Source organism: Perca fluviatilis, chromosome 15 (assembly GCF_010015445.1).
Source record: "Perca fluviatilis chromosome 15, GENO_Pfluv_1.0, whole genome shotgun sequence".
Lineage (NCBI taxonomy): Eukaryota > Metazoa > Chordata > Actinopteri > Perciformes > Percidae > Perca > Perca fluviatilis.
Genome location: NC_053126.1, coordinates 34,443,264 through 34,515,352, shown reverse-complemented (window position 1 = coordinate 34,515,352; position 72,089 = coordinate 34,443,264). Strand labels below are relative to the sequence as shown.

Sequence of the window (72,089 nt, the reverse complement as noted above, 5' to 3'; positions counted from 1 at the left end):
GGGGGGAACTGAGCAGCAGCCCCGCCCGCTGCAGAGAGCCGACAGGATTAAAACAGCAGCTTTCAGCAACTTTAGAGTGAAAAATCATCACCGCGTACATTGATGTTAAAATGTATACAGGTTGGCAGGACGGTCTGAAGTGTTTTGACGGTCTTTCGCTGTACGTTTTGTTGGTAAATGTGAGATGTTCGAGTCACACACGTCTCGTCTTCATATCAGAAACAAGGAAATTAATTTGGCGACGTGTGTGTGTTACGTCAACCAGTTCTCACTCCCACTTGGTCAGTGGCTCTCAGAGTCACATACTGATACAAGGTCTGGCACATGGGACTGCTGGGATTGGTTAAAGTCGCGGGAAACTCCGCTTATTGGTCAAATGTGCGGAAAAGTTGCGGTGATTGGTTGAATTCACGTAAATTGTTGAGATTGCGACATTGCGTCCTGGAGGGACTGATTAACAAGTTAACTGTAATGAACAAGTTGTCACAACATAACCTTGTGTCTTAACTAATGTAACGTAAGTAGCCTTTCCCCTGTGCCTGGCCATTGTCCTTGCCAAGAAGGGTGGTAAAATCTATCCAGGTTTTCTGTTCTTCCTCTCTTGCTGATTAAAACAGCATGGTAAATCCACTCGTTATTTCAGCTTTAAAGTCCCGCTAGAATGGTTCACTTGCTGCCTGACCTGTGCTCTCTGAGCCTTCACCTCCTGCACATCGGTAATCTTGCTTGTGTAGGTCATTTAATACCACCTTGTAGCTACAGATGCAGTTTCAATACACACATACAGAACTGTGGATCCAAACCAATTATGGGTCCTGGGTTCTTAGATTTGGGTAGACCCAGTGGAGACTCGAGTATTCATGAAATCTCAGAAGTTGGATGAAGTTTCTGATTTATTTTATGTGCAATAGGTAATAACAATTTGATATATATATATATATATATATATATATATATATATATATATAGTCGTGAAGATCGCCTTCAAGGTTTTGGATCCACTGCTAGAAAGAACACCGCTAAATCTTACATTCATCAAAATCAGTACAGAAACTCCCTTTGGAATGGTCACAGTGGTGTCATTTTTGTTTAATGTAGACCCTGTTTTATTTGTATATCAGCTCTCTGAAGGTGCCAGAGTGAAGCAATGGAGGCAGTCTTGTATTCAACTCAGACTCAACCTTGATGACTCAAACTCAGGACCCGGACCTGGACTAGAACGCTGCTAGTGGTGACTCTTATTGGACTCTGACTCTAACACTGGGGACTCAAGACTTGACTTTGGTGACTTGACTACAACGTAGATCCATGAAGACCTCTACTGCAAAGGGCCCAAAGAAAATTGCATTAATCGTCTGGGTCGTATAAGACATCAAACTACACCTTGTATGTCATATTCAATATTTACAGATCAATACAGAGTAGAGCGATAATTATGAATACATAATCACATTATGTAATGTTCCACCACTGTATGGTTCTTCATGCATATTTTCGTATGAAGGTATTGTTTATTGTTAGCCCCTGCCATCTTGACTACCAGGTAGTTGTAGGGTGAGTGTGTCAACCAATCAGAGGCTGTCTCCCTGACAACTTCTTCTTCTTTGGTGTTCGGCATCTGCAATGTTGCAGAAACTGCCACTTTCCTGACTGTGTTACTTCATTGCTACATATTCTAAACATTGAATGAAGGACCCCAAAATAAGGTCAGAACAGAGTAAATGTAATACATACTGTGTAGATTCTTATTTGCTCATTTGGATATTATTGTAAGACGTCCGCCCACGGCGCATGGAAGAATAGCTTTCATTGGGTTTTTATACGTATATTGATGTGACTTATTGACAGCAAAATGGACATGAAGTGATGTCAGGAGAAAGGTTAGGTTAGGTTAGGTTACTTTATTGGTACCCGTAGGTAAACAAGTTTTACAGTCTAAGAGGCAAGACATCCTTAAAACTTTACATAATACATAAAACTTTGTAGACCACAACATAACATACAACACACAAAACATAAAAAAAGGCATTGTGCTCAGCCAATAGATAACCCTAACCAAGCAGGAGGGCCTTGTATGTAGTGTGTGTGTTGCAGGGAAATACAGGCAGGTCAGAGAAAACGCTGGATGTGTAAATGAGTGTGATTTGGCCTCCTAATGTCTCATAGCACAGGGAAGGACAGGAAGACAGGAAATACAATGGACCTTTTTCACAGCAGACATTTTGACTTGTCATAATAGGAAAAGCACAGCTGCAATTGTTTTGGGTCCCAGTAAGCTATTTCAGTGAGTCAGCATGCACAATACCAGGGGCCTCTCCTGAGAGGTTGTCCTGAAAAGAATGATGTATATAACTTGATTGTGCACCACAGGGTTGAGGTTATACAACCATTATTACACAAGGAGACCAGGGGAACCAAAGATTGGGGAAAGAATGGCTAAGATGCAGAGAGTTAACTCAATATTAGGAGCCACATTGCACTGTTGTCCTTCAATAAGTGGTAGTGTGTATTGATATTCTTCACATATGTTGTTGGAGCTATGTTAGCTTTTATTTTGATGAATTGTGCATAAATGCATTGATATTGAGAGTAATCTAGACTCATTATAAACTACCAAGTTGTGTTAATTGATCTTGGTAGGTGGTCAGCTGATTGAGGCAGTAATTGCCTCAGCTGGTATATTAGATTAGATTAGATTAGCTTCAACTTTATTGTCATTGTGCAGTGTACAAGTGCAAAGACAACGAAATGCAGTTTGCATCCAACCAGGAGAGCAAAAAGTGCAAGAAAAGTGCAAGAAAAGTGCAATGTGATATTCAAGTATAGACAGGTTGTGCATAGGCATGACAATAAATATATTGCAGTGTTATAAGAGCAGAATAAATATGGCTATGTAATATGAACAATGTATGAATAACATGTACAGATATGTGCAATGTAGTGGCAGTGACATTATACTAGTAGTAAGAATAATATAGATATATGCATTGTATTAACAGAATATATAATAAGAAAAACAGAATAAATATGGATGAACGATGAATAAATGGATGAATGAACCATATAGACAAATATGTACAGTATGTACAGCTATGTGCAGTGTGGTAACAATATAAGAATAAGTGTATGTGCAGGATGAATAGTATGAAGAGCAGTAGAATATGGTTATGTATAGGTGTTATTACACTATGTACATCTGTAAATAAATAAGAGCTGAGCTGTCATTCAGTTGGGGTACCTTTGGTTTGTAGCAACACGGTTTAATGACCGCTGAGTACCACTCAGAACAGTTAAGGTTGTGAATTGAAGTTGTTTTTTATATCTTTTATTTTTTATGCTCTGCTGTCAATCCTTGTACACCATTTGGTAAGGACAGCTCATTATTTGCTTGTGAAAAAGAAGAAAACATATCAATATGAAGGTTGAATGATAACGGAAAATAAATGTGACAAATGAAAGAGATCAGTGGATTCTGAGTCTGGTTTAAGCGCGTCGACCAAAGCTCATTCCAAAGAACAGGAAGGGATCAAATACGTTGTCTGAAAGTTTCTCCTTGGTATGTCATCCCTTGATTCACGCAACCAGAGCCTAGAAGTCTGAGCTGCAGAAACACAAGCACATATTTCTGCCAATCCAAACCCCCAAACTGCACTTTGTACATGATCTCTAAAAACATCTGCTGCCACACTCTGCCCACAAAGAGGGGAGTAATTTAGGGACAGGAAATGGCCAAACTGCAAAGTCATTGCAGCTGGCTTTGTGCTGTTGCTGGCTTGGTGCAAATGATAAGGCACACACACACCCACACAAACACACAGAGACACACACATACACTCACACACAAACAAACACACACACAGACACACACACACACTAGCTTTCTTAAAGGCACAGTGTGTTTTGGTATTTTTTATTTTAATGTTGACTGTAAATCTGACTGTTAGTAGTAGTTGCAGAATAAGACATTATTTAGTGTTTAATAAAGTTATTATACGTGTACCATATCAAGTGTTTCTGCAGTTTTTATTCAGTAAGTATTATTTGCTAAAAGTATCAACAGTAAAAGGTACATGCAGCTTTCATTTTTTACATACTTTCTCTCATCTTTCTTTCTCCCTTCTGTCTTCTTTCTCCCTTCTTTCTCTCATGCTTTCTCTTATGCTTTCTCCCTTGTTTCTCTTTCTTTCTCTTATGCTTTGTCTGTCTCTTTCTGCCTTGTCTCTTCCTTTCTCCCTTGTCTCTCTCTTTCTCCCTTGTCTCTCTCTTTCTGCCTTGTTTCTCTTCCTTCCTCCCTTTCTTTCTCCTTTCTGGTAACAAACATGTGTCTGGTCCTAGTAGAGCTGAATGTGGGTCCAGGTTGCCCGTCTCGTGATGTACCAGAGACTGGTCTACATGTGATTGTGTCATATTTGCTAAACGTGTTGAACATGCTCCTCTGTGGACAGATTGATGGAGGGAGTTTCCTCTGGGGTTGTACATTCTGGGGCCTGGCTACTCTCTAAGAAGGAGCTCCCAAACTTCATTTTTGGACACATTTATAGTTGCTTAATGAGATGCTGCCCTCTCGTGTTCACAGGAGAAAATACACAGCTCAAGTCAGACTACAGCAGTGGTTCTAATTCAATTCAATTTTATTTATAGTATCAAATCATAACAAAAGTTATCTCGAGACACTTTACAGATAGAGTAGGTCTAGACCACACTCTGTAATTTCCAAAACCCCAACAATTACAGTAATTCCATCAAGAGCAAGCATTAGCAGTGGCTATCGCGACAGTGGCAAGGAAAAACTCCCTTTTAGGAAGAAACCTCGGCAGACCCAGACTCTTGGTAGGCGGTGTCTGACGGGCCGGTTGGGGGTGTGATGAACAGTGGCGTAATAGTCACATTAAAGGTCACAGTGACGTCGAAGGTTATCGTGGAAGTTCATGTCATAGCAGGGCACATCATGTCATACTGAGTAGTGCTGTCCCCTATACCGGATCCAGACTACTCTGTGCATAGGAACATCACAGCAGGGCGTTGCGGGATGTAGCGTGGCGCTGCAGAGCATGGGTGGATGTGGCGGATGCAGCAGGATGCAGCAGGATGCGGCCGGGATTTGCAGAGAATCACAGAGCATAGCTCTGCGAAGAAGAAACATAAGGACTCCGGGGAGTAAACTCCCCAGAGTTCTCAAGCTTTTTTCAATAATGTTCCCCCTTCTAACTGTTTTTTTAAGCCATGTAACCAGCGCAAATAATTTTTGGTAGAAAAAAAAAGTCTCTATAAAGAGGAAGAATACAGTGATGTCAGCGATAGATTTACTAAACAACAGCCTTGGACCTGGAAAACATTTAGATGATGATGAAGAAAGACGACAAACCCTTGGAAGAAAGAAGGAAGCAAGTGTAGACGCACCGGTTAGAATTTTCTAGGTGGATTCCGATTTTTGATTGCGTTTGACCTGCTGATACCGGTTTTAGCCAATTCCGATAAAATTTTTTCTAACCAGCACACCCAAATATATATATTTCTATCTTTTCTTTAATAGAACATTTTACATTTTGCATAGAACATTTTTTGAACAGATAATCAATCGCTATAAAATAGAACTATATAAATTACACACATATGTGCATTATTTACATGCTACAGTAGTTACACTGCATTAAGATAATGGAATTAATAGTGGGTTTATTGTTATTGTTTTCTACCATATACAGTACAGGCCAAAGGTTTGGACACACCTTCTCATTCAATGTGTTTATTTTCATGACTATTTACATTGTAGATTCTCACTGAAGGCATCACAACTATGAATGAACACATATGGAATTATGTACTTAACAAAAAAGTGTGAAATAACTGAAAACGTGTCTTATATTCTAGTTTCTTCAAAGTAGCCACCCTTTGCTCTGATTACTGCTTTGCACACTCTTGGCATTCTCTTGATGAGCTTCAAGAGGTAGTCACCTGAAATGGTTTTCCAACAGTCTTGAAGGAGTTTCCAGAGATGCTTAGCACTTGTTGGCCCTTTTGCCTTCACTCTGCGGTCCAGCTCACCCCAAACCATCTTGATTGGGTTCAGGTCCGGTGACTGTGGAGGCCAGTTCATCTGGTGCAGCACTGCATTACTCTCCTTCCCGGTCAAATAGCCCTTACACAGCCTGGAGGTGTGTTTGGGGTCATTGTCCTGTTGAAAAATAAATGATGGTCCAACTAAACACAAACCGGATGGGATGGCATGTTGCTGCAGGATGCTGTGGTAGCCATGCTGGTTCAGTATGCCTTCAATTTTGAATAAATCCCCAACAGTGTCACCAGCAAAGCACCCCCACACCATCACACCTCCTCCTCCATGCTTCACGTTGGGAACCAGGCATGTAGAATCCATCCGTTCACCTTTTCTGCGTCGCACAAAGACACGGCGGTTGGAACCAAAGATCTCAAATTTGGACTCATCAGACCAAAGCACAGATTTCCACTGGTCTAATGTCCATTCCTTGCGTTTCTTGGCCCAAACAAATCTCTTCTGCTTGTTGCCTCTCCTTAGCAGTGGTTTCCTAGCAGCTACTTGACCATGAAGGCCTGATTTGCACAGTCTCCTCTTAACAGTTGTTCTAGAGATGTGTCTGCTGCTAGAACTCTGTGTGTCATTCATCTGGTCTCTAACCTGAGCTGTTGTTAACTTGCGATTTCTGAGGCTGGTGACTCGGATGAACTTATCCTCAGCAGCAGAGGTGACTCTTGGTCTTCCTTTCCTGGGGCGGTCCTCATGTGAGCCAGTTTCGTTGTAGCGCTTGATGGTTTTTGCGACTGACTGACCTTCATTTGTTAAAGTAATGATGGCCACTCGTTTCTCTTTACTTAGCTGATTGGTTTTTGCCCTAATATGAATTCTAACAGTTGTCCAACAGGGCTGTTGGCTGTGTATCAACCTGACTTCTGCACAACACAACTGATGGTCCCAACTCCATTAATAAGGGGAAAAAATTCCACTAATTAACCCTGACAGGCACACCTGTGAAGTGCAAACCATTTCAGGTGACTACCTCATGATGCTCATTGAGAGAACACCAAGGGTTTGCAGCACTATCAAAAAAGCAAAGGGTGGCTACTTTGAGGAATCTAAAATATAAGACATGTTTTCAGTTATTTCACACTTTTTTGTTAAGTACGTAATTCCATATGTGTTCATTCATAGTTTTGATTCCTTCAGTGAGAATCTACAATGTAAATAGTCATGAAAATAAAGAAAACGCATTGAATGAGAAGGTTTGTCCAAACTTTTGGCCTGTACTGTATATGCATTTTGTATGGTAGCCTTTACAATGTATTTTGTTATTTACAGCATTTGACCAGCATAAAATCGGCATGTGTCAGACTGACCAGCCGGTCGGCGGTCATGGCCGATCACGTGAAAATCGGCCAATTCCGGTCACCAGCCGGTCAATTGGTGAAACCCGTTGCCCTAACCCACTTTAGTTTTTACCCAAGCTGAAACTAAACATGTTGAGCTGTATTAACATGGAACTGTAGGATTCTCGTAGGGTACAGATTTGATCATCGGCAAATTATCAAAGATTTTTTATCAATATTAATAAAGTTATGAATATGGTTATTAATAACTTTATCAAATCGACAAACAATCAAAACGGGGCACCACCCTGCTAGTCAGGGACCAATAATCAAACTGTGGATCAGTCTCATTTCTGTGTAAATCCTTTCAAAAGGATTTAAAGGAAGGGGTGAATCCAAGCACGGACCTGATCGACCAGCAATTATTACAACAAGTACACAAATAATCACAAGCAACTGCTAATTAAGTATAATAAGATTTATTAACTTCACAATTATCAGTAGCTAAACAATAATCCTTCAATAATAAACTCATATACCTTTTTATAATATCACAACCAAAAACAAAGCAAAAACAAAGCAGCATGTGTCATGGACACGTCTGTGTCTCTGTGTGTGTGTGAGTGTGTGTGAGAGAGAGTGAGTGAGTGACAAAGGAGGGGGCGGTGTCGGAGTGTAGTTCTAAACACCAAAACAACTCCAAAGATGGCTACTCCTGTGAGCTGCACAAAACTATTTAGCCCCAAGAGGGCGGTAGTGGTGCTGCGTGCGTGAGAGGGCTGAAAGAAGCCCGGGGTTGCTAGGCAACGAAGCGCTTAGCCGATCTGGTAGCTAGTTCCTGTTTTAGCTCTGTACGAACGTAGGGAGATCCCACGTGTGAAGCTACAGCGTTAGCTTGGTAATTCGCGGCTAGCCTGTGTCGTGGTGTTGGATACGTTAGTGCTCGTGCGTGCGCTGAGTAAAAAGGACGAAAGAGAAGGAGAGTAAAGAAAAGAGGCACTTCTGATCTTAAGATATTGATAATGACCTAGTTCCCCTCAGCCACTGTCCTACAGACTGAGACTTTTGGTTTTGCTGAGGGAAACGTCACTGTAACCACTCCAGTAGCTAGCAGCTGATTTTCGCGATTCTATCGCAGACAGTAACTAAATTCCATGAAAGGAATGAATTAGCAGGTAGCGATTACAGTTATACCCAGCTACTTAACACAACCAGAATCAAACGATATAATGATCAGTTATATATTCACAGACAGATTAATAATCACATATGGACCAGTACATGATTAAATCAGATCACATTAATGGCAACAAGTGGTAGCGAACCCTTTTGCTCATTATTAACAAACCAAAACGCACTAGTTCTATTATCTGCCCAGAACTGTGTAAGCCTTACTGTATATGCGTTGTTTGTCAGTTAAACCGCTTGCCAGGGTTTAACGGTCCGTTTCGTCCGGAGCAAAGGACAAACGTACTCCAGGTCGACCACACAAGAAAAAGAACGTAGTCCTTTTCTTCAATCCAGGCTGATTAAGGAATGCAGATGAAGGAATACTTCGACAAAGTATTCCCTCGGATCCCCTTTGTATATCAGGCCGATATAAAGTTTGTACCAGCTCGAAACTCGACCAGCGAGATGATGCTGGTTTTCTAGTTTACTAGTCCGGACTAGAGTGCTTCCTATTGCGACGTGAGTCACGGTGGAAAAGCGAAGAAAGCACAAACGCCGAACGCTTTTATCGTTCCCCCGCCTCCTAGTGGCGGGGGGGGGCGTCAAAGACCCGGCGGCCAATGGGAAAACTCCAACCTGGTCACAGGTGTGAAGCAGTTCTTTGTCTCACCACCAGTCTGCCTTGTCCCACACGTGTTAAATGCACTTTCTCCATCTTGCAAAGTGCTTCCAAGTAGCAGCCTATAGGAGTTTCGTGAAACTGGCTTTGGAATTCACATGTAGGCCAAGATCCTTTGTCCTGCCTCTTCTGTGTCTCTGCAGTCAACTCAATCGGAGCCAAATCACTGTTTAACCAGCTTCTTGGTCCCCAACAGAACCCTAACTTTTTATCCAAGCCAAAACTAAACATGTTGAGTTGTATTAACATGGAACCCTAACTTTTTACCCAAGCCAAAACTAAACATGTTGAGTTGTATTAACATGGAACCCTAACTTTTTACCCAAGCCAAAACTAAACATGTTGAGTTGTATTAACATGGAACCCTAACTTTTTACCCAAGCCAAAACTAAACATGTTGAGTTGTATTAACATGGAACCTTAACTTTTTACTGTTAGGTTGTAAAAAGTTAAACCATTGGTGGTCTGATAAAAATGTACTTTTTGTTGAATGAACACTAGCTAAGTTTCCATCCACTTGTCAATCGAATTATCTGAAGTTCGGTAAAAAAACTCATGCGAATAAAGCTGGTGAAAGTGTGTTTCCATCCAACGGCTCTAAAGCGAATAAAAACCTGTGCGTAATGACGTCACATGCTGTTTTGCGATTAAATTGGTATATCGAATTGATTTGAGACATTTTATGGTGTTTCCATTCATTTTTGAACTGAATCGCACAAGATTCAAGCGAACTTTTGCGAACAAAGTTTTGCTAGACAAAAGTAGTAGTAGTTGTTAATATTAGAAGCCAAGCTAGCCTAAGCTCCGATGGACCTTTGGCTGAGGATCTGATCCAGCTCATCAAAAAGGTGGAACTTGCCTTTTATTTTCCCTCCGGCACCGCTGAGAGACAACTCTCTTTTTTGAGCCGTGTATCGCTGTTTGAGTGCCTTCCATTTACTCGGACGACGGCCTCCCGACGCTCTCGTAAGGGGACATTCTAAAACGCTTAATGTGAAAAAGCTTAACATGGTTTAATATCTAAACAACGATCAATCATCACCAGATGTATCATGGTCATATCTTGTCATGAACACTTAAGCCTGTCAAAAAAACTAAATCGAAATCCAACGATTATAAGTTATCTCACGTTAATGTGTCAGATAACGTCCATAATATTTGGACATTGGGTTAGATTTGACCATTTTAAGTGGTTATGATGAGCAATATAGAAGAGGATGTTTTGGTGATGATGGATCGTTGTTTAGATACATTAAACCATGTTAAGCTTTTTCACATTAGGACTTATAAAGCCAATGAGAACCGTGGAGAGTCAACCCCCAGCCGCTCCGCTGCCCTGCTGTGAAGCAGAAACGCTTTATGTCAGATAATGTCCATAATAATTGGACATTGGTTTAGATTTGACAGTTTTCCGTGGTTATGATGGGTAATATGAGAGAGAAATTTGGTGATGATTGATCATTGTTTTGGTACATTAAACCACGTTAAGCTTTTTCCTCGCCATATTAATAATATTAATACGGCCACTGATGAAGAAAATATTAACGTGAGATAACTTCTATAATCGTTGGATTTCGATTTAGTTTTTTTGACAGGCTTAAGTGTTCATGACAAGATATAACCATGATAAATCTGGTGATGATCATCGTTTAGATACATTAAACCACGTTAAGCTTTGTCAAGTTAAGCGTTTAATGTCCCTGTCGTAACGGTTGGTCATTTCCTTCGCGAGCTCCTGATAAATGATGGAGTTTCTTAGATTTTTGCTATCTAAAAGAGCCGTTATATTTTTCTAGTAAATTAAATTAAAAAAGTATCTTGTCGCCTCGTTTGTCCACTTACATCTGTTTTTGTTTTGCAAACAGAGCAGAAATACTGGGCGGAAATGAACTGAAACTTCTTCTTCTTCATTTTATTGCGGGTTGCAACCATAAAATGACCTAAAACTTAATCGCAATTCATTATTTATTCGGCAAATAACGTTTCCATCAGCGTTTATCGCATAAGCCGTATATCGATCAAGAGAAAATCCGATGAGACCGAACGTATTTCATTTGAGTCGATATTCATGAAATTCAGTCGGATTTTACTGTTTCCATAAGGCATTTTTCATTCGATATCACTTAATTCGGATAAAAACGGGTCGATGGAAACATAGCTACTGTAGCTGGAGGAAGCACTGAATCAACCGTTTGCATCACACCACACCTAATCAGCATTTGACTACCCCACAAAAAACCCAAGCTTCTAAAGAATTAATCAGGTCATATCAGTCATTTCGCATACAGGAAAAAGCTCCTCGTCTCCACACATGGAGATCTATTGTATCTGTTTTTGGGGAGCCAAAAACAGATACCCCCTTTTCGGCCAGACTTGTTTAGAACAAAGAAAATGTGTATCTCTGTAAACTTGAATATAATCAGCACTACCATGATAAATGACCTTTGTCTGTGAACTGGAGAAAACTGGAAATCAGAGGTGTGTCCTAAACCTGAGAGACATCTGACCAATAGGGGAAGATTTCATTTGAGGAAACCCCCAGGTGTAGGGAATAAATGGGTGATCCGGAGAATGTCTCGGGGCTTCAATCTGTGATCCCGCAAGGGGAGCATTTTGAAGACTGCTGTTTACAGTGTATTGTTTTGTCATGTCGCATGGCTGCTAAATGTGACCCGACAGGGGAAACTTGTTTTGCGGTCTGCTGCTGGCAGTGTTAAATGTGTTATGTTTTATGTTTGATTGTGTTTTGACTGTCGTTTTCGTGTTGTTTTATTAAACCTTTTGCTTAACTTTCAATTCGACCCCAGCCTCTCCTTCCTCCTCAGAAATCTAAGTGACACGTCTTTTAGTGAATTTCTAACATTACCCAAGCCAAAACTAAACATGTTGAACTGTATTAACATGGAACTTTAAGTTTAGTATTTATATTTATTAGTAGTGTGTACTCAAAATCATTAGATAAAACTAGCTGTTATGACTTGTCATTGCTACTCATCATTACAATTACTGTATTTTCCTCTAATTTAATTAGCTTTTGATTTTTTTTTAGAATATGGTATAAAACATTGTTTCAATTAAATTGGATGGAAAAAAAGAAACACCTCTAAATGCTCCAATGCATTTTATTTTTAAGAAAAATGGCAAAACCTTAAAATGATTAATCTGAAAAAGGGAATTTCAAATCATTGAAACTATTGTGTGTGTGTGTGTGTGTTTTTCGTGTGTGTTTTTCGTGTGTGTCGTGTGTGTGTGTGTGTGTTTTTTTTGTTGTTTTGGTGTTGTTGTGTGTGTGTGTTTTTTTATTGTTTTCGGTGTTGTGTGTGTGTGTTTTTCGTGTGTGTGTGTGTTTTTCGTTGTTATTTTCGTGTGTGTGTGTGTGTGTTTTTCGTGTGTGTCGTGTGTGTGTGTGTGTGTGGGTGTGTGTCGTGTGTGTGTGTGTGTTGGTGTGTTTTCGTGTGTGTGTGTGTGTTTTCGTTGTTGTTGTGTGTGTGTGTGTGTTTTTCGTGTGTTTGGTGTTGTGTGTGTGTGTTTTTTTGTTGTTGCTGTGTGTGTGGTTTTTTAAATTATTGTTCGTGTGTGTGTGGGTGTTTTTTTGTGTCGTGTATTATTTCGTGTGTGGGTGTTTTTTTGTGTGTGTTGTTTTGTGTGTGTGTGTCGCGTGTGTGCGTGTGTGTGTTTTTTCTTGTGTGTCGTGTGTGTGTGTTGTGTGTTTTCGGTTTTTATGTGTGTGGGTGTTTTTTCGTTTGTGTGGTTTTTGTGTCGTGTGTGTGGGTGTTTATCGTGTGTGTCGTGTGTGTGGGTGTGTGTCGTGTGTGTGGGTGTTTTTCGTGTGTGTTGTGTGTGTGTGTTGTTCGTGTCGGTGTTGTTTTTGTGTGTTGTACGTGTCGGTATTGTGTGTGTGGGTGTCTGCGTTTTATGCGTGTCCCCGTTCGCTTGTTTAACAGAAAATAAAAAGGTTCACCCCACAGGTAAGAAAGTGTTTTACTGGTGTGGCAACAGCTTCTTACAGTAGACTTGACATCTCTTTACATTGCGAGCTGGTTTTTCGAAGTCTGTAGCTTCGGCTTTAGGTCAGTGTGGCCTAACAAGAGCAATACCTGTTGGATGACCTGAAATGTGAGCTTCATAGTCTTGGGATTGTTAACCCTTGTGTTGTCCTTCGGGTCCCAGTGACCAAATGTCCTTTTTTTTACCAAATGGGAGGGAGAATGTGTTGGAATGCCACAAAGCTTCTTAATCATTTTATTTTGGTGCTGTCACTTCTCATCTTGGAGATTAGGAGTGAGAAAAAAAAAAAAAAAAAAAAAAAAACATGAATAATAACAGATATGCTTACAGTGTGTATTGAAGTCACTTCTTTTTCTATTTTTTGTCCAGTCATGCTTTTTCTGTATAAACATTAATTTTAGAAAGATATTTAGAATTAGACATAGCTTATGGAGATTTGTGCATATGGTTGTAAAACATTCTCGCATTATGAATAAGTTTTGAAATTAAGCCTAGTCCTTCGAAATTTCCCAGGAAAAAGAATTATTTTTTTTTATTTATATAGTGCTTTACAGGCTACTCAAAGACACTTTACACTAAAACCAGCACATTTAGCACATAAAAACAGATACAGCAATAAAACCAACACATAAAACAAGCATATTAAAGCAATTAAAACGTGGAGTGACTAAGTAGATTTTTTTTTAAATCCATAGGTATTCAGTTGGTCCGCCATTGTCTGTCGGGGCTTTTTTCCCGTTTGATAACAGCCGTATTTCCCTTTTTGCATATTATAGGTTTCACCTCCTCGTAACTTCTCATTAGAAGCAGCTGCTCAGCGGGTGAAACATATGCCTCACTCGTCTTCTCCATTTCTGCATCAGTAAATCTGGGATGGATACCGTGGTCTATTTAAGAAATCCGTGAACGTGCACTTATCCCAGCTATCTACACCTGGCTTGACATAGCTTCACCTACTTATCCTGGCTCGGCAAACGTGCAACCGATTGAGCTGCGATGAGTGGATCACACTAAGTCAAGCTGCGCTTTTTCATTTATCCTGGATTTCTTTATTCTACTTTCGTGCAATAGGCCCCTGGTGTCCAAAAAATGTTTCTATTTATTTAGTTTTAAAAGGATTAGAATGTATGTAAATCAGTGGACCTCATTCTTTAGAATTTCAGTGGTCCTAGTAGATCCCTTTGGTAGACCAATGTTAATTCAACTTTGGGTCCCTGGTGCCTACACTGAGAACCACGTACGTGTGTGTGTGTGTGTGTGTGTGTGTGTGTGTGTGTGTGTGTGTGTGTGTGTGTGTGTGTGTGTGTGTGTGTGTGTGTGTGTGTGTGTGTGTTAGTAGTAAAGAGAGAGAATGGGAGAAGGAAGTTTGTGTGAGGTGGACCTGGTCAACACAGACCCAAATCTTCTCTTCATGTGGCACATTATGTTTGGCACATTGTATGGGTCACTACAAGGTAATACACTGTGTAATCAAGTGATGACTGAATAACATGAATGTAAAAGCTAAATGCCCTAATACCTGTTGATAGCTGTCTGCCTATGGTGAGTCTGGGCCAGTGACCATCCGGCTGAAGACTGGGACAGAATCAGTTACTGTCAGCGGGTTACACCTCACAGCCTCACAGGTTGAAGAGTCAGACTTTTCTGATGAGGATGACGAAGACGATGAGGATGACGAGGAGGAAGATATCACCCCCATTAAACCAGCAAAGAAGAAGCAAAAGCAGTAGGCGGAGAAATCACTGATAGGTTTTTGGAATTTGTGCACCGACATTTGCAGTTTTGCACATATCATGTAAGACTTGATTTTTCCATTTCTTTGCACAAAACTCTCCAGAAAGTGCCATTTAATGGTTTATTTTTCAAAAAACAGGCAGCATACACCCAGACCCCCCTAGCGAGAGCCCCCCCACATAAATCGCAATTTTAACTCTGACAGTAATGATGCTGAATGACCTAAAGAAATTTGCTTTGTACGCAGCAAAATTTGGGTTCGCCCCATCAAATCTTACTCCAAGGTTTTGGGAAAAAAATGGCAGCTCTGTAAATGTTTACTGCGCAGGTGAGAAAGACTGCTTCTGTGCAGGGTGCAGAAAGATCCCATGACTGACAGTGAAAGGTTACTTTGGCCATTTCACTCAGTTGTGCACCCTGGGTTTTCTGGTGAATCTTTACTAAGTGGACCTTAAGCGCATTAATGGAGTTGAATGTGCACACATATTGTTGGTGTAAGCAGGGAAATGGGACAGTTCCACCATAGTTTCCGTGTTTTAACCCTTTTATTGTCCTTCATGTCAGGAACTTGCGGCCTCGTCCTTCGAAGGCCCTGCGCCTGTTGAGCTTGCGGCGCAACCACTCGGGCCTGAGCTCTCGCCAGAACACAAAGGCGTTGTAGGCGGATACGTCGAGGATGTTGTGGAACAGGGCGAGGGGCCAGCGCGCCATCTTCCTGCGACAGCTGTACATGCCGACGAGCTTGTCCAGGTTGTCCACGCCGCCCCTGGTGCCGTTGTAGTGCAGGATGATGTCGGGCTTGGCGGCCCTGGAGGCGCTGACCCGCGCGTCCCCCGTGTGCAGCGTGCTCAGCAGTACCGCGTTCCTGTTTTTCTTGGGCACGTAGGACACCAGAGTGACGGTGGGCGTGAAGGCGAACCTGGACGAGAAGACCGCGCGGCCCTTGGTGTCAAGCAAGGCGCGCGGCTGCTCGGGCTTGTTTTTGCGCATTGTGCCCACCATGGTGAGGTGCTTCTCATGGAGGAGCCGCCGGGCCAGCTCGTAGGAGGTAAAAAAGTAGTCACGTCACGTTGCGTGGACCCCGCAGGCCCACGGTCACATCCATCACCACGCGGGCGCCCTGATTCCTCTCGGGCTCAATGCGCTGCAAGCAGCTAGCGGTGTCCACAACGTAAACACCTCCACAGCGCCTGTTACCCTCCTTTGTCCCGACAGCGGTTGAATCGCTTTTCTATTACGTAATATGACTGTTATGTAAATGATATAGCTAGTCGAGCTTACTCGCCGGTATGTGAGCCGTCCTCAGACTGTTAACACTAAGCTAACTTTAACATTCAGCTGACACTTTTTTGAGTAGCTAGTGTTAACAATAAGCATGTATTAACACCATGCACAGGTTCAAACCGTATTACTGTTTAACATTAACATTCCAGTAACATTACAGTGACATTAGACATAAATCATCTGCCAGATTTTGGGTATTAAAAATGCGCACAAAGATAACTAGGCTACAATAGTTATTTTACATACTAACCATTCCACTTTGAGTAAAGTTGCTTCCTGGTCAGGGTACCGTCTGCTGCCGATGCCTGTGCTGCTCGTCTCGCCAGGTGTAGATCCCTTTGGACGCACGTTACAAGACGCTGTTCTTGTCACGTGACCAGGCAGGTTTTTGAATTAAATTAAAAATCGGTGTTTACAGTGTAGGGCGACAAAAGTGACAACAAATTTAAATAAGCGACAAACTTCAAAAACGGGGACAAAAACTTTGAAAGTGACAAACTTGGAGAGGAAAAAAAAAAAGACAGTAGAAGTAACTACATCCTTGGAACTGAAAAACATTTTGCAAAAAGTGTCATGTACCCCCTGCGGTCCTCCAAAGTACCCCTAGGGGGACACATACCCCCTGCAGTCCTCCAAAGTACCCCTAGTGGTACACGTACCCCCTTTTGAGAACCACTGCTCTAGAGCATCAGTGTGACTTGAGTTGTGTATTTTCTCCTGTGAACACCAGAGGGCAGCATCTCATTAAGCAACTATTCATGTGTCCAAATATGAAGTTTGGTATCTCCTTATTAGAGAGTAGCCAGGCCCCAGAATGTACAACCCCAGACATGACAAAAGGGAGAAAGAAAGATGAGAGAAAGTAAGAAAAAATTAAAAAGATGCATGTACCTTTTACTGTAGATACTTTTAGGAAATGATACTTAATGTACTTGTGGTGAACTCCACAGCGCTGTGGAGGAAGGTAACAGACATCCGGCAGAAAAGAGTTATATCCGGCGGAAGTTCAGGCGGCAACTGAGCAATCCCAGAAGTGGAACGTCATGATATAGACTACCGTTTATCTAATGAAATGTGGCACGATCCTGACAACAAAATGTCAGTGGGAGTTAAGAGTAAACTGTAAACTGACATGCATCAACATGTTCCAGGCTGACTTGTTCAAAACCTTATCAACGGCTGTCACTACCCAATGGGAGTCGAGTGCAGATGTGCTCAGATTTAAATGGTTTACGGCATAACGTGTCATAATGAAATTTGTGAAATCCACAAAATAATAAACTTCTCATTACAAACAACAAGAGAAGATGGAAATAATTTCAAAAACGTCGTAGCTATCTATGATTGATTGCCAACGTTAGCTCAAAACGCCATCCAAGTGACAGCCTTTGTTGTGTTTGATTGCTAACTTGTACCCAGAAGTGAACGAACTTCGTTTTGTAGGCCCATTTTTATTGTATTGACATTACAGAAGTCTCTCGTTAGCATCTTGTAGGCTACTTCTCAAAAGTGACGCATGCGCAACTCATCTGCACTTGACTCACATCAGGTAGTGACAATGACCACTGACAGACAGCTGTGGAGTGACTCCTCAGTCTCCATAGATGTCTACTCTCTGCCCAGAATGATAAAATGTTTGCCTATTGCGAAACCAAAATTGACATCCAATATTTCCACAAACTATGGTGGCCTGCTGTACCCAGCACAGCAGAGGAAAAGAGCAGAGACATGCAGAAGAACTCATGACTCCTCGCATGACTTCTGATAACGTGGGCCGTGTTGCAAATTAGTTCTGGGAGTAGATATTACTTCTCACACACACCCTTTGCTTCCCCCCCAGGCCTAGACTGCAACTCTCCATCTGGAGTAAATCAAATCCTCTCTGAGCCTCCCAAACAACCAAAAGGTGAAATAGGGGACACACACACACACACACACACACACACACACACACACACACACACACACACACACACACACACACACACACACACACACACACACACACACACACACACACACACACACACACACACACACACACACACACACACACACACACACACACACACACACACACACACACACACACACACACACACACACACACACACACACACACACACACACACACAGTGATAAAAGCTGACTACATGAAGTAAACATTGTCTCACAGTCCAAGTTGTGGGTTAATGTTTGATTTATGATGAAATTAAAACATTGGTACACTTCTTATTTACACTGTGATAACAAAGTTTATGTTCTCTATCTGTTCCAAATTCACTTTGATTAGAAATCACAGTTGCCTAATCATTTCCATGAAGCCGATAACACAAAGCCAGCTGTAATGACTTTGCAGTTTGGCCATTTCCTGTCTCTAAATGACTCCCCTTGTTGTGGACGAAGTGTGGCAGCAGATGTTTTTAGAGATCATGTACGAAGTGCATTTTTGGAGTTTGGATTGGCAGAAAGATGAGTTTGTGTTTCTGCAGTTCAGACTTGTTAGCTCTAGTTACGTGAATCAAGGGATGACATACAAAAGGAGAAACTTTCAGAAAATGTATTTGATCCCTTCCTGTTCTTTGGAATGCTCTCTAACACCACCAATGTGTAGCACCTACCCGGGTGATGCACGGCAGCCTTACAACACCAGAAGCTCACCACACATTAGCGTGGTAGAGAGGGAGGGGAACATATTTTTAGTGGCGGGGAAAAACGGAGTACCCGGAGAATACTCCACGCACACACAAGGAGAACATGCAAACTCCACACAGAAAGGCCCGGGACGACCAGGGTTCGAACCTAGGACCTTCTTGCGGTGAGGCCACAGTGCTAACCATTGCTGCAACCTTAACTGTTCTGAGCGGTACTCCGTGGTCATTAAACCGTGTTGCTACAAACCAAAGGAACCCCAACTGAATGACAGCTCAGCTCTTATATACCAGCTGATGCAATTACTGCCTCAATCAGCTGATTGTCAAAAGGCTGTGAGGATACACCACCTACCAAGATCAATTAACACAACTTGTTAGTTTATAATGAGTCTACTTTACTCTCAATATCAATGCATTTATGCACAATTCACCAAAATAAAAGCTAAATCTTCTGGCAGGCCTATGATCACAGGGAGGACATTGCTCTGTTTTTATACAACTAAAAAGTAAATCTCTACACTGTATTGATCTGTAAATATTGAATATGATATACAAGGCGTAGTTTGATGTCTTATACGACCCAGACGATTAGTGCAATTTTCTTTGGGCCCTCTGAAGTAGAGGCAGGGCTCCAGACTGAAAATTTGAGAGTGTGCGACTGAATTTTACACCCAGTCGCACATGTGCGACCAGTTAAATTATATATATTTTTTTTAAAACTCATTAAACGTGGAAATTTTGGTGCCCGAGAGTTCGTAAGTGCAAGCTTATCTGTCCTCTCTGCATATGACAGAGAGCAGAGCTCCGGCACACACACGTTTTGTTGAAGTCACAGTTAGTCACGGAAATGCTGACAAAGTGGTTGCAAGTGTGGTTACAGTTGTTCAAAACTTCACGCAGACAGCGTTTGCTGCAATATGATAATCTGAACACAGTTCAAAATGAGATTTTGGTGGCAGGGGTTTGGGTGGGGACGGAGACTGATCTGATAAATGACAAATTCATGTAAATACATATTTTTTTTATTTAATTCAGTATTTCTTTGTGTGTGCAATAATTAATACTATGAATTGTCTGGATAAAATGAAATATAATGAAATAGCCTAGGCCAAAGGTTTTCACAATGGGGGCCGGGAGGTTGTGCAGTAAAATTAAAAGGAAAGAAAAAACTAAAATATGGGTATTGTTATAAAAGTATAATGGGTAGACCTATTATAAAATGGGTATCTCCATAAAAATATTAAACTGTCAGGGTAGCCCTGCAGCCGATTCAACATGTAGCTATTATTATTATTATTATTATTATTATTATTATTATTATTATTATTGTAATAATAATAATAATAATAATAATAATAATAGCTACCCAGTGTTTCCTCTATGTTGATTTCTGCTGCCACAGTATCAGAAATAGGGCAGACACACAACAGGGTTTCCACTATGTAGCTACATGTAGTATATAAAGTCATAATTACACGACTCTACAGAGCAAGTACACTTGTCACTCAATCTTAGGCAAAGTCACACATAGCGATGAAAGCCGCAACTTCAAATCCGCACTCACTCAGCTGGTGCGGGTTGAAATGCATGTGTCTCACACCCAATGAGGCAAAAGCGGTTGCGGTGCTGATGCACACTTCCTGACAAGCAGGAACAACTGTGGTTTATCTGCCCTGGGGATTGACTAACAGGCTGAGGCTGTGAGGCAAGGCAGCTTGATTTCTACAGCTGCTTTCAGCAACAAGGCAATTCAAAGTGCTTTACATGAAACAGTAAAGAGTTAAAAACGGTCACGATGAAAATAAAGAATATACAAATACAAGAATGAAAGAATAAACAATACAAGTTACAGTGAGTAAGAAATAAATAATTATTCAACTCAAGATTGTAGGGACAGGTTTGGGAAGAGAGGGGAGGGGTTTATTTTTTTATTTTAGTTTAGTAGCCTAAACAATGCACTTTGATTTTTAAGTTGAATTCATTGTAATTGTAGACTGGAGACTAGAGCTGGTATATTTTTTAAATATTTGTACTGTCATGACAGCGATGGTGCGGTCACTTTACCTTTCATGTTGTATCTGTCACGGAAGGAGCAGGAGTCAGGCTGGAGGGAAGTGAAGCTGAACTCTATTACACAAAATACAACAGAAGGAACAGAGAGCAGGTCTCCAGGCAGCACTTCGACAGGTACACCAAGTAGTTACTGAGAGTGAGTCTAAGTGTTGTGATGTAAACATACAAGACCAGCCAAAGAGTGAATGTGCCTGTGCTACTTATAGAGATGGTGGACTGATGAGGTGCAGGTGGTGAACTGATGACATGGCATAATGAAGTGCAGGTGTGGTGATCAGTGGTCTGATGGAGTGCAGGTGTGAATGATGAGTGCTGATGACGGTGAATGGGAAAAGCAACTGAAAGTCCATGTAAACCTGACAGTATCTTCAAAAGTGCACAATAAAATGTGAAACTAAATTTGAAACAGCACATTGTAATTTCTATTATCAAAGTGTTTATTAGTAATACAGTGGAAATTAGTGGAAATGTGAGTATTTGGTTAGCATGTTGATTTACGTTGTGTGCCCCTAAATTTTCTGGTTGTGCCCCTAAAATGTTCAGTTGGGGGCAGTGTGCTCCTATTGAAAAAAAGTTAGTCTGGATTCCTGAGTAGAGGTCTTCACGGGTCTACCCAGTGTTGTAGAGTCACCAAAGTCAAGTCTTGAGTCCCCAGTGTTGGAGTCAGAGTCCAAGTAGAGTCACCACTAGCAGTGTTCTAGTCCAAGTCCGGGTCCTGAGTTTGAGTCATCAAGGTTGAGTCTGAGTTGAATACAAGACTGCCTCCATTGCTTCACTCTGGCACCTTCAAAGAGCTGATATACAATAATCCTTTTATGTTATTGCTACGGTTATCCTCACTTGTTATATGTTCATGTTTATTGCATCTTATCTATTTAACCATTACTTATAGAGGGAACCTGACTGATGTATTGGGACCACTTAGCTTTAGGGTAGTTTTTCTTGTAGGTTGTAATTGTTATTGTATAATAAATAAATATGTTCCTTTTATCCAAACAATATGATGGTATATTGTTGGATATTTTTTGCATGCGTGTACATCCTTAAGTGTAAAATGACAATGCTGAAAACTTGAGAATTGAGGTTTGAATGGAGGACTTCTGTTACATGTCATCTGCCCACTCTATCTCCCTATGTGTCCTGTCTTTACGCTCTGCTGTGTATATGATTCAATAAAGTAAAATGCAATAATCAATGCATGAAATTTGCAGCAAAAATTAAATATTAACAGACATTACATTCCTGTACTCTCTCTAAAGATACATAGTAAGGTGTTGGGTTTTAAATCATTGGTGTCAATATTCATGTTCTTATCAGCAAATAAAATCTGAGTCAAACTAAACTCTACAGTATTTGTTAGTCTGTTCAAAGTCTTCTAGTGAGCAGTTTGGTAGCTTGTGATGTGGCAAACTGCATCAGTTCAAGTCTGTGTGCAGGCATGTTTTTAAATACTACGTGACTAAACTAGTAAATGCATTTCACAGTAATTTCAGATTCCAGCATACATAGAACCTCAAAGTCCCATTGACGTCCCTTTCCTATGCAAATCTCACAATTTGAAACTGCTGCTGAAAATGGGCAAATCTCAACAAAGCTCATAGTTGACCTCAACTCTGTGGCTGTACCTTATTTGGCTTGTTGAGGGTAGATGTAGGAGAGTCGTCGTGAGCAGATATTGACTCTCAGGGTAGTCAAAGATGAAGTTTGGAATGCTGGACTTTTATTAATTCTGTCCAAATTAAGGCCCACAGGCAAAACAAACAATTAATCAAACCAAAATTAAAGAAAGAAAAAAAAACAAAAGAGAAAAAAAAATACTTTCACAAAAAATAAAATAAATTGACGTGAGAGTCAAAACTTATGAAATGGTACCAAAAATACAGATACAGCCGTATATAAGTTGACTTTTGAAACTAGTCACTAGAGGCTTCACAGACTTATGTCCACCCTCTTCTAGCTCCCTCAACAACTGAGACTGACAGTCTATATAGGCCTATAGCGCGCCCCTGGAACTGGAACATAACAACAATAAATAAAATACAGGGGTGGTTAAGGCAAACAGACAATAAAAGCTACAAACAGCAAAAATTAACAGATCTAGTAGGCTACAAATTTACCAAAGATTTATACATGACTCACCAAAACATTTCATTAAGCCACAAGATACTTTGACAGACAAAATAAATAATTACTCAAATTTACGGTCACTTCCTGTTACCCCGGATGTAATAACGTCATTTAAACTCGCCGATCGCGGCAAACTTTCCTTTATCAACAACAGAGCAGACGCCGGTAAGCCACAAAGACTACATGTTATCCGGTTACCTTTTAAAGTAAATAAACAGCAAGTTTAACAAAGACGTAAGTGTTGTGTGATTATTATAAATGGTGATGTTTGTGAAAAACAGTATGGTTTTAAACAACAGAGAATTATGTATTGATGGATATAGCTATAGCCTATAAATCACTGCAGTATTGGCTGTAAATATGTGCAAAAGAACGCTACGGGATTACTGTGTGGAATCAGATGAATGGCAAGTTTTAACAGATGATTTGAAACAGAGCATATGATACATAACCGAGCATGTTGACATGCTAACAAAAATACACAGGCAACATTTACACTCAGTCTTTGTGAGTTAAACTAGGTAGCGAATCGCTACATGGCTATAGTCTCTACCTTTGTCACGCCCCAAAATTTACTTAGTTTAATTTAATTTCTTCTGAATAGGTCGTTTAGATCTCAGAAATTGTATACATTGTTCGTCTGCTATTTCATTACTAAATTCACTGCTGAGACTTTTTTTATGCGAGAAATCGACTATGTAAAGCTCAAATATGATGGCTAATTGCAAATTTGGTAAGACGGTGTCGGACTTCAGGAGCTCCACACAGTCTGAATTGAATTGAAGTGAATTTAGTAACGAAACAGCAGACGAACAATGTATAAAATTGCAGTGTCTGATATATGAGACCTGCTGTCTCGTCTTCACTGTGTGTGTATGTGCTTCGCTCAACCAATCAGCCTGCATCTCATTTAAATATTCATGAGCATACCGTATTTGGAAGAAAAGCTCTCGTTCCAAAATTGGCCATTCCACAGGGTAGCATTAGGACCCACAGAATATAACCCTATTAGGAGACCTTAAGGAACAATGTGAAATATCCTATATAATCATTGTATCGCCCCTTTAAAACTAATAAACAGATGTGCAGCATATAATTTAAAAAAAATTTACGTCCATAAAAAAAAATGGGATATTACTTTTTTGAAATGTAACCGACCTCAGTAATCGTTTAATCGTTTTGTTAAAAGGTTAAAAAAAAGTGACAAATGCCCATTAAAATTTATGAGAGTAATACTTGCAATTCTAATTTGCTTTAGACACCCTGAGCAGGTCTGCCTGCTTGATTGTATTCACTGTAGTAAGTTTGCTCTATAACCATAGGTTTGCTATCACATTAAGCATAGCTAAGGCACCCTCATTAAAAGAGGAGATAGCCATGCTTGCCGCTGCCTCAACCCTGTTCTTGCCTACAAAAAACTGTTTTTGGGCAGCGGGCCCATATGACAGAATTAAGGCACTCATGCTGCATTCTTTGCAGCAAGCTATCACTTGACATGCGGTGATAGATGGGGAGAAGTTCTTGGAAGTTCAGTTTCCCCAAACCCTTGCCTCCTAATTTGCGCTCGGCACAAAATCTTTTGAGCGCTGTGCCCATTCACTTGTGAAAATGGTTTATACACTCCAGCTTTACAATCTCATGCCCAGGGTATGGGTTCAGTGACAGTACTTCCTTAAAAGCAGAGCTACCCCCATCTGAGAGCATCTCAGTGTACAGCAGCTGGTGGCGACTGACTGATCTGGCCCACATCCTCTTTGCTGTCTCCTGCTCCATTGCCTTACTATACCCTGTGAAATTCTTGGCACAGTCAGTGTGCATCTCCCTTCCTCCACAGTAATCTTCCCCTCATGCCTGGCAACTTGCTTTAGGACACAAGCATGACAATAAGAGGATAATACCTCAAAGTCAATGACCAGTCCTGTAAGAATGTCTATGCAAACACCAAAGCCATAGTGGGAAGTGAAGCCTCTTTTTTTGCCAGGTTCCATCAAAAGAGACACCAATGTTAATTACAGCATCCTCCCTCAGCAACTCTGCCAACTCTGGATCAACATCTGTATAGGCCTGCCTGATCTGCTCTCCTGTTTTGTGCAGTGACTCCAATCCTCTCTCAATTTCCAAACACTAAAATAAAAATGCATGTTGTGTCAAGAATGTTATATGTTTTCTGTTGAGTTTACTGATTCAGTACATTTTATTTTCGCTTGAGTGGCAAAAACCCAATTTCTTTTGGAAAGGACCAGGGAGTAGACCATGTAGTCATAGCAGCCAATTGGACAAGCAAACCATAAATGACTATAAAGAATAAGGCCATCCTATAATGTTATACTATTATAACAGATCCATGAATTGTGTGTGTGTGTTATCGTTGGTGTGTCAACCTGACTAAAAGAGCGTGGACTCGACTGCACCACTGAAGCTTGGCACCCCAGGCTGCAGTGATGCAACATACTGTTAATGTGTGTGTGAGTTTGTGTGTGTGTGTGTGTGTGTGTGTGTGTGCAAACATACATGATGTCCCCTCTTCGTGTGTGTGTCTCTTTCTTTCTCTCTCTCTCTCTCTCTCTCTCTCTCTCTTCTCTCTCTTTTCTTCTCTCTCTCTCTCTCTATCTAATTGAAAATATGTTTCTTCAATGTCCATAAATTGATAATGCTGCATTTAGGGATGAGCGAGTACAGCATTATCTGTATCTGTATCTGTTAACCATATGAATTATCTGTATCTGTACTCGGACTGGGCGGGGCCTAGCACGGAAGTGGGCAGGATTTAACCCGGAAGTGGGTCGGGTTGTCTTGAAACCGGGGCTTTAACCGGTATGTTATTTTAAGCATGCAATTGATATGTACGGTGGCCGGGAAGTGCAATGCAACATTACAAAGAATGAAACACTTTTACATTTTGGAAAACAAATTTACATTTTGGAAAACAAATTTACATTTTGGAAACCAAAATAACATTTTGGAAAACAAATTTACATTTTGGAAACCAAAATAACATTTTAGAAAACAAATTTACATTTTGGAAAACAAAATAACATTTTAGAAAACAAATTTACATTTTATGAAAAACAAATTTACATTTTGGAAAACAAATTTACATTTTGGAAAACAAAATAACATTTTAGAAACAAATTTACTTTTTCAAAACAAATTTACATTTTGGAAAACAAAATTAACAATAAAAAAAAAAAAAAATTTAAAAAAAAAATTTTTTAAAAAAAAAAAAAATTTAAAAAAAAATTTAAAAAAAATTAAAAAAAAAAATAAAAAAAATTTTTTAAAAAAAATTAAATTTTAAAAAAAAAATTAACAAGATGCAAAACACTTTTACCAGTCCCGAAACAAATTTACAAATGACAGATTCTTCACGGAAAGGGAATGTACCACATACCGGAAGTGATGAGGTGTTGTTGGTGCCCGCAGTCAATTTGTGTTGTTGTGAGTGAGTATATGGCGTAAATGAAGTTTATGGTGACGTAACGTGTGGTCGGTGTTTGGAGTTTTTATATGACGCGGACCTGACGGAAAAACAGGGAACGTATCGACAGCCGCAGCCGGATCGAAGCTACAGCAGGGGGCAGCTGAGTCCGTCTGCAGCTGCAGGACCTGGAGCTCACTGCCCATTCCTGGGAGCCAAAACCGACACCACGCACGCTGGAGACCCAGGCCGTATTGCTGGGCCCGCTGGAGGGAAGGGAAGCCCGGGAGAATCAGATCCAGGACTGAACGGGCGGGACTGTCACAGCCTGCTGAAGTTTAAATCACAGGTTTCCTAAAGGGAGTCTGGCGCGGACTGGTACTACTCGAAACGCCACGACTAAAAGTCTCGTTAAATAAATAAATACATGCAGAAATAAATGAATCATTAGTGGGGGAGTGAGCCTGGACATTTCAGTCTGTTTAAACTTCACTTTGAAGCAGAACCTCTTAGTTCAGAAGGGTGAAGTTTCCGTTTGTACTCATATCTGTGAACTGATTATAATAAATATTCTTTGTATTAACACATTAATTAGTCTCTTTGTCTTTTGTTTAAAAAAAACTAGAACATCGCATGAGATTTTGACGATTTATAGTGATTTTATTTCCGTTAGACCTTTGCCTACATTGACGCTGATGCATTAAAGACGGCCCATAGACAGTATATAAGGCAGTGCCTCCCCTGTTCCAAGATGGCGGCTCTATTGACGCATTCGATCCATAACTGCCGTAGTCAAGGCGACATGTATACAAAACCTCATCACTTCCGGTATGTGGTACATTCCCTTTCCGTGAAGAATATGTCATTTGTAAATTTGTTTCGGGACTGGTAAAAGTGTTTTGCATCTTGTTAATTTGTTTTCGAAAATGTAAATTTGTTTTCGAAAATGTTATTTTGTTTTCCAAAATGTAAATTTGTTTTCTAAAATGTAAATTTGTTTTCGAAAATGTTATTTTGTTTTCCAAAATGTAAATTTGTTTTCTAAAATGTTATTTTGTTTTCCAAAATGTAAATTTGTTTTCTAAAATGTTATTTTGTTTTCCAAAATGTAAATTTGTTTTCCAAAATGTAAATTTGTTTTCTAAAATGTAAATTTGTTTTCGAAAATGTTATTTTGTTTTCCAAAATGTAAATTTGTTTTCTAAAATGTAAATTTGTTTTCTAAAATGTTATTTTGTTTTCCAAAATGTAAATTTGTTTTCTAAAATGTTATTTTGTTTTCCAAAATGTAAATTTGTTTTCCAAAATGTTATTTTGTTTTCCAAAATGTAAAAGTGTTTCATTCTTTGTAATGTTGCATTGCACTTCCCGGCCACCGTAGATATGGGTTGATCAGAAATTGTTATATTTATTGCTGATTAGAAAACTATTTACATGACAGCATCAGCATTGAGCTTCAGATCAATGGTTTTGATCACGATAACAAATGAACTATTCATACCACAACTACCTTTATTTTTTTTTATAAAATACAGCAAGAAAGTGTCAGACACTAGTCAAAAAAACTGGTTAGAACCAGCAGACGGTTTAAAAAACAATAAAAACTCTGATGACCGGCAGAGAGAGGGAAAGAGAGAGATAGAGTGTGTGTGTGTGTGTGTAGCTAATTCATTTGTAATATAGTTTTATACCACTACTTCCTTTATTTTTTTTATGAAATACAGCAAGAAAGTGTCAGACACTCAGTGCGTGAAGTAAAAAAAAACTGGTTAGAGCCAGCTGACGGTTTAAAAAAAAAAAATCTCCGACAGGCAGAGACGCAACGCGAGTCGCGTTCTACCAAGCACCACGTCTGAACAAACCCCACGTTTACCAGAACTCTACTGGTTAATAAGTAAGTGGGCCTACTATAAACCGAAGTAAAGAATAAACCGAGAAATCCTAAACGTTAACGGAAAAGACCCGCGAACCTGAGTGATAAGGGAGAGACAGAGAGTGTTCTGTGTGAGTGAGCGGAACGGGACACAGACAGCAACGCAATGAATCTGTATGTGTGTAGGGGAGGGGCGCTGTGTGACTAGCCTATCACAGAACACAGACACAGTCAGGTACCCAATGAGGATTTTTATTCAATCCGAGCACAGATATTGACTTGTATTACTCGTATTACTCGGCAAAAGTGCTTTATCCGTACCGGATACTCGTTTCAGTCGAGTATCCGGCTCAACTCTATCTGCATTATTTCAATGTCCTTTGTTTTTGCCACTGAACTGAAAACTCAAAAGTTGTACTGCAAAATTAAAACTGACCAATACAACACAATGAATAAGATGACATTTTATTCTACTGTTACAAATCCATCCTTGTTCCTTCCATGAAAATATGTTCACTGTTATAACACACCCCAGTCTCACAGCAGTTTGTGAAATGGTCACGTTATTTAATCTATTGATACTAATCACAGGGCCTTTTTTTTTTTTGGTGGCCAGCACGAAAATGTAAACTAATGTATTTAAATGGGAAGCATATGTCGTGGTTACAGCACGTCTACAGTAGCGAGTAGTATGAAATGCCGAATCCGCGTAAGGAGGTTGGTTGGTTGGGGTGGTGGATGGGTCAAACAATTCCGGACTTGTGTGAGGCGTCGTCCCCTGCGGCCGTCTCCCGGCGTGTGAGGCGTCCTTTCCCCGTTTTCTTTTCCTAAACCCAACCTCTGCCATCCCGTTATTGTCGCGCTTCACCCGCAGCCGTCTCCCGGCGTGTGAGGCGTCCTCCCCTGGGGTGTGGTGTTTGCTTTGCCCGTTAATCTCCCTATAGACCATTTTGTGCTGGCCACCACGGAAAAAACGTCAAAAACGTCCCCCGTGAACACATATCAATAGATTAAAAATACATGACCATTTCACAAACTGCCGTGAGACTGTGTGGTACAACAACACTATGATAAAATGTAACAGGTCATTAGACCTACAAAATCAACATTACTGTCCTATCCCTGTTTCCATAGCCTACCTGTCACTCTCTTGTCATGCCTCTTGTATGTTTTCAGGTGAAGGAAAGGGATCCCCAACACCTTGCTGACCTTCCTCAGTGCAGCATATCCTATCCCTAATTCATGGGCCAAAAGCACCATGTGGACATTCACGTCAAAAGCAACATCACCTCTCGTCTCGCTTTGCAGCCATGTGGATGTGTAGACACCTATATACCCTATACCCACTCTCTCCTTTGCAATTACTGGACTCTAGACCACTCTGCACCAACAACACAGAGACAAATTCCTTGTATGTGTAAAAAACGTACTTGGCAATAAAGCCCATTCTGATTCTGATTCTAAGCTAAACTCGGAAGTGTCAGAGTACACCACGTGATGGGTCTGAGCGAATCATGTTAGCAAAAACCAGCAGTAGTCAATTAGATTTTGTCATTAGCTTTAAATCCCCCTTTGGACATTTACGATTGGTTATCCATCCATCCATCTTCATCTGCTTATCTGGTATCGGGTCGCGGGGGTAGCAGCTCCAGCAGGGGACCCCAAACTTCTCTTTCCCGAGTCACATTAACCAGCTCCGACTGGGGGATCCCAAGGCGTTCCCAGGCCAGGTTGGAGATATAATCCCTCCACCTAGTCCTGGGTCTTCCCCGATGCCTCCTCCCAGCTGGACGTGCCTGGAACACCTCCCTAGGGAGGCGCCCAGGGGGCATCCTTACTAGATGCCCGAACCACCTCAACTGGCTCCTTTTGACGCAAAGGAGCAGCGGCTGAACTCCTTCACTTGGGGTAAGGACTCATTCCCTACCTGGAGAAGGCACTCCATCGGTTTCCTGCTGAGAACCATGGCCTCCGATTTAGAGGTGCTGATCCTCATCCCAGCCGCTTCACACTCGGCTGCGAACTGATCCAGTGAGTGCTGAAGGTCACAGGCCGATGACGCCATCAGGACCACATAATCTGCAAAAAGCAGCGATGAGATCCCCAGCCCACCGAACTGCAACCCCTCTCCACCCTGACTACGCCTCGATATCCTGTCCATAAATACTACAAACAGGATTGGTGACAAAGCGCAGCCCTGGCGGAGGCCAACTCTCACCTGAAACAAGTCTGACTTACTGCCGAGAACCCGGACACAGCTCTCGCTTTGGTCGTACAGAGATTGGATGACCCTGAGAAGGGACCCCCTCACCCCATACTCCCGCAGCACCTCCCACAGTATCTCCCAGGGGATCAGGTCATACGCCTTCTCCAGATCCACAAAACACATGTAGACCGGTTGGGCATACTCCCCGGCTCCCTCCAGGATCCTTGCAAGAGTAAAGATCTGGTCCGTTGTTCCATGACCAGGACGGAATCCGCATTGTTCCTCTTCAACCTGAGGTTCGACTATCGACCAAACCCTCCATTCCAGCACCTTTGAGTAGACTTTACCGGGGAGGCTGAGAAGTGTGATACCCCTATAATTGGCACACACCCTCTGGTCCCCCTTTTTAAAAAGGGGAACCACCACCCCAGTCTGCCACTCCTTAGGCACCGTCCCAGACTTCCACGCAATGTTGAAGAGGCGTGTCAACCAAGACAACCCTTCCACACCCAGAGCTTTTCTGGACGGATCTCATCAATCCCTGGGGCTTTGCTACTGTGGAGTTGTTTAACTACCTCAGCAACTTCCACCAGGGAAATTGACAACAATCCCCCATCATCCTCCAGCTCTGCCTCTACCATAGAGGGCGTATTAGTCGGATTTAGGAGTTCCTCAACGTGCTCCTTCCACCGCCCTATTACCTCCTCAGTTGAGGTCAACAGTGTCCCATCCTTACTGTACACAGCTTGGATGGTTCCCCGCTTCCCCCTCCTGAGGTGGCGAATGGTTTTCCAGAAGCACCTTGGTGCCGACCGAAAGTCCTTCTCCATGTCTTCCCCGAACGTCTCCCACACCCGCTGCTTTGCCTCTTTCACGGCAGAGGCTGGAGCTCTTCAGGCCCTTCGGTACCTTACAACTGCCTCTGGAGTCCTCTGGGATAACATATCCCGGAAAGACTCCTTCTTCAGTCGGACGGCTTCCCTGACCACCGGTGTCCACCACAGTGTTCGTGGGTTACCCCCCTTGAGAAGACCCTAAGACCACAGCTCCTCGCCGCAGCTTCAGCAATTGAAACTTTGAACATTGTCCACTTGGGTTCAATGCCCCCAGCCTCCACAGGGATGCACGAAAACCTCCGCCGGAGGTGTGAGTTGAAAGTCTGTCGGACAGGGGCCTCCTCCAGACGTTCCCAATTTACCCACACTACCTGTTTGGGCTTACCAGGTCTGTCCAGAGTCTTCCCCCACCCCCTGACCCAACTCACCACCAGATGGTGATCGGTTGACAGCTCTGCCCCTCTCTTCACCCGAGTGTCCAAAACATACGGCCTCAGATCAGATGAAACGATTATAAAATTGATCATTGACCTTTGGCCTAGGGTGCTCTGGTACCAGGTACACTTATGAGCATCCCTATGTTTGAACATGGTGTTCGTTATAGACAATCCATGACTAGCACAGAAGTCCAACAACAAACAATCACTCTGGTTTAGATCAGGGAGGCCGTTCCTCCCAATCACACCTCTCCATGTGTCTCCATCATTGCCCCCGTGCGCGTTGAAGTCCCCCAGCAGAACTATGGAGTCCCCCATGGGAGCCCCATGCAGGACTCCACTCAAGGTCTCCAAGAAGGCCGAATACTCCGAACTCTTGTTTGGTGCATATGCACAAACAACAGTCAGAGTTTCCCCCCCCCCACAACCCGCAGATGTAGGGAGGTGACCCTCTTGCCCACCGGGGTAAACTCCAACGTAGCAGCGCTCAGCCGGGGACTTATGAGTATCCCAACACCCGCCCGGCGCCTCACACCCTGGGCAACTCCGGAGAAGAAAAGAGTCCAACCCCTATCCAGGAGTATGGTTCCAGAACCGAGACTGTGTGTAGAGGTAAGCCCCACCAGATCTAACCGGTAGCGCTCCACCTCCTGCACAAGCTCCGGCTTCTTCCCCCACAGAGAGGTGACATTCCACGTCCCCAGAGCCAGCGTCTGCTGCCCGGGTCTGGTCCGGCAAGGCCCCTGAACCTTCACTGCCACCCGTGTGGCAGCAGACCCGACCCCAGCGGTTCCTCCCACAGGTGGTGGGCCCACGGGATGGGGAGATGGATGCCACGTAGCTTTTCCGGGCTGTGCCCGGCCGGGCTCCGGGGCAAACCTGGCCACGAGACGCTCGCTGACGAGCCCTCCGTCTGGGCCTGACTCCATCTCTTCCTCGTTGTATCATAGGGTTTTTGAACCATTCTTTGTCTGGCCCCTCACCTGAGACCACTTTGCCTTGGGAGACCCTACCAGGAGCACAAAGCTCCAGACAACACAGCCCTCAGGTTCATAGGGACACACAAACCTCTCCACCACGATAAGGTGATGGTTCCCGGAGAGGATTGATTACTGATTACTGATAGAAAGGAAATGCCCTTATTTGGGTTACATAGTGTTGTGCAGTAGACTCAGAGCTTTACAATGATACCTGTCATGACAGACTTCAGTAAATAGATGGAACTCGGCATGTCGCATTGGAATGCTAACTTCTTGGTAAATTTGCGAGAAACTTACTGCTGCAAGTAAAGAAAATGTAATAAAATAAACATCTGTAACATCATTTTATTTTCAACACTTTCTTTGTCGCATCTTGAAAGAACACATATTGAAGGAGAAAACTAGCCCAAAATCTCAAAATTGACCACTGCATGACAAATCTATATTTTTGCGTTCTGTGTGTCACCTTAATCTGCAAGAGAGGAAGATCAGAAAACCTGGACAGATTTTACCAACCTTCTTGGAAAGGAGGATGGCCAGGTACAGGGGAAAGGATACTAATGTTACATTAGTTAAGACACAAGGTAATGTTGTGACAACTTCTTCATTAAAGTAAACCGCTTTCAAATCAGTGTCGCTGATCAAGTCTGACAGGTCGAGATAGGCTAGCCTATCATTCCATCTGCCATTTTATTTTGGGTGGATCCACGGAAGTACGTTTGCTGGATAAAATCTGACATCCTGCATTTGGATGTCTGCTCTCTGTGTGTTGCCGTTCTCAAACTTCGATCGCTTCAGAAAACAACAACAACCTTTGAGCTAGCAAGCTACCAATGAAAAGTTCTGAAGAAAATTTGGATTTTGCAACAACAGGCCAGAGGCCTGTACTATGAAGCAGGATTTGGCATTAGCGAGCTAACTTAAGGCTCAACCCAGGATTTTCCGTATCACGAAGGTGGATCACTTGTTATCAGGTTCAATCGCCGTGGTAACTCATGCTGAATGCCTAACCTGGTCGGGAGCAGGTTAAGTTGGAGATCAGAGATCTAAAAGCACCGCCCACTGACTCATTCATTCTTGATCTCAATGGTGTCACCATTCTTAGAAGATCCTGTGGAGCTTGGTGTGCGGATAGTGAGAGGTGCGCTCAGAAGAGCCAGAACATTTAGATATCGACAAAACCCGTTGTCATTCCCTGATGACTATCTATATGAAAGATATAGATTCTCCACGGAGGGAATTACGTATCTCTGTCAGCTTCTTGAGCTGTATGTTGAAAATGCAACAAAACAAAGCCATGCGTTCACAGACCCACAGACTGTATGCTTAGTGCTGCACTATTTCGCAACGGGTACATACATGTACAGTGAGGGTGATGTGGAGAACCTCAGCAAGGACACCGTCTGCCGCACTATCCGCACTATCCGCAAGGTGGTGCGTGCTTTAACAGCACACTTACATGCGTTTGTAGTGTTCCCAGGGAACTTGCCCACGCAGACAATAAAAAGGGCTTTTATGAAATAGCAGGTAAATATTCAATTAAATTGAAACTTCATCCATAAATAATGTAGGCACCATGATGTTCACCGTTGCATATGAAATTAACTATAGGCTACTCATTAGGTTTCCCGAGGGTAATTGGTGCCATCGACTGCACCCATATCCCCATTTCTGCACCGCTGGGGGTGAATGAAGGCGATTTTGTTAATCGAAAATCATCCCACAGCATCAACGTTCAGGTAAAGCATAAAGGACAGGCTACACATGTTTGGTCATACTGGTAAAGGAGGAGTACTTCTAATTTACAATGATGTTTCCCTCACGTTAATGCTGTTATGTGGATGGACTTTTAACACAAGATGCTTTTGCAGATGACTTGTGACCATCAATGTCTGGTTACCAGCATTGAGGCAAAGTGGCCTGGGTCTGTCCATGACTCCCGGATCTTCAGGGAGTCTGAACTGTGTCACAGATTGGAGCAAGGTATGAAAATTGCAAGTAATTTGTTGCATTTTGTAATACTGATAATGCTAATATCACTTTTCATCTTCAGGGCTCTTCAGTGGTTTGCTGGTAAGGGACCGAGGGTACGCCTGCCAGCCCTTTCTGATGACCCCCTATCCTGACCCAAACACAGGGCCACAGAATGCTTTTAATGTGGCCCTTACCAGAACAAGGGTGAGGATCGAAATGACCTTTGACATTCTGAAAGCACGCTTCAACTGCCTGCGTGGCCTTCGAGTGGTCCCGGACCGGGCTTGTCAAATTGTGACAGCCTGTGTCGTGCTCCACAATGTGGCCACAATATGAAAGGAGAGAACCCCACCTGTCAGCCAACAACCCCCAGATGTGGTAGACCCCATCACCATTGACTACCCTACTGGCAGGGCTGTGAGAGAGGCAATTACAGAGCAGTTTTTTGTTTAAGGGGAGACTAAGACATTTTCTTTTTTTTTTACAATTCAGTTGGGCTATTTTGGTTCCATAGCATTTGAGCTATACAGATTTTCTTTACTGGCTGTTGCCACCATATTCTGATTAATGGAGTGGTAAAAAGGAGATATCCAAAGTGCCCAGTGTAAGAACTTTGGATTCTAATATGTTGACAAAATGAAACAAGGATTGTCATTCAGTCTTATTCCAATGTTCTGATTTCCATCCTGGAAATGTATGCAAATGTAATCATATTTTACAACTTAATTCATAATTTGCTCATTCAAACATACATTTACAGGAAACTAGTAATGAAAACAATAGTTGACCTAATATAAGTTATCAACCGGGGAGGTTTCATGTTGATATGTTATCTCTATTCACTGGGATGTCTCCCCCTTCACCCCTTCTGTTGTTCTTTGGTCGATTTGACCCATTTTCAAATAATTTCCTTATCAGTAATTTGGGTTTCTTCCAACCACAATATTTCAAAGGAAAAACATGTATTGTACCGTACAATGCTCTTCACAAGTGAAATAAATGATCATTTCACTACTTTCATTGAAGTTGGATGTTTTATTCACTTTTAAACAGCTGTTTGAAAACACAATAAATAGGACATTGAAAGAAAAACCCCCACTAAAAACTCAAAGTCACAACAAAAACCTTTGGGAAAAGCCACAAGAAAAATTGTTAAAAGACAAACGTAGAACAAATAAAGAAAATCCATCCTCATGCATTGTCGCTTTCCTAGGAACACAGAAAAAGAATGTCAGTGTAACTGTAAGTTTTGTCATTTATACATTCAGTTATGTACTACCTACCTTCTCAAGCTTTTCTATCTCCAGCCTAGTTTTCTTTATTAAAAGCTTCTTATATTCGATATCCAGCACCAGAGTTTGCTTATATAGGGCCTTCACATTGTCTGCTCCAACCTGAAACAAATAAAAGAACATTGTCCCTTTGCAAGGCACACTCGGAGGAAGTTAAAGGTGTCCATTTGACTACTGTGTTTTAAGGTCCATTGCTTACCATGTGTCTTTGTCTTGGCCTTGAAGTGGAGGCCCTAGGCTCAGGGGGAGGAAGATGTTCCTCTTCCTGCTGAGTTTAACACCGTAGCAATTTAATCAATTAAGTCATATTTGAAATGAGCACTTTAAGGACTTGTGTCTCATGTTCAGACCACCACCAAGTCATTACAGACACTTCAATCACAGCCACACATTCACACATTCTCACCATCTGTGTTGCAAGTGGTAAAAAAACAAAAAAATGTACCCCCAAAACGCTCTCTGAGCAGGCAGACACCGTGTCCTGATCATCTAGGACCTCCACCTGAGGAAATAAATGGCCTATTTGATCAATATTCAGCAACCACATATGGCAAACATACTGGTGTAGGACTATTAGTGTACTGTTACTACTTATTACTGTATGGCACAGTGGGACTACAGTGGGTGGTGGCAGCAACACCACTGTATCTCCTGTCACTGCAGAGCACAGTAATACATTTCAGTCCTACCATATTCAGAATGAATTGTTGAATGAACATGGTAATAGATTACTTGACACATACCCTGTACATATGCCTGTGTCTGTGAGCTGCTGCCACCAGGGTCAGAAGAAATGCCCCCTTCCACTCCTTCCATCAGGGGGCGACCCTGATTGCTGGAGAGGGCCAGCTCCTCAGCAGGAGTGAAGCCCTTTGGAGGAGGGCCCCCTCCAGTCGTCGTTGCCTCATTTTTCTTCCTGTTGGCTGCAAGCAATTTCATTGTTCTATAGGCCCTTTGTATACCAATATCCTACAAAAGGAACTGATCCGGCAATTCAGCCTTGTACTTGTTGGCCTTAAAATATGTGCAAGTATTGCTACTGCTACTTACCGGTTTGAATTATGTTTTTATATTTTATTTTTATTTGCTCCCACGATCGTTTGCCACTGCCAAGGTTGCAACTAAAATAATACAGCAACCCAAGTTAAACGTTACAGAATACACAAGAGTAATTATGGTCAGATCTTTCTCCTGTGACAGTTATATCAATCAGTCATGTAACTTACGCATTTACAGCGTCTGCTATTTTCTGACAGCTTTCCCTCCTTGCTTTGGCAGCAGCGACTGTGTGGCTTTTAGCCTGTGTTATGTGTTTAAATTGCTGATAAGTTTGTATGATAATGGTCTGCTCCTCTTGTGTGAAATGTGCAGCTCTTGTTTTGTCCATGTTTGATCACTGCCCCTTTTATGTGAACGCGCGCGTCTCTAGATTGGAAAAACCTGAGTTGACTGAACTAGTTGATAACCAGCGTTGTGATACAGCTTATGCGGGACCGCGGTTGTTAGGTTAGGTAAAGCCGGATAACTGAAAGAGATCCAGGACATGTTGATCTTGCTTCTTAGTACAGACCTCTGCCTGTGTTTTTCGGGGAATGATTGTAAAGATTCACAAAGAATATGTTTAGGGCATTTCCTCTCTAACTGGGAGGTTTTGGGACTGGTTGGTGGGATTGCTGTGGATGAAGTACACACAGAGATACAATGGTAAGAGCCAATGAGGTTTAACCATGTATCAGCTAATTTAAATGTCTCACGTTACTGTGTTGTGTCAACAGTTAACTTCATTTAATATTGTATGTGTTTTCAGTTTTCTTTTGCAGGGTGAAAATGTTCCACCAAAACAAGTTCCTTCCTGAGACTATTTAGCAGAGCCACTGTCGCTGCGTCCGGAGCTTAGCGCCGCCCAAGACCGTTGTGATTGGTTTAAAGGAATGCAAACAACCCAGAGAGTTTTTGTCTCCTATCGCAGACATGTTTTTTTGTGAAGGTAGCCGATTTAACAAGTACATTCATAAGTCTGTCTTATCGAATGACAAGGAACATCACTGATGTGTCAGAAGCATTGGAAGATGTTTTTCACTCATAACAACTGAATCGAAATACAACTGAAATATGTGGTAAACTAGAAGTCAAACCCAACATAAAATGTACTTAGTTTGATTCACTTTTCCTTGGCCCCTGATTGGCTGCTTGCAGCTACATTTTGGTTTCTAACCTGTGATTGGTTGGCTCTCTGTGCCTTCTTTCCTCAAACTGGCTAGTTAACAGATGACATGTGTTTAAGGGGAGGGGATTACACAGACTTTATAATATATAAAAAATGACAAACTATTCAACAACAAGACATCACCAGCAACAAGACATCAGCTCAACTGCTGTAAAAAGACAAAGATGTCGGGCACTCTTCCTGGTAAGTTTATTTCTTTTACAGAACTCTTACTCAGTGTAGTGTTTGATAAACCAGCAAAGAAACAACTTATTCTCTTATTATTACTGTTATCAACCAGATCTCAATCAAAACATTATAGCCTCCATGCTTTATTTACATAACACTTCATGCTGTATTAACTTTATGTTGTATTAACTTTGTTATATTAACTTTATGTTTCTGTAGTTTTACAGTCTTTACAGACTTTGTTTCTTGTATGACACATTCACATTTTGCAGCATTTTATTTGCCATTGTTGCATTGTGTTGTATTACATTTTTAAAATATTTGTTGACATTTTTATTTGACTCAATTACTTTACATATATATCAACTCTTGCTCAAAGATTTGTGTCACAAAATATATAAAAATATATATAAATATGTTTTTTGTTTACTGTGATTAAGCTTTTCAGGCAAATGTGTATTGACAATGAAAAATAACTTTGCTAAATCATTACGTATATGATCATTCCTAATTTAAACATTGCCATTGATCAGCTTTCACTTTTTAACAACACATGTTTTTGATGGCTTCATTAATTATCCCTGAGTGAATTTATTTGATGATTCAGTACGGAAGCTGAGAACGGCTGTGCTCGCAATTATTTTTCCCGCTTTCTAGAAATCATGAGTTCATTATTTCGTTTTCTCGAGAAAACAAGCTTTGTTATCTCGAGATTACAAGATAATTAAGTTATCACGAAAAAAACAAAAGATTATTTCCTCTTAGTACTTATAATGTTAATCAGAGATCAGAAGTTTAAACGGCCCAGATCAAGGTTTTTTGGGGATTTTTGAAGTTAACGGAACAATACACGTGTTACCAAGTCCGGTTTTCAAAATAAGGTGTTAACAAAGGATATATTTTAGGACCTTACGGCTGGCTACATTGCACGTTTAACATATGTGGAGCAGTTGTTCAAACACTATAATAAACTACCACTATAATCAATGAAACTGGTGACACCGGACAGAGAGCAGCGTAGTGGTGCGTAAGCTCCGCGGAGATCTGTTCTTCTATTTATATATTTTACGTGAGGGCCTTTCGAACAGAAATGGATCATAAAGTGTTTGTCTTTTAAATTAAACTACCGATATACAGGAAACAATTTCAAGAGTGTTTATTTCTTGTTTCCGTCTCCTTTTGATAACAGTAGATTTCACAGCGCTGTGCCGGCTCCAAAAACTGAACAATAATCCCAAAGTGAAAGCTTTCCGTCTCGCTGTGACTCACACAATCCTACACGGTGTGTCGCTGCAGGTGTAGCTAGTTAACTGATACATTACGCGGCACATAGCAAACGGTCCGCATATGCGTACAATGTAGCCAAAGTGTAAGACTAATATTTATCCGTAAAGTGCAAAAAAATTATTCAGACTTAAAAAAAAAGCTTTGTTATATGAACTGTAATATGAACAAAAAATGTGTTGCAAGTGCTGAAATATTTCTGCATTAGAAGCCCTCTCAGGTCTGTTAGATTGTGACAGAACGTTTTGTGGTTTGAAACAATCAAAAGAAGTCTTTAAATATTAATGACTGTTTCAATTCTCCAACAGAGTTGAATGAGCCAAAACTGACGATTATGCTCGTTGGATTGACGGGAGATGGGAGGACTTCAGTCATGAACACCCTTCTGGGAAGAGATCAAAAACATGGACCCAGCGCTTCCTCACAGACAACAGAGTGCAAGATGGAGACAGTACAGCGTGGTGACCAAGAACTGGTTATTATCGATACTCCGGGTGTGCTGAACACAGAGAAAAAAGAAGAAGAGCTGAAGAAAGACATCGCAGAAATCATCGCAGGTGCTGCGCTTGATGGCGGTCCTCATGTGTTCCTGTTGGTGATGCGGGCGAAGCGTTTTTCAGAGAAAGATAAAGAAGCAGTGGAAATCATTCAGAAGATCTTTGATGATGGGTTCGAAGATTACACGTTGGTCTTGTTCACCTATGGAGGTGAACTTGTACCTACGTACAAAGATGTGGAGAAATTTGAATTCCTTAAGAAGTTCATTCATGGAGAGCATTCTGTTCATTCTTTTGAAAATAATGAATGTAAGAATGTAAAGGGTGAAGAAAAGGAAAAGCAAGTGTCTGAGCTAATGAAGAAGATCAACAAAATGGTTGAAAACAACAGGAAGCGAAACGGGCCGCGTTACACCAGTGAAATGTTGAAAAAGGCGCAGGAAATCCAAAAGGAAATGGAGAAGTCAGAACCTAATGGCACGAAGGCAGATATTCTGGGTAAAACCATTGAGGCTTTTGTTACTGGGTTGGTGGGCCAGCCATGGGTAGATTTAGTGTTCAGGATTGTTAAATTTGCCATGGAAAAAGTTGCTAAATATGCCTAAAAAACAAGCTGAAGATTCACCAGAATTTGAAAAGTTCTGAAACAGAGAAATCAAAACGCTAAAAAAGTGTATGATGTGAATTAATCTATTTTTTTATTTAGCTTTTTTGTACAATGAGTGAATGAATAGTCTATTATTCTTAAATTCTTGAAGAAAATTTCTTGCATGCCTCCATGGTCAACAAAGAATCCAAAAACAGAGATTTTTTTATTAATTGATTACTTCCCTGTGGAGGCATGTGAGTTTGATACAAATTGTATTTAGGGGAGAAACCTGAGTACAAGTGTCCTAGATAGGAGAATTAAACTCTCTGGGTTGTTTGCATTTCTTTAAACCAATCACAATCATCTTGGGTGGCGCTAAGCTCCAGACGCAGCAACGGTGGCTCTGCTAAATAGTCTCAGGAAGGAACTTGTTTTGGTAGAACATTTGCACCCCGGTAAAGAAAACGTCACATACAATATTAAATGAAGTTAACTGTTGAGCCAATACAGTAACGTGAGCTATTTAAATTAGCTGATACATGGTTAAACCTCATTGGCTCTTACCAGTGTATCTCCGTGTGTACTTCGTCCACAGCAATCCCACCAATCAGTCCCAAAACCTCCCAGTTAGAGAGGAAATGCCCTAAACATATTCTTTGTAAATCTTTACAATCGTTCCCTGAAAGAACCAAGCAGGCCTGCCTTGATGCACCATCCAAATTTCTCCAAAACTTGACACTTTCAGTGTGTAACGTTAACTTGCTTGCTCTGAGGTTCCGGTTGCTGTTCCTCGCTGCGACCGTAGTTTAACATAAACACAAAGAAAGAGAAGAGGAAATCAGGTGGAAGTTCTGGCAGCCCCAGAACCATCCGGTAAATGATCCGTTGTCGATCCAGACTACCAGAGTACAGATGTTGACATTCATCCCTGTATTACCATTAATTAGGAAACTGCTTAAAATGATTTAACATCACAACTGATAAATGTTGCTGTTATGTAACCCAGTGTGTAATGGAGGCTGCTTTTCAATCAATAGAAAAGCAGAGCCTTGCCAAAGAGCTGTTGGATGATTCACCTAATATGTCTTTTGATTGTACAAAGACACACCTGGTTTCTAACAGTAACCGGTGATGTAAAGCAAGAAGTTGTCTTTGTCTACATATAAAGTGTATGCCGAATTGATATTTTTCACATGCGTGTACATCCTTATGTGTAAAATGACAATGTTGAACATTTGAGAATTGAGGTTTGAATGGAGGACTTCTGTTGCATGTCATCTGCCCACTCTTTCTCCCTACGCTCTGCTTATATACACGATTCAATAAAGTAAAATGCAATAATGAATGCATTAAATTATGCAGCAATAATTAAATATTAACAGTCATTACATTCCTGTACTCTTTCTAAAGACAAATATTAAGGTGTGGGGTTTTAAATCAATATTAATTTTCTTCATCAGCAAATAAAATATTAGTCAAACTAAACTCTACAGTATTTGTGTGTCTTTTTTTCCTGGTAACATAAGTTCAGCTCAAGTAAAGACATGTTACCATGGTGAATAAAAAGAAAAGCCTTGGGTAAATACACAAGGTAGTAAGTGCAACATTTGTAGTCTGGAAATTGTGTTAATGGACAAGTGTTCAGAATTCAAATGCATGATGTCTACAGCTATAAATTTAGCCTGCTACTAAGCTGTAATGTAATGTGGCTATGGTGGAAAGGAATTATCAAGAAAATAAAATACTTGTAGAATAATTGTTGAATAGACATTCACATTATTCACATGACATTGCACAAGGTACAAACTCCGGTGTAATGCAATCCAGTCAGTTGGTGCATTATGTAAGGGATAATGCCCAACGAGCTGTCCATGATCAGGAAGTAATGGAGACTAAATAGAGACTGGACCTCCCTTAACCTCCCTACATAAATGTCCATCTTCATCCCCTAGATGCATTTGGGCCTAAAATATCAGTAGCACCGGCTGACAGTGTTGGCAGCTCAGAAACCAGAAAACACTGCAAGGGTATTTTTACAAGTCATTTTGCCCGTTGCTTAACATGAGCTTAGCTTTCTCTCAATATGTGAACACTTCAAGGCCCATTATGTGCTAAATAAATCAGAATAACCTTTATCAATTATGTGGATGCAAGCCAGGCATGTAATGTGTCTTAATGTTTCTAATTCTTTCACTCTCTCTCTTTGATTCTAACACTGTAGACGAGTCATGCCGACCTTAAACCAAACGACTTTTCAAGCGATTCCACTGTCGCGCTCCCGTTGTCTCAATCGTTTGGTGTAAAGGGTTTGATATTATCAAAAGCTTTAAGTCTTGGTAGTTAAGTTAAATCATGTGAACATTGTCAACAACCAATACATGTGCTCCCTCCAGCACCAAAGAGGAAGCAGCAAACATCGGCACAAGACTGGATTTATCAGCTAACGTCCGTAATTATATTACAATTAAGACAAGGATTGCCACTTTTATAAACAGGACCTGTGATTAGGAATATATGATACTACAGTCAGCTAATCTCATTTAGTTGTACATCCATGAAACAGTAGTGCACAGAATCCCCATGGTTACCACACATTAATTGTCTGGCGTTTACTCGCGGAGCGTTGTCCGGCTGTCTGTTCACATGGGGAGCGTATTGAGACCCCGAGGATCCACGCAACTACGCTGGCGAAGTGTTCCTCCCTGAGTGAAAGCCCTTTACACCAAGTATAGCACTTTGTCACTTCCTTTCCTAATTTGCTCCTACAATACTACGGCCATGAGAGGTCAAATTCAAGTTACTTGCTGAATACTTTGTGTAGTTTTCCTTTCTTTGCTAATATTCAAACATTCTGATGGCAGATTTGTTCTAAAATGGGTATCAAAATAATTGGGTTATATATAGAAAAGATTCTGTAAATATGACCAATTTTTCGCTGTAATCGGAGCACCTGGGGGAAAAAAGCTCGAAGAGCTTGGATGCGTCTGTGGGATGGGCTCCGGTGTTGTACCGAAACTTTCCTTCATGTTGCAATTATCCCCTCCTTCTCTCTTTTTAAGTAAGTAAGTAGCTGAGTAAGTAAGTAAGTAAGTAAGTAGGTAGCCTAGTAAGTAAGTAGGTAAGTAAGTAAGTAGCCTAGTAAGTAAGTAAATAAGTAGGTAAGTAAGTAGGTAGCCTAGTAAGTAAGTAGCCTAGTAAGTATGTAGGTAAGTAAGTAAGTAAGTAGCCTAGTAAGTAAGTAAGTAGGTAGCCTAGTAAGGTAAGTAAGTAAGTAAGTAAGTAAGTAGGTAAGTTAAGCCAATGGGAAGAAAACAGACTTTTATAGCGCTTACCCACTGCTAGTACCAGCTCGGCTCGGCCACGGTGCCTCGTCCTCCATTTCCCATTGCAGATTTATTACCGCCTCATGCGTGAGGCGAGCGTGGCTGGTCGCCATAGCGACGCCGCAGGAAACAGCCGTGACGTAACGTGACACACACACACAGAATGTGGAAGGTGTGTTGTTTTTGATTCTTGGCATGTGGCTGTTTGCCAGAAGACACATTTTGTGGCAAAAGAAGCTGGAGGCAGCAAAAAAACCGCTGCTGGCTAAACTATTTAAAAATGGCGGGTTTGTTCAGGACACCCACGTCTGTTGCTAGCAATGATTAGTGGTCTGCAGGTTTTCATGTCACCTTTTGGTATAACCTAAGCTTGCTTTTAACCTCGACGGAGGTGATACTAAATAAAGTACCTGTTGGAAGGTACCAGGGACTTTTTTTCATAATGGAAAACCCAAAAAAGGCGAGTAGAGTCGGCCGAGTAAGGAAAAATTTTTTTAAAAAAAAAAAAAAAAAAAAAAGGGGAAAAAATAAAAAAAAAAAAAAAAAAAAAAAAGGGGATAAAATGGGGGGAAATGAGAGGGCTTTTTTGGTTTGAAAAACAGATATTCGTAAAAATTTTGTTGGTATAGGGAAGAACATCTGCCGCTAATAGCCCACTGTTCTGTTCCTTTTCTGTAACTGGTGTATCATCAAAGAATGGTAGAATTAGCAAGATAGCTAACTACAAGTCACTAAATTAGTCAAATCTAACAATTTAATGCTTCATCTACACACTTTTGTCACAGTGTAGGAAAGCACATTGCTATCGTCACAAGTGATAACTTCATATTGTATGTAAGACAGACCCTTTCATATATTTTGTCATTATTGCTGGCACCTGCATAAGTCAGGAGGAGCAAAAGTCTAGGTTCGGTTCATACCCCGGTTTAGGAGTTACAATTCAGTGTGAGGTCACCCTGAACAAACACTTTCCCAGAAGGCAACCGGTCACAACAGGCTGTAAAACTGAAAAGCATCTCTGATGCTGTGAAACAGAAAATGATAAATATTGTTTGTTTTTTCCTTTAACCAGGGTTAAAATGCTGAAAGCTAAACAGTCTAACATGTGACTGTATTTCACTGGAAAAGATTCCAACACCGGGACGTACAACAGTCTGCAGCTAAAGACACAGAGGAGTCTAGCTGCACTTGGAGACACCGTGGACACTGAAACAGAAACAACACCGAGGGGACGGGTGCACGAGGGGTGGGACAAAATATCAATAGGCAATATATTGTTGTCCTTTGTGGGATACAAGTATCAATATGATAGCACCAAATATCAATATTTTAATCAACAAGATAAGGATCTCTAAATATATTCCCCTGCTTCCCAGCGTTGTTACTTTGGTTTTCCACTTAACCCTCCTAACAACAAAATCCAGCGGCGGGTTAGAAAAAGCATGTTTTGCTTAAGATTGCCAAAGAAAAACTACTTACCCTAGAAAGAAACTGAAGACAACGAATTGTTCGCGCCTGAATGTGTCTCGAGAGACTCCACCAACATTAGATAAAAAATCTCCAAAGTTAAGCCAAAAAAACACCAAGTGGATAAAAACCTCACAAAGAACTAGTCCATTTTCAAAAGAATTGTAAAATATCAACCATTTGCATTATCAAGGACTTATATAAGATTTTACAGCTTCTCAGCTACGCATACACAGCCGTGTTAATTTACTGGTATGCACAGCCACGTGATGAAAATTCATCCAAACTGACTGAGACCAGCACCAAAACACAGTACAACCTAGTGGTGAACAGTGGTAGAAGAAGTATTCAGATCTTTTACTTAAGTAAAAGTACTAATACTAATGCAATAATACTCTGTTACAAGTTAAAGTCCTGCAGTGAAAATGTTACTTCATTAAAATTATATTAGTATCGTCATGAAAATGTAGTTTAAGTATTAAAAGTAAAAGTACTCAATGCAAAACTAGTAACGAAAGTTGTTACATTCCACCACTGGTGTTACCTTTGTAAAAATGTAACTAATTCTTTGTGGGAATAATTGACAGCCAAAATTCTTATTTTCCTGTATTGTATATACATGTGATCCCTTATGTATATTAGGGAAATGGATTATAACATCAAATACATTTCTTTTTTGTTATGTTTATGCCATTATAACTTTGTTATACTGCTCAAAAGACATGTAGGAGTTATTCTTACTTCTGGTCATGGTTGTGCTTGTTAATTTGAGATGCAAAACTTGCAGATAGAGTGAAAAAAGAGCAAAAAAACAGAAATGGCTTGTGTTTCAGAGGGTTAAGCATTTTGCATTTGTATGTGCCTTTTATAAAGAAATGTTTTTTATTTATACAGAGTGAATAACTTGTGTATTGTGCTGTTTTCTAAAAGTTTGGACTTGCAGTGAATAAAGAGAGGAACCCTGCACTTAATCTTTTCATAGGCATTTTGTATTCATAGTTATATCGTGATATTGTGATGTATCATTAAAGGATTGTCTAACAATATATTGATTATGGCAGAATGCTTTTTCGGGTCATGACCGAAAGAACAAGATCCAGGGTACAAGTGGCCAAAATGGGTTTCCTCAGGAGGGTGGCTGACTTAGAGATCGGGTGAGAAGCTCAGTCATCCGTGAGGAACTAGGAGTAGAGCCACTGCTCCTTTGCATCGAAGGGAGCCAGTTTAGGTGGTTTAATCTGTTAAGGATACCCCCTGGGAGCCTCCCTAGGGAGGTATTCCAGGCACGTCCAGCTGGGAGGAGGCCTTGGGGAAGACCCAGGACTAGGTGGTGGCACGTCCAGCTGGGAGGAGGCCTCGGGGAAGACCCAGGACTAGGTGGTGGCATGTCCAGCTGTGAGGAGGCCCCGGGGAAGACCCAGGACTAGGTGGTGGCACGTCCAGCTGGGAGGAGGCCTTGGGGAGACTAGGTGGAGGCACGTCCAGCTTGGGGAGACTAGGTGGAGGCATGTCCAGCTGGGAGGAGGCCTCAGGGAATACCCAGGACCAGGTGGAGGGACGTCCAGCTGGGAGGAAGCCTCGGGAAAGACCCAGGACTAGGTGGAGGCACATCCAGCTGGGAAGAGGCCTTGGGGAAGACCCAGGACTAGGTGGAGGAACGTCCAGCTGGGAAGAGGCCTCGGGGAAGACCCAGGACTAGGTGGAGGAACGTCCAGCTGGGAGGAGGCCTCGGAGAAGACCCAAGACTAGGTGGAGGGATTACATCTCCACCCTGGCCTGGGCACGCCTCGGGATCCCCCAGTTGGAGCTGGTTTATGTGGCACGGGAAAGGGAAGTTTGGGGTCCCCTGCTGGAGCTGCTGCCCCCGCGACCTGACACCAGATAAGCGGACAAAGATGGATGGATGGAGAATGCTGTACCGTGAGCCATGTATCATATTGGGAGGTACCCTGTGATTCCCACCCCTAACATTGACAGGACCTAATGGTGAGTTCAAAGTAAAGGAACCTTCTGCCATCATGTGTTTCTTCTTTTTGTTGTTTAACAGCAATTAACTGGTGAAGTTATTATTACGTTTTAAATACATTATTTCAATTTGACCATATGGTCTTAGCCATTTAATGTCGCGGACTGTCGTTTTGTCTTTTTAAATGTTTTTGTAAGTATCGCTTCATGCACTGCTTAGGCATCAAGCGGCGTTCTAAAAGTAGTGTTTTAGCACAGGTAATTGGAAACAACCCAAACAATACCCAACCCTATTGGTAGTTGGATTTTGTTACCTTTGGACAGAGCCAGACTAGCTGTTCCTAGCCTTTAAGCTAAGCTAATGTAGTAGGTTGAAAAGGCTATATGTTTAGTTTTGTTTAAACAGACACCCCCCAATTTGTGTTTAATATTTGAACCATTGTAACTTATCCTTACACAGACTTATTGAAGCTATTACGCTTTCACGTCAGTAGATGGCGCTATGACGCTGCTGTGGATCCATTAGGGAGACCGTAGCTCTTAGCCCTGCTCATGCGCAGCTCAGAAATAAACGAGCTTTGCCGTGAGCAACACGCTAACATTGTGCTCTCTGTTGATTCACAGGTACTGAAAAACTTACTTTTCATATTTGTATTGTATATTGTATTCTCATACTGCTTGTATCAGCATATTATCTGAATGTTTTAGTAATCGTTGTGTGGTGTTGTGAGAGGATTTTGAGGTGCGTGTTAAGGGTGAAAGGGTTTAGCTTTGAAACTAGCATTGTTAACGACCAGTGTCGGCATGCTGGGTGGTTAGTTCTTTTTATGAACTTCGGTTTTGCAACGTAGTTTTACACAGTGGTTTATAAGCTTAAGTTACTGATATTAGCATTACGTAGCATAAGAAAACATGTGCTCTATTTTGTGCAGAGTATTAGCCAGGCAGTAGTGATCGAATGGTGATGAGTAAATACTGTTTTGAGCTTAGCTCTGCTAGTTTTACATGTCATTATCGACGCCATATTGTCAAGCACTACTGTTAAATGCAGATGTATAAGAATGCAATAGAAAGAGTTTGTTTATCTTATGCTAATGTTAAAATTATTGTTAACAGGTCAGTATATGTTATATGTGAAAGACTGTAATGTTAGTTGTCAAAGTGAATGTGAAGTGAAGTTATATTATTTTGGTACATTTTAGTATTTTGAGTTGAGCTAAATTTGGTATTTGTAGTTTGTTAAATCACTTGCATTTATGTGCATTTATTTTCCGTCAGACTGTTTCATATTATTTATCATCAGTTTGGTTACACCATTTATTTAATTTTTAAACGTTTTGTTATCATTTTAACATGCACTTTGATCAGAGTTAATGCAGTAGAGACATTGTTAATGTATGGGAATTGTATGCGCATCTCAGAAATAAACGAGCTTTGCCGTGAGCAACACGCTAACATTGTGCTCTCTTTTGATTCACAGCAATCAGTTTCCTTAAGCTATGCTGTGCTTCCTAGCCTGTGTAGCCATTGCTGCCGGTCCAGATTCCCCCTAGTTCTGGTGCCGGTAACACTAAGCTTACCAAATGCAACTTCATATTTACTATAGACATGAGAGTGGTATCAATCTGAACATCTAAGTGAATAATCACACTTCCGAAAAATGTCTGTTTCTTCAATTTGCAACAACAGTGTGGTGCCGGACCACTTTTCTTCTGAAATCCTGTACATTTAACTCTTAAACTATCTGTGATGGATTGACTTTTACTGTGGGGATTTCTTAATTACATTTTTATTATGAATTACGCTAAAATAAACTGATTGACATTGGCAAATAAGTAGATTTGTGGAAGTAAACTTCAGCTGAGCCTCCTGATTTGCTGCTTTCAGTCACAATTTGAATTGTGATTGGCCAGCTCAGGTGACGTGTCTTTCAGGGGAGGGAACTAGAAGCAGGCTATAATATAAAATGATGAGATGGAAATTAAAATACTCAGAACAAGACATCCACAGAGACAAGACTTTAAAGATGAGCTGCTTTTCCAAGAAAGAAGCTGACATTCTGCTGCCTGGACAATATTTGTTTTCTTAAATATAAACCAGCAACTCATTAACAGTTCATTCTGTTTTTAACCTGTCTTTGGGGATAAATGATGTTTTGAGACAACTTTGAACTAAATTGGACTGAACTATCTTTCAATATTCATTAAAAATACAACTGAAATGTTGAGTTTTTGTGAAGTTCAGAGATGTTTGGTAGTGTATCTATCTGCAGTGGGGAGTTTTATTATCTGCACACAACTGGATTAAGCAGCATTTTAGAGACAATATCTAAGTTTTTAGTTAATGGTTAGTTAGTTAGTTAGTTGGATGTTTGCAGATACTTGTCTTTATCTCTTGTATTTGTTTTTTTATATTTGTAAGACTTCATCATAACCATCACTAACAAATAATAATAGTAAATTGATCGCAAATTAAACTTAATTTTAAGTTATTTAATGTTAAAAAAATGAAATGATAATAATGTTTACTCATTATTAGTTATGCTATAATTTGTTGTTTTGATAATTTATTGTTTCACGCTTATTTTGATATTATATGAAGTTTTTGTTAATAATTAAGAAATTAATTATAAACCATCAATAAACATTATTTCGATGACTTTTATAAAGTTGCAACTGGTGTTTATAATACCTTGTTAATGGTTAATACTCTGTAATGCATGTATACACATTATTTACATATTATCAGTGTACAAAGAATTTTTAAATATTCTTAAATTACTTTATATGCCATGTTCTTTTAACTGTTGTGGAAATCCACATTTGGATGAATTGTTCAGAGTGAAGACACATTTTCAGAGTACAACTCACATATATGTTTGCATGAGTTACTTTAATATGATTACCAGCGGTGGAAGGTAACTAAGTACATTTACTCCAGTACTGTACTTCAGTCCAATTGTTGAGGTACTTGTACTTTACCTGAGTGTTTTCTTTTCATGACACTTTCTACTTCTAATCTGTTACATTTCAGAGAGAAATATTGTACTTTTTACTCCACTACATTCTTCTGACAGCTTTAGTTACTAGTTACTTTACGCATTAAGATTCCTGCACACAAAACACATGTAGTTTATAACATCTGATGTTTTATTGAAATGATTAGACCATTAACCACACAACTGTTTGGATCCTTTACACTTTCTAAAATGGGAGGATGTTTCTTTACTTTTAATACTTTAACTACATTTTCCTGATGATACTTGACTTTTACTACTACTGACTTTTACTGAAGTAACATTTTCACTGCAGGAATTTAACTTGTAACAGAGTATTTTTACAGTGTGGTATTAGTAATTTTACTGCAGTAAAATATCTAAATACTTCTTCCACCGCTGTAGATCTGTAACATGTGGGGGGCTGTGTTACCGCCCTGACACACCAAGAAGATCGGCAGTCGCCCTAGTTTTTGCGGTGTGTCCCGCACCGTCGCCACATGTCAGCTTCCGTCTGCCTTTTGGACAAACGCTGTTAAATTGTACGTATCACGGGTATATCTAACGGCCACCTGCCGGGATGGGAGAAGTATTTCCTCTTATGCAGGGGCAGAACGTACCGTTCCGTGCAGTTGGCCGTCAGCTTTACTCTTTGGGGTGTGTGTCAGTGCATTTTTTTGGCCAAGAAAAAAGTGGTGTGAGGCGACATCACAGTTGGCCTTGTTGTTTTTCAGGAAATGTCTTGTGCACATCTGAGCACAGGCAGAGCCCTGAGGGCAGGGGAAAAGGTTATACGGAGCCCCAAAGGGATAATACTTTCAAACTTACTTTCTTGCTAGCTTTTCCACATTACCAACCCTGCCTTTAACATAAATACTGGGCTCCCCCAAACGTTTGGGACATTAGACTGTGTTCTGACAACTTCTCCACCGCTGACGATCACATTGGTGGGATTTTACCACTCCTTGGCAAAACAAGGGGTGTGAGGTGCCATGTGCCAGATGGTGTCCAGGGCAGACATATCTGGGTGTTGCTGACAAATCTGCAGTTTAGATGTTTAAAGCACATGAAATACTGAAAGGGTTTGAAGTGGCATTTCAAATGAAGTTCTGAACTTCCACTTTAAATGTAAGCACTGAATGAAGTTTAAGTGAAAGTGCCAGTTTGTCAATGCAGTCTCAAAGAGAGGTGTTCTCTTAAAAATGCAATATTAATTTATTGGCTATTTCAAATCTGAGAGTGAATCCGAGCACTGACCTGCACCACCAGCGATTAGAACACATACACAAAAGAAATCACAGACAACTGCTCCTTCAAATGTAATAAAATGTAACCAGCATTACCGATTAATCACTCATCACTCACACATTGTTAACTGCTTATCCGGTGTCGGGTCGTGGGGCAGTGTCTCTATCAAGGGACCCCAAACTTTACCACATCAAACAACTCTGACCTGGGTCTTCCTCGAGGTATCCTCCAAGCTGGGCGTGCCAGGGCTTCCTTACCAGAGGCTTGCTTTCCATGCAAAGGAACACCGGCTCTTCTCCGAGTTCCTCATTGATGACTGAGCTTCTCAACCTCTAAGGAAGACAGCAGCCACCCTCCTGAGAAAACCCAATTCAGCCCCTTTTACCGGGGATCTCGTTCTTTTGGTCATGACCCAGCTTTCATGACCACAGGTTAGGGTAGGAAAAAAAATTGCAGTAAACGGTGCGGTAAAGTGAATTTAATACCGCTGCTCCGATTCTCCGGCCAATTTCCCGCTCCATTGTCCCCTCCCTCGCTATCAAGACCCTGAGGTACTTGACGTCCTTTACTTGGGGTAAGGACTCATTCCCCACCCGGAGTAGGCACTCCATTGGTTTCCTGCTGAGAACCATGGCCTCACATTTAGTGGTGCTGAAACTCAGATTGAGGGATAAACCGTTAATTGGTACCATCACTAGGCTGGTTGCACAGCGATTTCTTAGGATCGAAAATCTGTAATAATGAACACAAAACATGTCCAGCAAGGTGAAGAACTGCTAACTTTAGCATCTTTCGTTGTACTGAAAGGGTGGGTTAACCTGTGCCTGGCTTTATCTGCTGGATGATGCCACAGGGACACCCTGCAATTTCCATGAGTCTCGTTCAATGGGAAGCCAGGATCAGAATTCAAACCTAAAAGTAACACTTACTGTAGGTGGGACCTTCAACTGTGGAGTTTTTGGAGCCTGTTGGCTGTCCATGCTGTCTCTGCAATTCCTTTGAAAGGGGAGGCCACATGTTTGCAGAGTTTTCTTTTTGTTTAAAAAGTCCACATGGTTAGGTTCCCACATTAGGCTAACAGGCAGCCTGCAGCAGCTTCATATTTACTGTACACTATTTTTTATTTTCCTAGGATAGCGAAGGCATGACCTACTCTGCCTTTGATCAGCATACCCTGGTATTCTTACACTAACCAATCCCACTCCTCTTCTAAAACTAACCAAAGTAACCAACCTAACCCAAAGAAGGCAACCAATACAAGATATCAGAGGCACAGCAGGGTGGGGTATGACTTCACCATTGGCAAAATTGGCTTACCATAAAGATATGATAGTGGAATCAATCTGAATCTAAACATCTGACTGCCAATCTCATAGGCTGTCATAGATTTGAGTGTTTGACATAACATAATGACAGAGGCAATTCTTACTATACTAACGTCTATAAAATTTTCCAGCAGATGAAAAACCAGAGCTGAGGATCATCCTGCTTGGGATGGTCGGAGTTGGGAAGTGGGAGTTTTTCAGGAAACAAAATCCTGGACAAGGACCTATTCCACTCAAAGCCTGGTCTATCTGCTGTCACAGAGAAGTGCCAGAAGGAAATGGGGAATATTAACAACCAAAATGTGGTTGTTGTTGATACTCCTGGTCTGTTAAGCATTGACAAAACAGAAGCGGAGATTGTGAGAGAGATCAAGACATCCATCAAACTTGCAAAACCTGGTCCTCATGTGTTCCTGATTGTGCTGAGTGTGAGAGATAAATACACAAAGAAAGAAGAAGACATGGTGAAAAGCATTTGCGATACTTTTGGCAAAAACACAATGGATTACACTATGGTGTAGTTCACCCATGGAGAAGTTCTACAAGGTACCAAGATAGAGGACTTTTATCCTCAAGATCCAAATCTTCACGAGCTAATAAAAAAGTGCTATTATGGATACCATCTTCTTGACAATCGTCCCGAACAGGTCCCTGAGCTACTGAAGAAGATCAACGATAAGGTTCAGACAGCAGAAGGAAGATACTACACTGCTGAGATGCTCCAAGAGGCTGAAACTGCCTAAGAACAACAGGTACAAAATGGCCCAGAAGGAGGAACCCAACCCAAGCAAGCTGCTATTCAAACTACAGTTTTTTTCTGGTATGGGTGTTGGATGTCTGTTTGGGTATCTTGCTGGTGAGGGTCAGATAACGTCTACCATAGGAGCAATACTAGGAGCCGTAGGGGGTGGACTCCTGTGCGCTGCAGTGGCAGGTATAGTGATACTCTCCAAAAAAAAGTGCAAATGCAGCAAAACATGTTGTTGTCTTGTTTAAGCTGATCAGACCAATTCTTACAAATGAAAATACTGTAAAGGGGGAAATGATGGTGTGGTTTGTTTATTTAGTTATTTCTGTTTTGTTTTAATGCATTTTAATTCAAAGTAGCCTATGTTTAATAAACAAGGGCCATTCTCACAGTAGGTGAGTTAGCTAGGTTTGCTGGTGATTGGTTGTGGGCTGACCTAAACCTTTTACGTTTCTGGAATAATAAATAATATCACCCAGTTTAGATGAATGTAGAATACGCAAAGTCGTCTTTCAGATACTACACTCAACACTTTTCTACAAACAGCCTTCATAAAGAGTTTATCAGTTGTAACTAACAGCTTTAATAGTTAATGTGTTGTAGATCCGTTTTGTGTCACTAATAGGGACAACAGTAGGGTTGCCAGGTTGTGAGAAAGCCTGCTCTAGTGTTTATCCTTTCTATGTTGTAATAATTATGTTATACATTTTGGTAAATTCACTCATAAATGCTCATTGGTTTCTCACTTTTGAATGAGCTGATAAGTCTGCGGTTATACATTTTAATAAATGGATTTTAAACCATACATCTGTTAATTTCTAGAAAACATCAAGCAACAATGAGGGGGCCAAGCAGTACACTAGCAGGAATGGCGTTGCCATGGCATGAGCAAGCACTCACAGCAACTTTGATGACAACTGGATAAAGAATGGCTGAGATATCAGCTCATTTACTTTGTTACAGTGCCCCTAGAGGCCAAATTACACCAATGTCCTAGTACATTCTCACAATCAGGTGCCAAGTCCCTGTAACAAGTTTGATTTTGATACGTGAAAGCCACCCTGAGATATGAGTTCACTTCCTGTTTAGCGGCTTCGCCGTCGATTTCGATTGTCTGTGATGGGTAAACGCTTTCGAATATCAATGCGCAATGGAATAACTTTTGTGCAGCTTGATCTGAAGATCATCTGCGCCAAGTTTCGTGAAAATCTGAGAAATTTTGTGACCTGTGAAAACAGTTTTTTGATGAAATCCAATTTGGAGGCCGGATCAATTATGTTGACGCCACAAATTGGCATGTGTCGGCCTTAGACCAAAACTTACTTTTGCTAATTACAGCGCCCCCTATAGGTCTAAGGTCACCAAAGTTCTTGAGCCTCTTCTGAATCGGGCCCTGTACCTATGTACTAAGATTGGTGTTGACATGTGAAAGACTTGCCGAGATATGAGTTCACTTCCTGTTTGGCGGCTTCGCCGGCATGGTCTGAAGATCATCTGTGCCGAGTTTCATGAAAATCTGACCAATTGTGTGACCTGTGAAAACGTTCTAGTGTTTTTGATCAAATCCAATATGGCGGAAGGTCAACATGGTGGATATTGACTAGGGATCGACCGATATGGATTTTTTTTAGTGCCGATACCGATATCTTTTCATCAGCCTTAGCCGATGACCGATAAGGGTTGCCGATTTTCTTAAGACGATATTTGGAGCCGATACTGCTTTTGCTCCCTCAATTTACATCATAAAAATGACACAATGACGATAACAAATGTTACAAGTCTCAGTTTAAAAAAGGAACAGTTATTGAACTTAAAAAAAACAATATTTAACAAATAGTAAAAGCAGGTAGGTAGAACAAATAAAAAAAGAGTTCAGTGCTGAAAATACTGAAAATAAATATTTAAGTATAAATAAAATAATTACAGTGTAATTATTGCAATGTTTTTATTATTGCAATAGTGTATTTATTACACTATTATACCCACTTCTTACCCCACACACCCCTCACTGAAAGTTCTTAATACTCCCAGTTTAGGAGCTGCAGGTTGTAATGGGGGAAACTGAGATGCTCTGCATTTTCTCCGGTCAGCCTATTCCTCTTTTTCTCATATATCTGGCTGACCTCGCTAAATACCCCTCACTGGGAACAGAGGAGGGGGGTGGACTGAGAAATTTTCTGGCGGGTGGTGCCAGAAGGTGCAAGCGGGATGCATTTTGTTTCCACCATGCAAGTGGTTGGCCCATCTGTCTGTCGATCAACGACTCCCATAGGTATTGATCCAGCTGCTGAGTGAAAAGCTGCTCCTCCTCATCATCAGCCTCCTCAGAGGTCCTTGTGCCCCCAGAAGGTTGGCATACATCTGTTCAAGCATGTCAGACGGACTAACGTTTTCCTCCTCTTCTTCCTCCACCCTTATCCGTTTTGGATCTGGGCCTTGATTGTCTGAGGAAGCCCTTTTCCGTTTCTTAGCCTGAGACAGAGTGGCATGCTCATCCTTTATCCAGTCTTTTGCATTGTTCAGTGTGCCTGGTGCCAAGGCAGGCCCCCTTTTCGAACCTTGCCTTTAAACTGTCCAGCATAGTGTCACAGAGTGTTTTGATGCCCCTTGCTTTTGCACCCTCAATTTCAAGTAGCATTTTTAGGACGGTGATGCTGGGAATTATGCACGATATTGATGAGTCTGATATGCTCATTTCCAGTGTTACCTGTTCAAGCGGGCTCAGTGTGTCAATCAAATTGCCCACAAGAGTTCAGTGATCTGCTGTTAAGATTGATATCTTTCCATGTTTCCTTGCATATACAGTAAGTGCCCGTTTCTGCTCCAGCATGCTCTCCAACATGTGAAGAGTGGAGTTCCAGCATGTTGGCACCAACTGGATTATTCTGTGCTGGGGGAGGTCAACTTCTTTTTGAATGTCCTTCAAACGCTGTTTGGCCAGTATCGAATGGTTAAAATGGGTAGCAGAAGACTTGCAACAATGTCCATCACTGCTCGCTGGCTGTTGATCCTGTCATTTACCACCAGCTGAAGTGTGTGAGCACTGCAGCTGAGATCGGGTACTTCGGTGAGCCTCATCCCTTTAATCATATTGGCGCCGCTATCGCGAAGCACAAGCACGACTCCCTCTATGCCGATGTCCCAATGCCTCAGCAGACTGAGGAACACCTCGCTGATATAGTCACCTGTGTGAGAGCCATGCATTGCTTTGACATGGAGGACAATTTGTTTCCTTTCCCAGTCACTGTCAATAAAATGACAGGTCAGGCTCATTAGGGATTCTTTGTCACCAGACCAACAATCCGTTATAAATGCCAAATAGGGGCCTGCATTTTCTAACGTGACCAGCTCCTTGATTTTGTTTTCTACTTTTGTGTGAACATCTTCAAAGAGGTCAATGCGATAGTACTTTTCTATTTTGAGAGAGTATCTGGGCTCCAGCAATGCCACCAACCTTTTAAAACCAACACCAGAGACAACTGTAAATGGATGATTGTCTCTGGCAATCATCTCAACTATGGCAAGATCAACTTTTTTGGACCTGGTGTCAGAATTACCCCATTTCCTTTGGGCATCGAACATCTGCACAATATTAGGCTGTGTTGAACTTGCTGCAGAAGTAGAAGCTGCTGCTCGATCATCCTTTTCTTTTTGTGCATCATTATACGCCTCAAGGTGGTGACGTTTCAAGTGGCTCCACATATTTGAAGTATTTTTCGCCTTTGCCTTTTCAGCTCCCATGCTCATCAATATATTGCAGATGTTGCAGTGAGCCTTACCTGGAGTAGGCTGCGTAAAATGCTGCCACACTGGATTTGTACTTTTCGGAATCTGCTCTGCCATTTCTTTAAAAAGAATAAACAAAAACACAGATTAGCGTCACTTCTGCAATCATCTTACATTCATATCACCCAAATTATGTGTGCAGTGTGCATCATATGGATGGGTGCACTGCAAATTGTTAACTGTGCAAGGGTAAAAGGCTTTCATTAACATCTACAACACAGCCTTGATGATGCATTGCTTGCTGACATATTATAAGACAGATATAATCAGATCATCACAACATGTCCTTTGTCAACACATTTAAATAATTTAAAAAAACAATAAACCTGAAAAGTAGCCATTTAAATAAAGGGCTTGATTTGTAATTTAAGACTGCCATGGCTTAAATTTTTCTACATAAAATAAAATGAGCATGTCTAAGGCTAATATGCCGCCTAATATGCAAAGACAGTACAGTAGTAGGTCTAAACAAAAATGTAAAAGAAGCTGCCAGATTTGTCAACTACAGAACATAAATCAGCAGAGGAAAATAACATGATGTCAGATGCACATTAAGGCGAGACACTACAGGTGAATAGGGTACAATTTTAAAATAATAGATATAGCCATGAAACTTCCTCAGTTGATTACTTACACAAGTATATAAAAAATGTATTACAAGTTTTAAAATGTGTATGTCAATATGCAGTTAAAAGAAAAGATGCTTTGAAGTTTAAAACTTACCGTTGTCTTGAAGAGCAGGCTAGACGGCACTCTGCTACTGGGGGAGGGGCAGTGCATGGTCTGCACGTGAACTGCAGCATCTCTAGCAACACAGAGCTGCCTGTTGATGCCTGTCTGTAAATAATGCCGGGAAAAAACTATCGGCCAACGCAGCAGCCGTAAAAACGCAAATAACGGCCCGATATATCGGCCGGCCGATAAATCGGTCGATCACTAATATTGACATCATGGGGTGCGTTGAGTTCGGCATCATCCAAGGATTCCAACTATATCTTGATGTTCAAAATTGGGCATACGGTTCAAAAGTTAATCGCATGGATGCAACGACAAATTTGACTCATTGGTGGCGCTAGACTGCCTGTGGTGCAGACCTAAAACTTGGTGAAATGAATTATGGGACTGTCCTGAATCAATGTGCCAAATTTCACAACTTTTTACTGTACGGTTCTATGGGCTTCCATAGACTGCCATGGCAGAGGAAAGATGTGTAATAATAAGAAAAGGTAGAATCACTAATGGTGCCTCACAGCTTCGCTGCTTGGTCCCCAAGGAGTCATGTAAAAATAGTAAAATGAACACGTACCTATGTCACGGACTAAGGTCCATAAAAGTGATTGTTGACTTTTGGTTTCCAAACGGGATATGAGCCCCGGCCTCCAGAATGAAAGTCCTGTGTTTATGTGAGCATTTGCTCCCATAATACCTACCATGAGAGGTTAGCGCCTAACAACAAATGTAAATATGGGGCTTTATAAGTAGCTTGCACAATCAACCTACACAGTCGTAATCTGGGTGAGGACAGTCTGGTGATCAGAATGTGAGGAAATTACAAAGGAAAATGTGACTCTTTGGCTTTGTTTTATTTGTATTATTATATATTCAGCTGTTAAACATATGTAATTGCTTTGTTGAATGTAACTGGTATGTGGAGAAAGTGTGCAGCTGGTTTATGTGGAAAGAGATGCTCTTTTATTACTCCAATATTCAATATTAACAGGACTCAGATCCAAAATGGGTACAAAAGACAAAACTGACATCCCTACTTCAAAGTTAAAGTTATTTCTGCAGCTTTACACAAAGATTTGACGTTCAACAAGAAATGTTAATAACAATAATAATAGGTTGTGGCCCCTGAGCCCTTTGGCCCTTCGGCACGTCTTTCGGGTAATCCATCCATGTTGCTATACATCATCATTTTAGTGGAAGCTGTTTTATTTACACAATATCAACAATCATTCGATTAATTCTCACAATTTGTGTTATTACGTTCATGGCTAACCCAGAACCTCAGTGGCCCATAAGGCTCCAGGTTTTCTTTGTGTCTTTGTGGTAATTTGATTGATCATGAATGTGCTGATATACACCAAAGCACAAATACAAACTGGCATACTCAGGGCCTGATGTTTCCCCTGCATTTTTACCCAATCTTAAAGTGCTCATATGCTTTTTCCCTTTCCTTTATTGTGTTATATATCTTTTTTATGGGCATGTTATAGGTTTACAAAGTGAAAAAGCCTAATATGAGCACTTTAAGGCCCTGTCTCGTTAAGGGGCCCTGTGTCAAAATCTGGTATGAACACCTTTACTATTTCAGTTTCAGTGTTTGAGCCAAAGTGTGCCAAATTTCAACAATGTCCCATTGGTGGTTTTTATTTTTAATTAAATTAGCGTGTATGGCAAATCAGTGTCTGATGCTCGGGCAAATATGATTTGTTAGATGTTTGATTCTGTGCAGTTTGGATTTTTAAAAGTTAGCCAGGATTACATCTTTTTGGTGTTTGATCATATCAACAGTTATGAGCCTTTCAGTCAATAATCATATTGTGTTAGCTGATCAGCATGTCATAATCCAGATGACAGAGATCTAATAAGTAAGTAAAGTTTGTTTATGTAGCACTTTTCACAGATAAAATCACAAAATGCTAAATTGGAATACGATAAATAGAAGACATAAGAATACAAAGGAAAACATTGTGTCTGATTATCAAAATACTTAATACTTAAACCAAAAATAAAGACCTGTAACCCTCCAGACTTTGTCTTCATTCAGATTAATGTCAATATTACCGACTGGAAGCAGCTGGTTTCTAACTGTCAGATCTGTCTCCTGTATCGACCTGCTGACCTCACCGGCTCAGGCGGATTGTAACAACATGGCTGTTATTGTGCTGATGATGGGAATAACTGTTTGATCTACTCTAGTTTATAAAACGTTGAACTCAAATCAAGCAATCTAATTGGTTCTTAGCCATGATATAATAACCACATTCAACTGCTATAATTTTAAGTCCTTTGCACAATAAGTACTACTCCGCATCTGTGCACTAATTTGGCGGGGGGGTGTTTAGGAGTCCTCACTTATTTTTTTTACATTTTTAAATAAAAGAAAACAGCAATTTTACATAATTTAGGACCAGTATTATTACCATACATGTGTCTAAAACATTGAAAAAGCTACAGCAGAAAACACTACATTCATTAGATCTGATGAAAGTAATTTCGTTAGTTTTTGGACGGAGCTGCTCTCATATCAAGAAATCTGAACGAGTCTATTTTGTCTTACTGAAACCTGGCTGGGCCATGAAGAATATGTTAGTCTAAATGAAGCCACTACTCCCAGTCATATTAATACTCAAATTCCTCGAGGCTCTGGTCGAGGACGGGGAGTTGCAGCCATCTTTGATTCAAGTCTGTTAATTAATCCTAAACCTAAACTAAATTATAACTTGTTTGAAAGCCTTGTTCTTAATCTTCTACATCCAACATGGAAAATATTACAGCCAATTATGTTTGTTGCTGTTTACCGAGCTCAAGGTCCATATTCTGAATTTTTTTTATTTTTATTCTGAATTCTCTAGTTGTTAACATGCGTAGTCCTTAAATCAGACAAAGTACTTATTGTAGGTGATTTTAATATCCATGTGGACGTTGACAATGATAGCCTTAGTATTGTTTTCAACTCACTACTAGATTCAATTGTTTTCAGTCAGAGTGTACATAAGGCCACTCACTGTTTTAACCACACCCTTGAACTTGTGCTGGCATATAGCATCCAAATTGAAGATTTAATAGTATTTCCGCAGAATCCTTTATTATCAGACCATTCTTGGGCCAACAACACTCCACCTTTACAGGCAGGTAAACACAGATAACCTCCAACAATAACAATAAAACAATCAAACCGTATAACCCAGTAGCAATAACAGCCATAAAGGCAACTGATCAGACTGTCCTCACCCAGTAAACAACCATAAAAGGCAATAGTGCAAGCTGCTTACTGTATAACGATGTACATTTGTTGTCAGGCAGCCCCCTCTAGTGGACGCAGTAAGGGTTGCAGGAGGAAACAAGCAAAGGAGGTTACAAAGAGCACCAAACTCTGCATAAGGAGGCAGGTTGGGGTGGTGGTCATGGCTCAAACAAACACAAGACTTTCACCCAGTTTTCTTGATGAAAGTCTTGTGTTTTCTCCTTAACTTCTTCAGGACATGAACACCTGTTTCCTGGGTGAAAGTTTTGTGTTTTCTCCTTAACTTCTTCAGGACATGAACACCTGTTTCCTGGGTGAAAGTCTTGTGTTTTCTCCTTAACTTCTTCCAGGACATGAACACCTGTTTCCTGGGTGATAGTCTTGTGTTTTCTCCTTAACTTCTTCCAGGACATGAACACCTGTTTCCTGGGTGAAAGTCTTGTGTTTTCTCCTTAACTTCTTCAGGACATGAACACCTGTTTCCTGGGTGAAAGTCTTGTGTTTTCTCCTTAACTTCTTCAGGACATGAACACCTGTTTCATGGGTGAAAGTCTTGTGTTTTCTCCTTAACATCTTCAGGACATGAACACCTGTTTCATGGGTGAAAGTCTTGTGTTTTCTCCTTAACTTCTTCAGGACATGAACACCTGTTTCCTGAGTGAAAGTCTTGTGTTTTCTCCTTAACTTCTTCAGGACATGAACACCTGTTTCCTGAGTGAAAGTCTTGTGTTTTCTCCTTAACTTCTTCAGGACATGAACACCTGTTTCATGGGTGAAAGTCTTGTGTTTTCTCCTTAACTTCTTCAGGACATGAACACCTGTTTCCTGGGTGAAAGTCTTGTGTTTTCTCCTTAACATCTTCAGGACATGAACACCTGTTTCCTGGGTGAAAGTCTTGTGTTTTCCCCAGTTGGGGTGAAGTTTGCACACATGACTAAATATGAGAACACAAACCCACGTGGAGAATCCAGTGCATCTAGAAGTGATTTACAGTTTGTAACTTCCGTTGCACACTGATGTGATTTTAGAGTTGCTTAATGCTGCCATCTTTTGCTCTCATTTGATATTACATCTGCATTACATACTTGGCACTGAACACTTATGGTTCACAAACATGTATCCAACTAAGTTTTTTATCACTTTCCCTGATGTTTTTGTCGATTTTTTTTCCTCCATTTTTGAAACTTTTTTTGTCATTTTCCCCCCAAGTGCTATAAAATAGAATAAATCACCCAAATTGAATGAAGAGTGTACTTACTTCTGAAGAGCGGTGTATGTATGGAGCTAGATTTGTGTCTTTATTACATGCGAGAAAATTGTTTGAGAGCAAAAGTTATCACACACATCATAAGATGATGCTTATGCCATGACATTATTTTCACAGCGAGAGCAAAATCCTGACACAAGAGCCAGAAATTGCATCGAGAGCAAAGACTTAGGTTTTGAGAGCTAGATGAAAAATGTTTTGAGAGGAACACATTTCAAAATGTTTTCACACTGATAGCAAAAAGTAAATATTTGAGAGTTTAAAAAAGTATTTTGAGAGATTTTCTTTTCTCAGAAATAATTTAAAAAATTTCAAATTTATATGTTTTTTATGTTCTATGAGAAAATACTTTCTCTCAAAGCTTTTTTTAGTCTCAAATATTATTTTTGCTATTGGTATGACAACTTTTGCTCTCAAACATATTTCTTTTTCTATTAAATGATTTATTTTCTCGCATGTAATAAAGACACAGATCTAGCTCCATATATATGGAACCATCTACGTTATTTTGGTTAAAAGAAACCCACATTTCTGATTTCTGATTGAAAATGGGTCAAATTAAAGCCGAGGACAAAAGGAGGGTCAAGGTCAAGGTCAAGGTAACTTTATTATCCCTGAGGGGCAATTGTTTGTACAGTCAGCTGACAGACATAAACACAAGACACACAACAATACAGCAAAACATAAAATACCCACAGTATCTAAAACACAATAGTAAATAAAATACATTTAAAACAGTTGTGGCAAATTGTTTAAAATGGAAATGGAAGTCGGGATAAAAGAGTTTCTGAGTCTATTGGGCCTGCATCTGGGCATGGAGTACCTACGGCCTGAGGGAAGTAACTTAAACTGGCAGGACAGGGGGTGGCTAGGGTCAGCAACAATGGATTGGGCCTTCTTTGCCACTCTGTTGGAGTAGATGTGGGAGAGAGTGGGGAGGGTGATGCCTGTAATCTTGCCACATGTCCTAACGGTACTCTCTAGTCGTTTTTAGGTTTTCATGGACAGAGAAACAAACCAGCAGATAAAATGTCCAATCTTAAACGTCCAAAATCCCAGAGCTCTTATGACGTCTTTAAATACCAAATAATATCAATTTAAACCATAAATATTTGGTTTATTATTGTCAGAGACAACAAAAGAAACCACCAAATATTCCCGTTTGAGAACGCTACAACCAGATGATATTTCTTATAGTTGCTTAAAATGAAAAATACATAATTAATTAATTTTAATAGTTGCCAAATCATTTTCTGTCTGTCTGTCTGACTGATGTGTTTTATCCTTAGCTTAAACTAACTGACTTTCACCCAGGAAACAGGTGTTCATGTCCTGAGGAAGTTAAGGAGAAAACACAAGACTTTCACCCAGGAAACAGGTGTTCATGTCCTGAAGAAGTTAGAGAGAAAACACAAGACTTTCACCCAGGAAACAGGTGTTCATGTCCTGGAAGAAGTTAAGGAGAAAACACAAGACTTTCACCCAGGAAACAGGTGTTCATGTCCTGAAGAAGTTAAGGAGAAAACACAAGACTTTCACCCAGAAAACAGGTGTTCATGTCCTGGAAGAAGTTAAGGAGAAAACACAAGACTATCACCCAGGAAACAGGTGTTCATGTCCTGGAAGAAGTTAAGGAGAAAACACAAGACTTTCACCCAGGAAACAGGTGTTCATGTCCTGAAGAAGTTAAGGAGAAAACACAAGACTTTCACCCAGGAAACAGGTGTTCATGTCCTGGAAGAAGTTAAGGAGAAAACACAATACTTTCACCCAGGAAACAGGTGTTCATGTCCTGAAGAAGTTAAGGAGAAAACATGAAACTCCACTACATTTCAGAGAGAAATATTGGACTTTTTACTCCACTACATTAATCTGACAACTTTAGTTACTAGTAACTTTACACATTAAGATTTCTGCACACAAAACACATGTAGTTTATAAAATCTGATGTTTTTTTGAAATGATTAAGCCATTAAACACACAACTGTTTGGATCCTTTACACTTTCTAAAATGTATATACTTTCAATTAGGATTGTAATTTTTAATTTAAAGGTATTGTTGTATATTATTGTATTGTTGTAAATTATTTTAAGACCGAAAGATTGTATGCTGAATTTGCATATCTATTTTACTTTGTATAATATGATTTTGGGAAATAAGGGGCAGGATCAAATAAGCTATTTGCTTCTGCCTGCTCCTTCTCAAACTAATCCTTTTTATATATTTTTTCTTTTTTGTTGTTAGATTCTGATTGTGTTTTATTTTATGTTTTTTATGTTTTGCAACATTGATTGTTTGAGATAAACAAATAAACTAAACTAAACTAAACTAAACTAAATCTTGCTAGATCTTCCACATTACCAACCCTTCCTTTAACATAAATACTGGGCTCCCCCAAACGTTTGGGACATTAGACCGTGTTCTGGTAACTTCCTCCACCGCTGATGATCACGTTGGTGGGACTTTATCGTTACCGGCCAATATAACCTTCCACTCCTTGGCAAAACAAGGGGTGTGTGGTGCCATGTGCCAGATGGTGTCCAGGGCAGACACATCCGGGTTGTGCACAGACATTGTCAGGGGCAAGAGTTAATGAGTTACTAATATTGTAAATTTACATGTACATGTTGCTTAAAAATCTGCAGTTTAGATGTTGAAAGCACATTAAATACTAAAGGAGGTTGAAGTGGCATTTGAAATTATCTGAACTTCCACTTTAAATGTTAGCACTGAATGAAGTTTAAGTGAAAGTGCTAGTTTGTCGATGCAGTCTCAAAGAGAGGTTTTCTCTTAAAAATGCAATATTAATTTATTGGCTATTTCAAATTTGACAGTGAATCCGAGCACTGACCTGCAAAACCAGCGATTAGAACACATACACAAATAATCACAGACAACTGCTCCTTGAAATGTAATAAAATGTAACCAGCATTTCCGATTAATCACTCATCACTCACTCATGCACTCTACTACTAACTTTAGCGTCTTTCGTTGTACTGAAAGGGTGGATTAACCTGTGCCTGGTTTTATCTGCTGGGTGACGCCACAGGGACACCCTGCAGTTTCCATGAGTCTCGTTCAATGGGAAGCCAGGATCAGAATTCAAACCTAAAAGTAACACTTACTGTAGGTGGGACCTTCAATGTCTGGAGTTTTTGGAGCCTGTTGGCTGTCCAGGCTGTCTCTGCAATTACTTTGAAAGGGGAGGCCACATATTTGCAAAGTTTTCTCTTTGTTTAAAAAGTCCACATGGTTACATTCCCACATTAGGCTAACAGGCAGCCTGTAGCAGCTTCATATTTACTGTACACAATCTTTTATTTTCCTAGGATAGTGAAGGCATGACCTACCCTGCCTTTGATCAGCTTACCCTGGTATTCTTACACTAACCAATCCCACTCCTCTTCTAAAACTAACCAAAGTAACCAACCTAACCAATGAAGTCAACCAATACTAGCTATCAGAGGCACAGTAGGGTGGCGTATGACTTCACCATTGGCAAAATTGGCTTACCGTAGAGAAATGATAGTGGAAACAATCTGAAACTGAACATCTGACTCACAAACTCATAGATTGTCATAGATTTGAGCGTTTGACATAACATCATGACAGAGGCAATTCTTTCTGTACTAACGTCTACAAAATTTTCCAGCAGAGCTGAGGATCGTCCTGCTCGGGATGGTTGGAGTTGGGAAGAGTTCTTCAGGAAACACCATCCTGGGTCAGGAGAACCTATTTGACTCAAAGCCCGGTCTATCTGCTGTCACAGAGAAGTGCCAGAAGAAAATGGGGAATATTAACAACCAAAATGTGGTTGTTGTTGATACTCCTGGTCTGTTAAACATTGACAAAACAGAAGAGGAGATTATGAGAGAGATCAAGACATCCATCAAACTTGCTGAACCTGGTCCTCACGTGTTCCTGATTGTGCTGAGTGTGAGAGATAAATACACAAAGAAAGAAGAAGACATGGTGAGAAGTATTCGCGATACTTTTGGCAAAAACACAATGGATTACACTATGGTGTTGTTCACCCATGGAGAAGAAGGTACCATAAAGGACTTTTTTCGTGGCAATGAAAATCTCCACTCACTAATCAAAAAGTGCAAGTATGGATACCATCTTCTTGACAAGCCCGAACAGGTCCCTGAGCTACTGAAGAAGATCAATGATAAAGTTCAGGCAGCAGAAGGAAGATACTACACCGCTGAGATGCTCCAAGAGGCTGAAACTGCCTTACAACAACAGGTACAAAATGGCCCAGAAGGAGGAACACAACCCAATCAAGCTGCTATTCAAACTACAGTTTTTTCTGGTATGGGTGTTGGATGTCTGTTTGGGTATCTTGCTGGTGAGGGTCAGATAACGTCTACCATAGGAGCAGCACTAGGAGCCGTAGGGGGTGGACTACTGTGCGCTGCAGTGGCATGTGTAGTGATACTCGCCAAAAAAAAGTGCAAGTGCAGCAACACATGTTGTTGTCTTGTTTAAGCTGATCAGACCAATTCTTATAAATGAAAATACTGTAAAGGGGGAAATGATGGTGTGGTTTGTATATTTAGTTAGTTCTGTTTTGTTTTAATGCCTTTTAATTCAAAGTAGCCTATGTTTAATAAACAAGGGCCATTCTCACAGTAGGTGAGTTAGCTACGTTTGCTGGTGATTGGTTGTGGGCTGACCTAAACCTTTTATGTTTCTAGAATAATAAATGATATCAACCAGTTTAGATGAATGTAGAATATGCACAGTGTTTGGGCTCTGACCTCGTCATCCCCAAGAAGGAAGTGAATAATAACTTCCACGCTGACAGTCGTCTTTCAGATACTATACTCAACACTTTTCTAATACAACAGCCTTCATAAAGAGTTTATCAGTTGTAACTAACAGCTTTAATAGTTAATGTGTTGTAGATCCGTTGTGTGTCACTAATAGGGACAACAGTAGGGTTGCCAGGTTGTGAGAAAACCTGCTCTAGTGTTTATCCTTTCTATGTTGTAATAATTATGTTATACATTTTGGTCAATTCACTCATAAATACTCATTGGTTTCTCACTTTTGAATGAGCTGTTAATTCTGTGGTTATACATTTTATTAAATGGATTTTAAACCAAACATTTGTTTCATCATTTCTAGAAAACATCAGGGATTGATTTAAAATGAGTCATGTAAAAATAGTAAAAAAAAGCACGTACCTATGTCATGGACTAAGGTCCATGAAAGTGATTGTTGACTTTTGGTTTCCAAACGAGATATGAATTCTGGCCTCCAGAATGAAAGTCCTGTGTTTGTTTGAGCATTTGCTCACACAATAACTACCACGAGAGGTTGGCACCTAACAACAAATGTAAATATGGGGCTTTATAAGTAGCTTGCACAATCAACCTACACAGTCGTAATCTGGGTGAGGACAGTCTGGTGATCAGAATGTGGTACCCTAAATACTGTGCAAAATATTGGAGGAAATTACAAAGGAAAATGTGACTCTTTGGCTTTGTTTTATTTGTATTATTATATATTCAGCTGTTAAACATATGTAATTGCTTTGTTGAATGTAACTGGTATGTGGTAAAAGTGTGCAGCTGGTTTATGTTAAAAGAGATGCTCTTTTATTACTCAAATATTAAATATTAAAAAGACTCAGATCCAAATCTGGGACAAAAAACATAACTGACATCCCTACTTCAAAGTTAAAGTTATTTGTGCAGCTTTAAACAAACATTTGACTGTTCAACAAAAAATGTCAATAACAATAATAATAGGTTGTGGCCCCTGAGCCCTTTGGCCCACGTCTTTCGGGTAATCCATCCATGTTGCTATACACCATCATTTTAGTGGAACCTGTTTCATTTACAACAATCAACAATCATTCAATTAATTCTCACAATTTGTGTTATTATGGTCATGGCTAACCCAGAACCTCAGTGGCCCCTATGGCTCCAGGTTGTCTTTGTGTCTTTTATTTTGTGGTAATTTGATTGATCATAAATGCGTTTGCTGATATACACCAACGCACAAATACAAACTGGAATACTCTGGGCCTGATGTGTTCCCTGCATTTTGCACAATAATCATATTGTGTTAGCTGATCAGCATGTCATAATCCAGATGACAGAGATCTAATAAGTAAGTAAAGTTTGTTTATATAGCACTTTTCACAGATAAAATCACAAAGTGCTAAATTGGAATACGATAAATAGAAGACATAAGAATACAAAGGAAAACATAGGTACATAAAATCAGCAACTTAAAGAGAGCGGCAGTGCGTTCCACATCCTGGGTGCCACTGATTAAAAAGATCCCCTCTGGTTTTAAATTGAGTGCTGGGGACCACTAACAACATCTGACCTGATGACCTCAGACTCGGGGAATAATACACTTTTAAATATAATTATATTGTTTTTTATATATTTAAGATTATTGATTACAGAGAAAGTTAAAGGGCTGTCATACTCAAGTACAGCCACAAAGCATCTCTTTCTACATCTAAACAAGCTGCAAACTTGTATTCAATGTGCATGTAAACCAAGAACAGTGTGTGTAAAACTCTGAACTATATATTTTAAATGTGTGATATACAGACGGTCCACTGAAAACCTCCAATGGACATTGAAACGACGACGGAGCCTTGATGGAGTCGTGGTGCAGCCTGATCCTGTAGACATAATGTGTTACTGTTCTGATTTCATATGATAATGACATAAAATATGATCTTGTTGTTTTTCATTGTGTCTGATTTTCAAAATACTTAATAATTAAACCAAAAAAAAAGACATGTAATGCTAGGAGTCCTCACTTCTTTTTTTTTTTTTACATTTTTATATAAAAGAAAACAGCAATTTTACATAATTTAGGACCATTATTATTACCAAATGTGTCTAAAACCTTGAAAAAGCTACAGCAGAAAACACTAAATTTATTAGATCTGATGAAAGTAATTTGGTTTTTGGACAGAGCTGATCTCATTTCAAGAATCCTGAACCAGTCTATTATCGGTCATAAACCATGACAACCCAATATTGAAATCAGTAATCAGAGGTGCAGTGCTACGTGTTCTCTGTGCTCTCGTTGGAGCAGTCGCCCACTCATAGTCCCATAACCACAGTGTCTGTCCCCCGACTCAGATCAGTTAAATCAAAGGGAAACAAAATTGGAGCTATACTTAAGAACATAATTTGAATTAAAACTACCACTGCAATGATAGAACAGAATAGGAAAATTAGATGGACTATTAAATATTAGATCTCTATCTTCTAAAGCAGTACTAGTAAACAATTTGATATCAGATAATCAAATTGATCTATTCTGTCTTACTGAAACCTGGCTGTGCCATGAAGAATATGTTAGTCTAAATGAAGCCACTCCTCCCAATCATATTAATAATCAAATTCCTCGAGGCTCAGGCCGAGGTGGGGGAGTTGCGGCCATATTTGATTCAAGCCTGTTATTTAATCCTAAACCTAAACTAAATAATAACTCTTTTGAAAGCCTTGTTATTAATCTTCTACATCCAACATGGAAAACATTACAGCCAATTATGTTTGTTGTTGTTTACCGAGCTCCAGGTCTGTATTCTGAATTTTTATCTGAATTCTCTGAGTTTTTATCATGTGTAGTCCTTCAATCAGACAAAGTACTTATTGTAGGTGGTTTTAATATCCATGTGGACGTTGACAATGATAGCCTTAGTATTGTTTTCAACTCTACTACTAGATTCAATTGTTTTCAGTCAGAGTGTTCATAAGGCTGTTTTAACCACACCCTCGACCTTGTGCTGGCATATGGTATCGAAATTGAAGATTTAACAGTATTTCCACAGAATCCTTTATTATCAGACCATTCTTGGGCCAACAACACTCCACCTTTACAGGCAGGTAAACACAGATAACCTCCAACAATACCAATAAAACAATCAAACCCTGTATCAGCCATATAACCCAGTAGCAATAATAGCCATAAAGGCAAGTGATCAGACTGTCCTCACCCAGTAAACAACCATAAAAGGCAATAGTGCAAGCTGCTTACTGTATAACGATGTACATTTGTTGTCAGGCAGCCCCCTCTAGTGGACGCAGTAAGTGTTGCAGGAGGAAACAAGCAAAGGAGGTTACAAAGAGCACCAAACTCTGCATAAGGAGGCAGGTTGGGGTGGTGGTCATAGCTCAAACAAACACAAGACTTTCACCCAGTTTTCTTGATGAAAGTCTTCTTTCTCCTTAACTTCTTCAGGACATGAACACCTGTTTCCTGGGTGAAAGTCTTGTGTTTTCTCCTTAACTTCTTCAGGACATAAACACCTGTTTCCTGGGTGAAAGTCTTGTGTTTTCTCCTTAACTTCTTCAGGACATGAACACCTGTTTCCTGGGTGAAAGTCTTGTGTTTTCCCCAGTTGGGGTGAAGTTTGCACAACAAACCCACGTAGAGAATCCATTGCATCTAGAAGTGATTTACAGTTTGTAACTTCCGTTGCGCACTGATGTGATTTTAGAGTTGCTAAATGCTGCCATCTTTTGCTCTCATTTGATATTATATCTGCATTACATACTTGGCCCTGAACACTTATGGTTCACAGACATGTATCCAAGTAAGGTTTTTATCACTTTCCCTGATTTTTTTGTCGATTTTTTTCCCTCCATTTTTGAAGCTTTTTTCAACGTTCTTTGTCATTTTCCCCCCCAAGTGCTATAAAATTGAAATAATCACCCAAATTCAATGAAGAGTGTACTTACTTGTAAAGAGCAGTGTATGTATGGAGCTAGATTTGTGTCTTTATTACATGCGAGAAAATAAATGATCTGAGAGAAGAAAAAAAATGTTTGAGAGCAAAAGTTATCACACTGATTGCAAAAAAGCATTTTATGAGAGAAAAAAAATATTTGAGAGAAAAGGTTTTTATACCAATAGCAAAAAAAATTATAATATTTGAGACTAAAATTTTTTTGAGAGAAAGTATTAATTAATTAATTATTAATTTAAAAAAAGAAAAAAATCTCTCATTTTATCATAATTTTTTAAACTCTCAAATATATATTTTTTGCTCTCCGTGTGAAAACATTTTCTCTCAAAAAAATATGTTCCTCTCAAAACGTTTTTCTTCTCACTCTCAAAACCTAAGTCTTTGCTCTCGATGCAATTTCTTGCTC

At 40.4% G+C, this 72,089-nt stretch overlaps 2 protein-coding genes and 1 pseudogene across 5 annotated transcripts; all 3 read left to right on the top strand.

Annotated features, from left to right (window-relative positions):
* Window positions 1-33,906: 33,906 nt before the first annotated feature.
* LOC120575313 lies at window positions 33,907-35,247 on the top strand (annotated as a pseudogene).
* A 3,137-nt stretch (window positions 35,248-38,384) lies between these two features.
* On the top strand, window positions 38,385-41,283 carry LOC120574917 (GTPase IMAP family member 8-like). Its single transcript, XM_039825434.1, has 2 exons — window positions 38,385-38,496; window positions 40,074-41,283. The coding sequence occupies exons 1-2, from the start codon at window positions 38,478-38,480 to the stop codon at window positions 40,865-40,867; spliced, it is 813 nt and encodes a 270-aa protein (XP_039681368.1). The 5' UTR covers window positions 38,385-38,477; the 3' UTR covers window positions 40,868-41,283.
* An 8,321-nt stretch (window positions 41,284-49,604) lies between these two features.
* Window positions 49,605-69,712, top strand: LOC120574910 (GTPase IMAP family member 7-like). Of its 4 annotated transcripts, XM_039825421.1 has the most exons (3): window positions 53,308-54,108; window positions 66,602-67,197; window positions 69,528-69,712. In XM_039825421.1, exons 1-3 carry the CDS (start codon window positions 53,934-53,936, stop codon window positions 69,537-69,539), a joined length of 783 nt encoding a protein of 260 aa, XP_039681355.1. In that variant the 5' UTR covers window positions 53,308-53,933; the 3' UTR covers window positions 69,540-69,712. The 4 variants fall into 4 exon arrangements, with proteins under 4 accessions (XP_039681352.1, XP_039681354.1, XP_039681355.1 ...); XM_039825418.1 differs by lacking the exon at window positions 53,308-54,108 and adding an exon at window positions 49,605-49,675 and having other exon boundaries at window positions 66,602-69,712; XM_039825420.1 differs by lacking the exon at window positions 53,308-54,108 and adding an exon at window positions 49,620-49,675 and having other exon boundaries at window positions 66,605-69,712.
* The last annotated feature ends 2,377 nt before the right edge of the window (window positions 69,713-72,089 follow it).

What these genes read in the sequence shown, in the direction of transcription:
- LOC120574910 (XM_039825417.1), top strand. Translation starts at nt 53,934, where the DNA reads ATGGCCCAGAAGGAGGAACCCAACCCAAGCAAGCTGCTATTCAAACTA. An exon ending in CCTGTGCGCTGCAGTGGCAG is followed by an intron (nt 54,109 to 66,601) that starts GTATAGTGATAC and finishes AAAATTTTCCAG; the next exon opens with CAGAGCTGAGGATCGTCCTG.